The 72089-nt window shown below is 34.1% G+C and overlaps 2 protein-coding genes and 1 long non-coding RNA gene across 3 annotated transcripts; 1 reads left to right on the forward strand and 2 right to left on the reverse strand.

Annotated features, from left to right (window-relative positions):
- The first annotated feature begins 7867 nt into the window (after nt 1–7867).
- LOC114299487 (uncharacterized) lies at nt 7868–15606 on the forward strand. Its single transcript, XM_082901720.1, has 2 exons — nt 7868–10694; nt 14798–15606. Exons 1-2 carry the CDS (start codon nt 7943–7945, stop codon nt 15232–15234), a joined length of 3189 nt encoding a protein of 1062 aa, XP_082757846.1. The 5' UTR covers nt 7868–7942; the 3' UTR covers nt 15235–15606.
- Nucleotides 15607–16440: 834 nt separating this feature from the next.
- LOC114299486 (nuclear poly(A) polymerase 4-like) lies at nt 16441–18455 on the reverse strand. Its single transcript, XM_082901721.1, has 3 exons — nt 18352–18455; nt 17624–17686; nt 16441–17534 (listed from the first exon to the last, which is right to left on the reverse strand). Exons 1-3 carry the CDS (start codon nt 18403–18405, stop codon nt 17331–17333), a joined length of 321 nt encoding a protein of 106 aa, XP_082757847.1. The 5' UTR covers nt 18406–18455; the 3' UTR covers nt 16441–17330.
- Nucleotides 18456–36756: 18301 nt separating this feature from the next.
- Nucleotides 36757–49016, reverse strand: LOC145806066 (uncharacterized). The gene is made up of 2 exons (XR_014348510.1): nt 48811–49016; nt 36757–37304 (listed from the first exon to the last, which is right to left on the reverse strand). It is a non-coding gene; the product is annotated as an uncharacterized LOC145806066 (long non-coding RNA).
- Nucleotides 49017–72089: the final 23073 nt, after the last annotated feature.

Here is a 72089-nt window from a genome sequence, read left to right on the forward strand (position 1 = left end):
AAGAAATACAGAAGTAAAAGGTCAAGAACAGTGGCAAGAAAAGTGTTGAAACAGTGCAAGTGTTCAGAATATGAGTGAAATCATGGAATAGACGCATCCAGATGAATAGTTCAGCAAATCAAAGGTTTGAACAGAGCAATAATGGCAGTAAGTAAACGAAAAGACATAGAAGAAATTGGGAGTGAGAGGAACAGAGGCTTACCAGAACAAATGAAGCCGGAATGAAAGTCGCCAAGATAAGGCAACGGTTACAGACACGACAGAACGGCGAAACCCTCGCTGAAATGGAAGAATGAAGACGGTTGCAGAGCTTGAAGCTAGAGGAATGGCGGATTTGAAAAAGTTTTCGAGTGCAAAAGTAAAAAAGTAAGGAGGGAAAGTAAAGTTTTATCAAAAAACTTGAAGCGGCGGCAAACACGGTATTTATTGCGCCTGGAGGAACGCGTGCGTCAGACGGTGCAGACGGATAAAAGACGGCTTACAAGCGCGTCACAGACACGGGCCAATGAAGATAGAACACATAAGGAGAACAGTTGAGAAGAGGTGCATGGCAGCTCATGCGCATGGGGGAGTTCGTTTGAGTTCTTGTTCTCTGATGAAGGCATGTCGGCCTAAAATGAATGATCTCGACCGAAGAGTTTTTACGCCGAGGTACTGGAAGAAAATACATATATAGGTTTCATCACCTCAAATGTCGAGGTAATAGAACCTAGGGGGCAGTTGTGGGGATGTATTTTCTGAACATCAACACGTGGCATGGTGACACCGACGTGTCAGCCGAGGTGCCACGTGTCTTGGTCGTTATGCCGAGGTCATCTCGGCTAGGCCGAGGTTTCCTCCGAAGATATCGGAATCCGAGATAAGCGGATAAGGGACAAGAGTCCTAGATGAAGAGAAGACTTCAGATTGGGTAAAGATAAGACTCTTAGAGAGTTTATCCTAATCCCACTGGGAGTCCCAAATTAGCAGTAATCCTAAGTCCATTAGGGCCAGGCTCCTATTGGGACTAGGATTGAATTGGCTATAAAAGAGATGCACCCCTGTGGGTCTAAGGTACGCAGTTTTATACTCAAGCTTGTGAGTTTTGCACTTGATTATCTTTGAGAGATATACTGACTTGATCGTTGGAGTGCCCTCGGGTGGAAGAGCCACCGCCGGAGCCTTTTTCTTTCTGTTACAGGTTTGCTAAAGCCATCTATTCTACCGGTGCTCTCCAGCTGATTACTAGGCGGGTAATGTGGTCAGATTTTCACCGGCACAACCCGTATACTTGCAACCCTTCTTACAAGGGCAACCCTCTATTCTTCTTATTATTCCCCATTTTCAATCTATCACTCGACTCTCTATCGAAGGTAACCTCTTTATCTTTTTTTTCCTATTTTTGCTCTCTATCGTGCGACTCTCTTTCGAGATCTCTTTCACAATCAACAAAATTGAGTTTGAGGGTAGAAATGGACTAGGGAGTGGCCAAAAATGGCAGGAATGACTATCAAAGATGATGACTGAAAATAATGACCAAGATAGTGTAGAGTTAAGATTATGATTTGAAATTCCAATATATGTAATAAAAAAATAAAAATAATAAAAATAATATATAAAAAAAACAAAGATTATGATTTGAAATGTTATGAAACAGGTGGGATTAAAATTTGGGGATTTAAGTCAAGGTCCATTTTTGAAACTGTTGGACTAATAGGTCCCATCTTAAATTTTTTTGGGTTGAAAGGATATTATCTGTCCAAAAAGATATTTATCTGTTCAAAACTTACCTATTTAGCTATTGTTTAAATGTTACCTATTTATACACGTATCACTTATTTGTCACCTATCTATACATGTGTTACCTATCAATTCAAATATTTGTTCAACTAGTGAAAATATGTGCTATGCACAGAATGTGAAAAAATTAATAAAATATGTTTATATGAAATAATATAAATAGTTAGATTTTTGTATGTAAATTATGAAAATTAAATATATATATATATATATATATATATTGAAACTTACAATTCTATCACAATTTATGTATCAATTTTTAATTTGTCACAACTTTAATAATATAACTTCCAACCCCTTTGCTGAAGTTGTAAATTTGGGCAAGTTGAACCAAGCAACTCGAGTCAAGCCTATAAATTGTTAAAGATTGTGCAACATAATTTTTAATTTGGTGAGAACATATGTAAAATTCAAAATTTTGAATAAATTATAATGGACTTGGATATAAATACCAAATAACCTGAGCAATAGAAACAAAATTGTATATATAAATATATAAAATTATTTGCTAATTTATTTTTTAATAATAAATCAGATTAATTAAAATTTTAATATTAATGAATAAAAGCAAATACACCTTTTAGAAAGGGATCATCATATAAGTTGATATTAAAAAAATTATATTTTATAATGGCATAAAATAATTTAAATATGATTTTTCAAAAATTATTTTTAATTTAAAAATTACAATAAAATATTTAAATACAATAAAATTAATTTTCTACAAAATAAAAGTATATGTATAAAAAAATGGTTAGAAGAAAATTGAGAATGGTATTCTCATTTGATCTGAAAATAATTATAGATAACCAATAAATTATCACCCATAATACTCATTTTTTTAAATAAAAAAAGATATTTCACAAACCATCACTTTTATTAGAAAAATAACATTTATTTTTATTTGTTTTAGCAAAACTCACTTTTTAGCAATTTGAGCCCAAAATTTCATTTTTTTATTTTAGTTTGTTTAATTGACAACTGAGATTTTAAAAAAATAAAAAATAAAAATAACAGAATCCATCATGTTTCGCAAGTGCTAAAAAAATTTAGATGAACAACAAAAAAAATACTTGTGACCCACAAAAAAAATCCATAATTGTATCCACAATAATGTGGTATCATATGTGTCAACTCTTGATTTGCTATACACTCAATGATATAGGGCTAACTCCTGTGTCACATCAATGTGGGTGAAAATGTAGGTCTATAACATTGCTGAAACAATAAATTATTACATGTAACTCCCATTTTTTTTTATTATTATCTAAAAACATAAGTTTCACCAACTATTACTTTTAATAAAAAAAAAAAATTATTTATTTCTATTTGATTTTAGTCAAAGTCACTTCTTAACTACTTAAGCTAAAAAAATATATTTTTTATTTTAATTTGTTTAATGGACAAATGAGATTAAAAAAAAAATTAATAGAATCCATTATATTTGGCAATTGTTAAAAAAAAGCAATTCATTTTCTTAATGTTTTGGTATTCTGTTAAAAAAATATTTGTGTTAAAAAATTTTTATTGTTTAAGTCCTTATAGTTTAGAAGGACATAATTTTTTTCTTTTTAAATTTAAAACCAAAAATGACGAATATCAAAAATATAAACTTTTAATAGTGATTAATAATTTGAATACGTATATTTAATAACATATTATATTTAGACCAATAATATTATGACACATCATTATGACAAATGTGAATATTGATCTCATTCTAATTGTAATAACATAATTTAAAAAATAATTTAAATTTAAAATTTTATTTTATAATTTAATAAAATATGCATAAATTAATGAATGGATATTGATCTTATTCTGGTAACATAATTAAAGGAAAAATCTAAATTTAAAATTTTATTTTAAGAATATAAAATTAATTTATAAACTAATCATATTGTGGCACATATTAACAAAAATTAAACCAAAAAAAAAAAATTGTAACTTTTAGCTTTAATAGGATGACAACATTTTTCAATTATAATAATATATAGATTTTGTATGAGGGTTTGAAACTCTTATAATATCTCTTCTTAAAAGTATTCTTTTGTAAAATATATAAATAATCTCAACGTCAGTCTTATTGCTTGTAAATACAAAAATTATGAGTTAATTATGATAATTTTAAATTTGTATTTAAAACTTATAAATCATGGGATAAATCATTATAATTTTAAATTTATATTGTGCCAATTTTAAATTTACATTAATAGATTATTTTTCATATTTAGTAACCCTCAAATTTAAATTTTGAAATGAATTAGTATACTTTTATTTTTTTTAGATTAGCATATCACTTATGCTCTGCACAGGCTACAAAAAATAATTTTAAAATTAAATAATAATGTAAAATTTATTTAAAATGTACAAAAAAATAATTTAGAATGAATTAAATTTTAACCATTTCATTAGAATATATATATATGTATTACAATTGTTATATCATTAATTGTATATTTTTAAATTCTAATTAATATGAAATAGATGTCATAATCTAATTGGTAAAAGTAGAAAAAATACAAAAAATTACAAAAATTATATTTATGATAAAATAAAAATACATGACTTCCTATAAGTTTTTCAATTTTATTGTATTTTATGTTAAAGCTTGTCAAATTATATATAGCTAAAAATTTCATTCACATTTTCTCTTTCAATATTTTTAAATTACAAATAAATATTTTTAAATGTTTTTGTATTAAATATTTTCAATATTTAATATTTTTAAATTACAAATAAATAAATTTTATTTGTACTCCTTTTTTAAATCTCAAATTAAATGCAATTTATATATTGTTAGTTTTTATTATTATTATTATTATTATTATTATTATTATTATTATTATTATTATTATTATTATTATTATTATTATTATTATTATTATTTTCCATCTACAAATTCTTTAAAAAAAATTATATAAACCAATAGTTTTGTACCATGTACATCTTATGCAAGACATTTGTTTTCATTTAAATATATATATATATATATATATAAGGTTTAGGTATGGATAACATATATGCATTTTTAAGCACGACACATGTATTTTTTGATGTGGCATAAAAACTTGCACTACACATGTATTTTTTAATTTATGTTTAAAAAAATAATTATATAAACCAATAGTTTTATACCATGTATATCTTATGCTAGAAATTTTTATTTATTTATTTATATATAAATATATATAGAAGGTTTAGATATAGTTAAAATATACAGTTAAAAATATATGTGTTTTTAAACACGGCACATGTATTTTTTGATATGGCATAAAAATTTGCACTAAACATTTATTCTTTAAATTTATGATTACATGTGTCATGTGAAATTTTTATTTTAATTAATAAAGGTGCTATAAATATTTTAACACTAGGCCTGTTTGGTAACCATTTTGTTTTCAATTTTCAGTTTTCAGTTTATATTTATAAAATAATAAATGAAGCGAAATCTACGGAAGTATTGTACTCGAAAGAATAATGAAATGAATTATATAAATATCCAAACCCCTCTCTATTATATATAGAAAAATAAGAAATTCGAAATAGAATTCTCATTTTTTGTTTAGAATTTTTAATTCTATTTTTTTTTATAGGGCTATACGGACTCGACGAGCAGAAATACCCTCTTTAAATTCTATTCTGACGGACTGAATATCTTATATAAGAAATCGGAGGAAGACATGATGATTTGAAAAGTTGTCATAAAAACATGTTTGATAATTTTTTTAGTTTATAAATAGTTGTCTCAGTTTGTAAATTTGAGAAAAAACATAAACAAAAAAATGATTTTATGTTGGTTTTTAAACAAAAATTTAAAAATTTCACTAACAAATTTTTTTTCCAATTAATTTTTTTAGTTAATTTTTTTTCAATTATAATGTGTATGATCCCATTATCATAAATAATAAAAAATAAATATTTAATATTTTAGGCCTGAACAAACATATTTTTTAGTTTATATTTTTAAAAGTTTTCAAACATTTTGTTCAAACCAAACGCATTTGTAATTTATGTTTTTCTAAAAATAAACCAAAACCAAGTTATAAAACTTTTGTAAACATAAACAAAAAACGTAAACGTTATCAAACGCTACCTAAGACACCACATGTATTGTTTAGTTTTCAAAAGTAAAAATATAAAATTTTGAAGTAAATATTTTTAAAATTTGAAATTATATAAGACTACAATTATATTTAAAATTTTCTTTCAAATATTTTAAATTTCAAATTAGATATGAGTAACATATGACTTCTTCTTTTTTTTCTATATTAAGATTTTTAAATTCCAAAACTATAGATATTATTAGATAGACTAATATTTCCGTGCCCTTTTTTTAAGGTTCCCAATTTTTTTAACAATTAAGAAATTTAAATTAATGCTTTGAAACTAATAAAAAATCCCTTTTACTTAATATATAGTATAGATATAGATAGACTAATCAATCCTACATAAAGTAGTGTTTAAGAAAAATGCCTAGTAGCTCGACAGGCAAAGGGCTCGAATGGCCCGAATCTCTCTCTCTCTGTTCTTCTTCAACAAATTTTCTCTCTCCTCTGTATTTCTCTCCTTCTCCAAAGCATCCCTTTCATGCCTAATAGAGTTTGCAAATTCTGATTCGATTTCTCCGAAGAGGAACCACGATCTATGGTTGTGTCAACAGATTTAGGTTTGATTTTTTTATTTTGATTTTGGGTTTAGTTTTGTTTTTGAGTTTTGATTTTGATTTTGAATCTTAGTTTGGATTCAGAAAACCGCAAAATCAACATAACGAAAATGATTAATTTCAACAACCAAATGATCTATTGGTTGTGCTATGATTCATATTGTTGTCTGGTTTTTGTTGATTTTGAAGAAGTTCTGATATATATGCATACGCATACCGATATATATGTATTATGAACACTGATATTGGTTTTATAGCCGGCCGACCATAAAAAAAAATGTCGGCTGGCCAACTTTGAGCTTGATTTTTCTTGTTTAGTTTTGCTACTTTTTTGTTTGTTTTTTTTTTAAAAAAAAAAAATTGTGGTTGTAGTTTTGGGTTTGGGTTTGGTTTTTATTTTGGATTTGGTGGGTGGTGGGTGGTAGTGGCGGAAGACGGTGGTAGAAAATGGTGGCGGGTGGTGACTAATATTGGGTGGTAAAAAAAAAAAAAAAAAAAAAAAACTCAAAACTCAAAACAGAAACACATTTTTTGTGTTTTTATTTTTTGGCCAAATTTATAAACTGAGACCACTGATTTATAAATCAAAAATTTTACCAAACAAGTTTTTATTTGAGTTTTTAAAATTTTTGTAAATATAAATAGAAAACTGAAAACATAAGTGTTACCAAACGACACCTTAGACTAGATAATATACGGACATATACAAATAGATTTTTTTACCCATTAACTCTTAAAATTTTGCATTAGAAAAATTATACTTCTTAGGTTTCAAAATAATAGTCTATTTTGAAAAATTTAACTTTTTTTGGTAATACAATTATTACATTTTAAAAATATTAATTTTCTAAAATTACTCTTTAGTAGTATATTTTTTTAAGAAATATCAATTGTCATAATTATACTTTTTGTTTTGTTAATGAATTTTTAAAAAATGGTAAAGGAAAAAATTCGTATTATTTTAATTATTAATTTTTAAAAACGTAAGCTTGCTTGTTTTCTCTTTTCAGAAAACACTTTTCAAAAAATTCTGCTCTCTTATTTTTCATATTTTTTTGTTTTTACTGAATTTTTTTAATATTTTACGCAATTTTTTTACTTTTTAGACACATCTAACATAAATACACCTAAAAAGTAAAAAAATTATAAAAAAATCTTTTAAAAATTCACTAAATACCAAAAATATAAAAAAAAATACAAGAATTCAGTATATTTTTTGTATTTCTATGTATTTATTAATTTTTTAAAATATTTTTTCATAAATTTTTTACTTTTTAGATACATCTAACTAAAGTGCATCTAAAAAAGTAAAAAAAAATATTTAAAATTTAAAAAATATTCACTAAAAACAAAAGAATACAAAAATCAAAAAACACAATTTTCAAAAACTTTAATTCAAAAAATTCAAATCAAACGTACTGATTGATATTTTGAGTTAATAAAAAATAAAATAAGAAATTAATATATTAAAACAAGAGAGTAATAAAAATTATTAAAATGTGGGTCCAAATAATGAAAGCGAAAACGGCAACACCTATAAGTAACAATCCAAAACGCCCGGGAATAAAAATAACAGACCCATCGGGTCACCAACTGAAACCCCGCAAAATGTCCGAAATGACCTCACCATTCTCAAAACTTTCACTCTCTTTCTTCTACTTCTTCCTCACTCTCATGCCCTTCCACGTAATTTCACAGTCCCCGGCCACCATCGCCGACCAGACAACCCTACTCAACCTCAAAAAGCTATGGCGGAGTCCGCCGTGGACAGCCTCCTGGAACTCCTCATCCTCACCGTGCACCTGGCCGGCGATTCAGTGCACCGCCGGCACAGTCACCGGACTTCTCCTCCACGATAAAAACATCACGGACACAATCCCACCGTCGATGTGCGACCTCAAAAACCTCACCGTGCTCGACGTCTCGTACAATTACCTCCATGGCGACTTCCCTAAGGTTCTCTACAATTGCTCCGGTCTCCAATACCTAGACCTCTCTCAGAACTTCTTCGTCGGCCCAATACCCTCCGACATCGACCGGTTATCCTCTCTCCAGTTCATCAACGTCGGCAGCAACAATTTCTCCGGCGAGATCCCGCAGGCGATTAGCCGGTTACCGGAGCTCCGGACATTGCACCTGTACGAAAACCAGTTCAATGGTACGGTTCCAATCGAAATCGGAAATTTAGCCAATCTAGTGACTCTAGGTATGGCTTATAATACTATGCTTTCGCCATCGATAATTCCGATAGAGTTTGGGAATTTGAAAAAGCTGGAGTACTTGTGGATGACGATGACGAACTTGATCGGGAAAATACCGGAAAATTTTGCGAATTTGTCCAGTCTTCAACACTTGGATCTCGCTAGAAACAATCTGGATGGTCCACTTCCTCAAGGACTGTTCAAATTGAAAAACTTGAGCGAAGTGTATTTGTTTAAAAACAGTTTGTCCGGTGAAATTCCAACTCCAATCGAGTCAAACTTGACCGGATTGGACATGTCGATGAACAATTTGACAGGTTCGATACCATCTGATTTCGGCAAATTGAATCAATTGAAAGTCATGATTCTGTATTCGAATCAACTTTCCGGTGAATTACCACCCAGCATCGGCCAAATCACAGCCCTAGAGATCTTCCGGGTGTTCGAAAACAAACTCAATGGCACTTTGCCGCCGGAATTCGGTCTTCATTCGAAACTCCAATATTTCGAGATTTCCGACAACCAGTTCACCGGAGATTTGCCTCAAAATTTATGCGCCGGGAAGACTTTATTTGGCATGGCGGCTTCCTCAAATTCTCTCACCGGGACCATGCCTGAATCGCTTGGAAATTGTCAAGCTTTGCGTAGTGTTCAGCTATTCAACAACAAATTTTCCGGTGAGGTTCCATTAGGCCTCTGGACATCGCGCAATTTATGGAGTTTAATGCTGAGCAACAATTCTTTGTCTGGTACGCTTCCTAGTCAATTAGCTTGGAATTTGTCCCGGTTTGAGATTAGTAACAACCAGTTTTCCGGTCAGATTCCTACAGGAATCGGTTCTTGGGCGAGTCTGGTTGAGTTCAAGGCTAGTAACAATCAATTTACTGGTCCAATTCCGGTGGAGATAACCGCTCTTTCTCAGCTAAGCAACCTTGTTCTTGATGGAAATTCACTTTCCGGTGAATTGCCATCGACAATAATGTCGTGGAAGTCGCTGACTAGTTTGAATCTTGCTCGGAACAAGCTTTCGGGTCAAATTCCGGCGTTTTTTGGTTCTCTGCCTGACCTTCTCAATCTAGATTTGTCGGAAAATCAATTTTCCGGTCAAATTCCGCCTGAATTAGGCCATTTGAAGCTAACCAATTTAAACCTTTCTTCCAACCAATTTTCCGGGAAAATCCCAGATGAGTTTGATAACTTGGCCTATGAAACCAGTTTCTTAAACAATCCAAAACTTTGTGCTAAAACGCCGATTTCAAATCTCCCCAATTGTCTCACCAAAAACAGCGAATCCAACAGCTTATCCCCCGCAACTCTTGCAGTGATTCTTGTTTTCGCTGTAATTCTATTCATAGCTGCTGTTGTATTAACCGTCTTCGTGACCAGAGACTACCGGAGGAAAAAGATCAAGCGAGACCTTGCGGTGTGGAAACTGACCTCATTCCAGAGGTTTGATTTTAGAAAGAAAATAATTTTGTCGGGTTTGACTGAAAACAATTTGATCGGAAGTGGTGGGTCCGGGAAGATATATCGCATCGCTGTCAACAATTTAGGCGACTGTGTCGCTGTCAAGAAGATTTGGAGCAATGGGAAGTCAGATCACGAGCTCGAGAAAGAGTTTCTGGCAGAAGTGGAGATATTGGGCACAATTAGGCATTCCAATATAGTGAAATTGCTGTGTTGTATTTCGAGTGATGACTCAAAATTGCTTGTGTATGAGTATATGGAGAAGCAGAGTTTGGACAAGTGGTTACACGGGAAGAAGAGGACTAGCTCCGCCACCGTGTTGAGTAGTTTGGTCCACCACGCGGTGTTGAATTGGCCGACAAGGCTGCAGGTTGCGGTTGGGGCTGCTCAAGGACTATGTTATATGCACCATGATTGCTCTCCGCCGATCATTCACCGTGACGTGAAGTCTAGCAATATTTTGCTGGATTCTGAGTTCAAGGCAAAGATTGCTGATTTTGGACTTGCCAAGATTTTGGCCAAGTCTGATGTGCCTAATACTATGTCTGCTGTTGCTGGTTCAATTGGGTACTTTGCTCCAGGTAAGACACTTGAGGCATTAACTCTTATTAGTCTGCTTGTTTCACCAAAAAAACATTTTCTACTTCATGACTATTGGCATAATAGTTGTAAAATGAACTGATGTATTATTATTGATTGATTACAAGATTGATGTATTGATTTGTATGTTACAAGCTATTATATAGGAGAGGTGTGAGGTAAGTGAGTGGTGGTAGTGGATGGTAGTGGAGGTGGTGGGTGGTAGTGGAGATGGTAAGTGTGTTAGGTTTAGTGGGATGGATGTAGTGGGTTAGGTTAGTGGGTTAGGTTTAGTGTACATTAACAGCCCCCCTCAAACTCAAGGAGGATAGGAACTAACCAACTTGAGTTTGAAGAGAGTAACAAAACAGAAAAGTAAACTGATAAATAAAAAACAAAACAGGATAGGAGACATGGTATGGTCGTGTCGGACCGATGTAGCAGACAGTTTATGGGGTCATGTCGGACCGTTGTAGCAGACACTGTGTGGTCGTGTCAGATGTAGAAGACAGTTTACGGGGTCATGTCGGACCGTTGTAGCAGACAGTTTACGGGGTCATGTCGGACCGTTGTAGAAGACACTGTGTGGTCGTGTCAGACCGATGTAGAAGACAGTTTATGGGGTCATGTCGGACCGTTGAAGACAGTTTACGGGGTCATGTCGGACCGTTGGAGAAGACAGTTTACGGGGTCATGTCGGACCGATGTAGCAGGACAGTTTACGGGGTCATGTCGGACCGTTGTAGAAGACAGTTTACGGGGTCATGTCGGACCGATGTAGTATGAGTTATGGTGGTGCACCAAGGGGGCGACTTAGAGAGTGCGCCATGAGCGACTTATACATGATACTGTGTATAACCCCCCCTCAAACTCAAATAGGTGTGAAGATAGAAACCTATTTGAGGTTGAAAAGGAATTGATAAAGCTGACCGGTGTAGAAGACACTGGATGAGTGTGTATATAGGCTGCCCAAAAAATATACATGGATGTAGATATCGAGCCCTCAAAAGTCGTGCCCTCAAAAGGTGTGCCCAATCTGTCAAAAGGCGTGCCATCAAAAGGCGTGCCCGATTCATCAAAAGACGTGCCGGACATGATGGCGAGGCACGTGGGCGCCTTGGCTTGCGCGCCCGTGTTGTCGGCTGGTGGGAAGAGGCGCGCGATGCGCGTGGCTGCCTCGGCTATAAGACAGAGGCTGAGGCTGAGGCAAAAAACCGGCGAGAGAAATTCTGAGAGAGATTTTGGAGAGAGATTCTGTAACACTCTGTTTTCTGAGAGAGAGTTCTGAGAGAGATACTGTGTAACACTCTGGTGCCTAGAAAATGGCTTCATCGTCTTCCCGCGGGCTGCTCACCCTCTTTCCCGACCTCAACGAGTCAACGAGAGAGAGAACTGGTGCGGTGGCACTGGAAACTCAACTAAGCGCCCCGGAGTTTGCTCCGTTGAACTTTCCGATGCGGGCTGTGGAGCAAAAAATGGCGGTGTAGTCGGATGTGGAGGCCAATCAGTATACTTTGAAGGCATGTGTGGAAAGCATGACGGCGGTTACAAATTTGTCGAACCGGCTGCAGAGTAGGACAAATGAGGTGCAACAATTAAACTCCCAGCTGGCTCTGCTCCAACGCATGTATAAGGATGCGCGAGCAGAGATAAGCGTGCTAAGAGTAGAAAACAAGGAGCTGAAGCGGAAGGCCACCGTGATGTTCCGATTTGGAGGTCCACCAGATGCGGGAGTGGAGGAGCAGGGAGGAGGCAACTGGCTTGGTGGCCGAGGAAGCACGGAGGCAGTACCGTCAAGGGCCGTCCAGGACGGAGGCAAGAAGAAGAGACCTGCAGCAGAGTAGAGAAAAAAACAAAAAAATCCCACTGTGGGTGTGGGTGTGTTTGTTTGTATTTTTTTTTTTTTTTTTTTTTTTTTTTTTGTGTGTGTGTGTAAAATGGTGATCGGGGTGAGCCCCGACATGAATAAAATGAGTTGGGTGTGCAGTTCGTCTTCTGTCTTTTTTTTTTTTTTTTTTTTTTTTAATAATAAAAATAATAATAATAATAATGAAAAAAAAAGAGGAAAAAGAAAGTGGAGTAGAGGATGGGTCTCAGCAATACGGGGAGACAGCATATTACAATAAAAAAAAAAAAAAAAAAAGGTAAAGTGGAAAGATGAGAGAGACGAAAGGCATTAGGTAGTGGGATCACGTGGGTGGTGTAAAATAGAGGAAAAGAAAAAAAAAATAAAAAAAAGCAAAAGAAGAAAAGTAAAGTGGGGTTGGTGAGTTGGGTGAATAAAAATAATATATATATATATATAAAAAGAAAAGAAGAAGAAAGGTGGGTGGTGGAAACAATTATGGTGGGGGACAAAAAGAGAGAGAGAGGGAGTGGGTTGAAAAGAAATAAATAAAAAAAAGCAAAATAATAAAGAAATAAATACAGACACTGTTATTCATGTGTATGGATGGTGCTGTATTGAATGGATCTGTGGAGTGTGAAAGTCTCTTTATTGCTCGCTCTTTCTTCCCTCCGTCGCTCGCTGAGTAGATATGACGAAGGTCGGACATTTGGAGGAGGAGATTGACTGCAACAGCCTCATTGTCAGAGACATGAAAAGGCAGGGGCTTCATTGATGCTCTTCAGACGAAGCTTTGAAAAGTAGGTGGTAGGGTTTGGATTCATTTGATTCCGATCCAGAAAAAATGTCATCGATCTTCTTCAGGTTAGGGTTACTACTCTCGATCATCTTCTTTGTTGCGAAACCGTCCGAATCAGCGGTTTTCAGTGTAGATCTAGGCTCAGAATGGTTGAAAGTCGCCGCGGTGAATCTGAAACCAGGACAAAGTCCAATCTCGGTCGCGATTAACGAAATGTCGAAGCGAAAATCGCCGGCATTGGTCGCATGTCAAGGCGGCAACCGCTTGATCGGCGAAGAAGCTGCCGGACTCGTGGCGAGGTATCCCGATAAAGTATATTCAAATCTTCGAGATTTGATAGGAAAGCCCTATGATTATGTGAAGAAATTTCTCGATTCAATGTATTTGCCATTTGATGTTGTGGAAGATCCGAGAGGCGGTGCTGGGATTAGGGTTGAAGGTGGTGCAATTTATTCGCCAGGGGAATTGGTGGCGATGGTATTGGGTTATGCTTTGCATTTGGCAGAGTTTCATTCCAAGGTTCCGATTAAGGACGCCGTGATTACAGTGCCACCATACTTCGGGCAGGTAGAGAGGAAGGGTTTGCTTCAGGCGGCTCAGTTGGCTTACCGATGGGAGAGAGCTGGTGATTGAGCCGATGGTGGCTCGATGTCGCCATTGATGAACAAATATGTGTGAGGCAGAGAAGAGTTCAGCTATGACTTTCTGGCAGCGGGTGTAGGTATGTGTAGAGGTCCGGCGGGCGGCCAAGGCGAGGCTGCCGCCCGCCGGTGAAGCAGAATTTCTAGCTTCTCAACCTTGCTCTGATACCATGTAAAATGAACTGATGTATTATTATTGATTGATTACAAGATTGATGTATTGATTTGTATGTTACAAGCTATTATATAGGAGAGGTGTGAGGTAAGTGAGTGGTGGTAGTGGATGGTAGTGGAGGTGGTGGGTGGTAGTGGAGATGGTAAGTGTGTTAGGTTTAGTGGGATGGATGTAGTGGGTTAGGTTAGTGGGTTAGGTTTAGTGTACATTAACAATAGTAAACAAAAGCTAACTAGAAACTAAATTGATTTTGGTGAAAAATACTTTTCACTTTTTGAAAGGATTTTTTTTTTTTTTTTTTTTTTTTTTAACCTACTAGACAAGTAAAAGTCTTACCAAAATTATCATTATTATTGTTGCCACTGCTACCACTATTAGATCCACCATCGTCATCATTTTTTAGGATTGTGATAGAAATATAAAAAAAAAAATTCCAAAAAACCTTTTTCACTAAAAATATTTCACACCATCATTTTTAGGGTCCCAATCAAATATAGGTAAATATTTTAACCAAAATATATTTTCTAAAATGTCTTTTTCGTGAAAAAAAACTTTTCTTGGGAAAATTTTTCAACTGAAACCAAAAGACACTACCCCTTTTTCTCCTTTTCCCACTTGAACTGAAAATGTTGATTTGGTTACAGAATACGTTTACACGAGAAAAGTGAATGAGAAGATCGATATTTACAGTTTCGGAGTTGTACTCTTGGAACTGGTGACGGGAAGAGAACCCAACAACGGAGATGAGCACACGAGCCTCGCAGAATGGGCGTGGCGCCAATACGGAGAAGGAAACTCAATTGCCCACACCTTTGATAAGGACATCAAGGAACCACATTATTTGGAAGAAATGACCACTGTCTATAAACTAGGGCTCGCATGCACAATGACACAACCTTCTAGTAGGCCTTCCATGAAGGAGGTTTCGCAGATTCTACGCCGTTGTGGTCCTATAGAGGGCAGCGAAGGAAAGAAGGTGGTGTGTGAGTATGATGTTGCCCCACTCCTTGACAGCGCCACATACCTTTCTAGCTACAGGCATTCGGATGAAGATGATGACAGTGTAGCATGCATTGTGTGATGTTGGAATTGGTTGCAGAGTAGTTAATAAGTACTCTCACCAATATCATCTGTATCAAAACCAGAATTCGACTCTGAAGAGGGACGACTCACTTTTCAAAAATCACTAGACAAATGAAATCCATATCATCATAATAGAGGGATTAGATGAAGATGAGGATAGTTTTAGTTAAATTTGCAGCTTTTGAGGTTGAAATTAGTCATAGGTATTAGATGATCTAGTGCAGCTTTTTTTTTTCTTTTTTTCTTTTTTTTTTTTTTTGCAACATCAAGCATGCAAAGGACGTAAAATTTCTCGCAAGTAATAGTAGCAAATGTAAATTTTGGAATAAGATGATTTTCTCTTCTAATAAAACAATCTACCTTGTCCCAACTGCAATAACAATTCGGAAAATTCAATTTCTTTTCAAAATTTTACACTGAGGCCGATTAAAATTATTATACTACTTTAATATTTTTTATATTTTAATTTTTTAAGCATTAAAAAAATAAGTGAGTAGGTTAAGAAGAAAGACATTTATAAAATAGCTCTACCCTTTCTCTTCATTTATTAGTTATGCAGATTTCTATCAATTTTGTTGAGATCATAAATTTAAATAGAAATTTAAAAATGGAAAGAGGAACAAAAAAATAATAATTTATATTTTATTCATATTATTGTCTTTACATTTTTTCTTTTCATTTCTCAATCCCTAATCAAATTCATCATCCAAATACAGTTTTAAAAGTCTCCTTTAAATCACTCACTCACATTGAAGCGATAAAACTGAAACATAAAAAAACCAAAAAATTCAGTTTGACGGTAAATTTGCTCTCAACCCAGACTTGAATCAAACTGATTACATCCTTATTCACCGCACTAAACATTCATAATTGCAAACATCTAGGCACTATTTTTGCCCTTTCTCCATCATATGTAAAGCAAACTACTGTCTCCTCCTGCACTCTGTTTTGTAAAAGCAATCCAAAGAAAATAGAAATGGCTAAAACCACCCTCGTTGCATCAAAACACCATCAAGACACGTTTTTTCCTCCATATAGAAAAATTAACAATGTTGGTGGAGAGAGAGAGAGAGAGAGATGCCATACTAGAAATTGTATTGCAAAAGCACAAGTACACATAACACAAAGGTTTAATGAAAGTCACAGGGCCTAGCAGAGACATGAAGGTCACAAAACTAACCCTTATTAAACAAGCTGTTCCATATCGTCTAAACAGAAAGGCATAAGATTTTCAACACCAAACAAAGAAAGTAGCAAAGCTGATCAAATAACAGGCTGCCAAGTTTGGTAAAGCCCCAAGTTCTGTTCCAAAAGTAACTTCCACTGCTCAAAGCATTTTTTTTTCTTTTTTCTTTTCTTTTTTCTCCTTTTGATTTATAGTGATACAAATACAGCTTCAACAGCACAGAAGACAGAAAACGGGAGGCACACACTAACCGGCCACATTAAGCAGTCATTCCCAAGTTGCAGCAGGGGGATATTCCTTTCCTCCCCTCTTCTCCTTGCATACCAATGATTTATAGAACGACTCGGCTCCCAAATTTTATGCTGTTGATTTCAGACTCAACTTGCTAGGAAAAAATGACACAGAAACAACCAAACAGGACAGTATAAAGATAACCTGAATTCACGTCACAAAATTTACGATTTCAAAAAACATGCCTCATCACTGGCTTCTGCACTGATTCAGAACTAGCCCGATTCTTGGATTCTGCCGCCATTTCAAGTACAATAGTCGGCTACAATACAAATCAAGTGGGAAGTAAGAAGAGAGAGTTTGGTACCCAACAAAACAGTAACAATGGATGGGAAGAAATAGAGAAGAGAGGATAATTTATCCAAGCATCGGACAAAGAACATGAATTAGGTTCTTAAGCACAGCAAAGTGTATTCAAGGCATGATTTATCAAAATTAAAATAGAATAATTTATTTTATTGAAAAAAAATTCTATCTAATGATACATTCAAAAGTAGAAAAGTGTATTCAATAGAACTGCCAGAAATCATTTCAGAGCAGGGATTGGAAAAGGGAAAATGAAGATAATAAGTGAGAAGGGAAGGCCTCAAAATGAGAGAAAATAGCAGACAATATAATTAACAACCATGCAACAAGAAAGAGAGGTCTTCCGCACTCACTTCTGGTACAATCAATCGCGATATACTTGCATAAACGAGATCAATTGATATTCCCTGATACTTGAACTTCATTACTGGGACATAAGCATCTGGAATTGGTTGAAGCTCAGTAATTTCTTCCATTTCAGCCAGCATATCATGCAATATAATAAAGAAATCTTCCTGCAGACAAACATCATATCAACCTTTAAATATAAAGCTTCTGGATTTGCAAAACCTAACAAGAAAGAATGACCCAAACTATAACCAACCTCTCTATTTACGTAGGATGGTCCGACACACAAGGTATCCATGTCAGCCCCAGGCCCATGAACCTGTCAACATAAAACATTTTTACCACATCCCCTTGTAATCTAAATACACTCACTAACCAAGGATGACATTCAAAAAAGGATAAAAAAATTAACAAAATATTTCTTACAAACAACAGTAGTCAGAAATTCATGTACAGTTTTTTGCTCATTGAATTGCTGCAGGGACTATGTAGAGACTTCTGAGTGAACGGATATATATGGGAGTTTTAGATGTTTTGTTTTACTTTTCTTGTAGTGTATGTGGGTGCCCCCTTGCTCATAGAATTGCTGCAGACAAGTCTGTCAAGCCCAATCAAACACTTGAACATGGATAATATGACCTACTGTTCTCTAAGACAACCTGGAATTCCAAATGTCAATGCCACATCCAGCACATAAGCTCCTATTCAACGTATCATACAGTTCTTTGACAAGACTGGCTCAGTGATTACTCTCAACCACCAAATGACAGAACCATCCCCTCAGAGATGAACAAAGAGCAATTTCATTCTACAAAAAATTTGTCTTTATCATTTTTCATCTAAGTTATTCCAGAAACTCTTGCAAATTTTGGCAACATGAATGAGCCAAAATTCCAAACCATTGTAAGGTCCACTGAAGAAATATATAGGGAAGACAGAATGCTCCTACACCATACAAAGAACATACTGCAATCCTATACTTACCCCCAGCCGGTATGACCCAAAAGTAAATATGACAGCATTTGCATCTTCTACCATTTGGTCTGTGTAACCTCTCTGACGGGTTAATTGCTTCACCCAACATTTCACAACCTACAATATTATACTTCTTGTGACAATTAATTCATTAACAAATAATAAAGTTATTGAAAAAGGCTACAAAATCATCAATTAGGATATACAAAGCCAAATATCCTGATAACCTAGAAAAACAACGCATAGTGTGACAAAAAACTTGAACTAATATTTTGACTGAGTATAGGGGTGAAGGCAATTGCATCACCAGACATCAGAAGTAGAACTTCAAACAAAACGACATACTGACTCAATTTTCCATGTTTTATTATGATCTTTTCCATGTTTTACATAATGCACATATTTCTTCTCCTCACAACCCACCACATCTTTCTTCTTCCTTTTTCCAAATTTCTTATTTTGTGAAATAATAATGCTATAGTCATCAAAATTGACTACAAAATTTTGGATACTATCAAATAAATTAACAATAGACATTCATTTATTCCCAACAAGAGAATGGAACTCATCTAATTCCCAATAAGATGATGTGACTTAAATAGGATAGTGAACCCCACATTTTATATCAATAATTCCCATCTCTCTTCTAATTTGTTTTTGCATTTTGCAACAAGAGAATGGAGCTCTTGCTTTATTTCACTTTCCAATTGGTCAAATAAATTATATGAAATTATTTTTTCTGTGTGCAATTTTACCATAATGTAGACAATGTCAAGTCAAAAATCCATTATGCCTCATCACGAGTAGATTTGAAATAAATAAAATTCAGATTAAGATATTAGGAAAATTTAAAGAGAAATGAACCATCTTCTTCTTAATCTAATCATGCCTTTATAAAATTAGTATTCGGGGAGTGCTAACAAAAGAATTAAGGGGAGATTAATTTGCCAAAATGCCCTCACCATTCTTAAACTTTCTACTCTCTTTCTTTTACTTGTTCCTCACTTTAACACTGCCCTTTCAGGTAATTTCAGAGTCTCCGGCAGCCACCGACCAGACTATCCTACTCAACCTTAAACAGCACTGGGGCAATCCTCCATGGACAATGTCGTGGACCTCCACGTCCTCACTGTGTGACTAGCCGGATATTCACTGCATCGCCCACAACAAATTCTCCGGCGATATCCCGCCGGCCATATGCTGGTTGCTGGAGCAACAATACTTGTAACTCTGCGGAAACCAGTTCACCGGTACGTTTCCAGTGGAAATCGGTAACCTGTCAAATCTGTTGAGTCTAGATTGTAAGGAATTTTTTTGTAGGTGGCCTACATAGATCAAATAATTATACATTGTATTTTGTTAAATGAAGTACGAGTGGTGTCGGTTAGACTCATTAAATTATGATCCATACAGAAACATGATCGGATCATGGACACATCTCTAATAGCACAAATTTTTGGTCATGCTATGTGCACTAAAGGAGTATGGGCTAAACCATATGTATAGAGACCAGTTTAGGCCCACTTATAATTTCATTATTTATGATGGGCTAAAATGGGTGCTTTATAAATATGTGGTTAAGTCCCCACTCCAACCCTAGCTTCCATCTCATATTTTCCCATCGGTGTATGAGAGCAAATAAGAGTAGGATTTTGGAACGAAAGACAATAATCATTAAGAAGTCTACCGCTTAGATCAACTATTATTAATGGTGTCAAGTACGCAACCATTATCAATGGCGTCAGGGACGCAATTATTATTGTTTTCTTCTATTGATTTGACTTGAAATTTTGGAGTTTAGATTTCTTTCGAAATTTCAAAAAAGGTATCAAATCTTCTTGTCAGATCATTGAGGAAAATATAAAGTTTTTCACTCTGATTAATTTTGTTAATGTTCGACCATGATACACAACTATGATTACAGTATTTATTTATTTTGTGAGGATTGTTGGCGTCAATTGTATATCTTCTTTTTTTGCTTCCGCACTAATTAACGTCAATGAATAGTGGCTCATGTCTTTGACGTCAATGAATTATGGCTCATGTCTGATCTGTATGTTTAGCGCATACATATGGCTTATGGTTTATGATTTTTCTATATTTTACATGATTGTGCACATATGTCAGATTCTTTTGGTTAAAGAATATTTTTATTACTTTTAAAGATATACTTTATACATATTTAGGTTTAGAGTATGCACATATTGAATCTAATAATCATATGTTTTTCGGACCATGTATACGGATTGATTTGTTTTTCAGTATCACCAGTACTATTTTGTTGTTTTTGTTCCATGGCCATAGCATGGTGTTCATAAAGTTTTAATTAAGTTGGATTATTTTTGAGACGTAAAGTTTTTTTTAGCAATTCATACCTAGAAGTGGCATTTCGCCTAAGTGGCCTCTATCATGTAAATTTTCTTGAATTTGAAGTAAAAAAATTGAATTGCATATGGTTACGTCTAGATCTATGCGAGCATTGATCGGCCCAAAGGAAGGTTATTATTTTGGCCGGGTATAGACGGTATAAGATAAATAATATGAGTGATATAATTATGGGATTAATCTATGCATTTAATAGTTGGCCCAAAGGAAGATTTATTGTTTGGCGGCCTATTTTTACATTATTCATATTAATTAGCTTTATTGGGAGAAGACCACTTACATGTTATAATACTTATCCAAAGACTTGATTGTAATGATGCGTTAGGTTTCTCATGAGGGCTCATTATTACAAATTTATTTTTTATTATTAAAGTTAATGCCCTATAGTCTAATTAATTGCCCCTACAATTAGACTAATTTTTTTGCATAATAATAATAGTTATGGTTGTATTTTTATGAATGTATTAAGGTAGATGGGACATTTATTAATTGTAAGATTTTTTCTGTCTTATATATAGTAGTTTTGGCCTGTTGGCATTCTAGGAAGGGGCTTATACCATGATTGAGGCATTAGTACTGGTCTTTCAGGTGTTTGATTACTGGTTTGACCATTGTTTTGACCATTATTTTGTATAGGTTGTCTATTTCAAGCCAATTGCTGTTGAAGCAGATTTATGTTTTCTTCAACTTCTCTAATGATGAGTGGTTGATATGTATGCATTCGATCCAAAAATGACACTGCACACTTCTCCATTGTATACATTAACTGTTGTCCCATAATATCCACTAAGCCTCCCCATTGATTAACTGGTTGTGTGGATGAGACAGTCAAAGGGCCAGCTTCTTGGCCTTGCCCAATATTTTGGACTTGGGTTGTATATCCTGAAGTAATAGTTTCTTCAACCAACCGTGGAGGATTGTTTGAAGTAGGCACATTTTCAGGATGTGGCTCAACATTTTCCTCTATATTAGCTCCTTCTACACCTTCTTCGAGATGGTCATTTTCTCCTCTTGTTCGACGTCTAGCCATTTTAAAAGTCCTATTGGCCGTGCCAAAAATATATGTTGACTTTTTGGCTTTCGAAGGTTAATAATGCAATTTTAAACATGCCAGCAAGGATCAATAAGTCCTTACAGAAATTTTAATTGCCAACCAATTATCAGATGACTGTGTTGAAGTTTTTCCAGCCTCAATGAAGAAGACTTTTACTGGTGACTTTACTTAGGAGAAAATTAAAGATATTGACAATAACAATGGATAAAAATAGTTTCACGAATTGAAAACAGTTTCACGAACTGAATTTCATTAAATAATAAGAACTTACAATGATACTCTCACACTTCCACAGCCTCAAAGGGTTTTATAGCAACAGACTATTTGGAACTACTCTTAAGAGTTGAAGTGCAATACAAGAATTGAAGAACTGGAAATGTAGAAATTGGAAAGAAAAATATAAAGTAAATAACTGGTTTCTGCATCTGAGTCTAGGTCTTTTTCTGTTAGCCTTCTCTTCTATTTATACCCTCTAATGGTAACCGTTGAAATAGTCTTCTAACCGTCGAAATGTCCTTCCACGATCACTAGTCATGCCTTGAACAATTTGCTTCCACTACGCCATTCTTGCAGTTGGACTTCCCTCTTGAATTTGAATTTGAATTGTGAGTAACCGTTGGGCCACGTCACCTTGCACCTTCTAACTGCTCTAATGCTGCACATTGTTACCAATATAAACTGCCGCATGTCTGTCGTTAACTAGAGACTTGCATTAACTCCCCAAATTACCCTTTACGAGCTACGTGTTAAGCTGCGATTGGCTTATACAAAATATATAGCCAACAAAAGTGAATGCATCTTCTATGTCTGTGATTTTGAATAATATTCCAGCTCTTAATTATTGAAATTTTACAAAATTGAAAAGAACATGTTGCTATTGTTTTTTGGTGTATGTATTTGAATTATGTGTTTCGTGTTGATGAGCTTTCCGCACCTACTGATAAAAGTGCAGCTGATATAAAGTTACATATGAAAATTGGGAAGGCTTAAATCACGTAAGTCTTATGATAATAAATTTTTCTATCTCTGACACAATTCGAGGTGCAATGTTTGAGGAAGTAAATGTCAAGAAATTTCAAAGCCAAATTGCAAACCAATTTGTTGCATCGGAATAGGTGGAGGCAAGTATGGTTTTAGCGAACTTCTCACCATGCGGTATAATGGCAAAAGAAATATAAATGGGTACACTATGGAGATGCCTAATCTTGTTACCAGAATGAGAGCACTAAAGTTAGATTTTTCTGATGAAATTCATGTGCATTTCATTATGATTTCACTTCTTGCACAATTTGATCCCTTTAAAATTAAGTATAAAATTTTAATGGAAAATGGGACTCTTAATGAGCTCATTACTTAGTGTGCAAGACAAAATAAGGTTAAAACAAGAAAAGATAAAAGTGCTCATTTGATAATTTTTCTCATGGCAATTCAGGCACTAGGGGGGGAAAAAAAGGGACAAGAGATAATAAAGGTAAGGGAACTGCAGATATTGAGACTTCACAAGCAAAAGTGCAATGGAAACAGGATATAGTTTATTTCTTGTTTCTTTAGCAAGAAGGTTGTTGGATATGTGAAGAAGGATTGTCCCAAATACCATTATTTAGCTCGCAAAGAAAGGTGACAATTTCTAGTTTTTTTTTTTTATTTGTTCTGGATTTAATTTGGCTGAAGTACAAACCCACACTTGGTGAATAGATACGGAAACTACTATTCACATTAGTATTACTATGCAGAGTTGCCTAAGGATTTGTCTGGCTAGTGAACGCCGGAAGGTTCATTTACATGGGAGATGACATAAAGTATGTGTTGAGGCAATTAAAGTCTATAGATTAAATTAGAATATATTTTTTATTTGAATTTAGATGAGACTGTTTATGTGCCGTCATTTAAACATATTTTGATTTCTTTTCCCTGTTTGAACAAATCCAGTCATACTTGTTCATTTGGAAAATGAAGATTTAGTCTCTTTGAAAATTCAAATTTTATTGGTAATGATTCTTTAATTAATAATCTCTATAGGTTAGGCTTGGACACCTTTCACTTAAAGTTTTTTTTTTTTTTTTTTTAAAAAAAAAAAACTTTTGCATTTGATAAATTATGGTGCAAAGTAAAGATTAATTAATGAGAGCTCTTTTATGTTGTGGCACAAGCATCTAGGCCATTTCTTTTGATAGAAAATTGAAAAGCTTGTATCAATTGGAGTTCTTGGTCCTCTTGATTTTGCAGATTTTAAAATTTGTACTGAATGTATAAAGGGAAAGCAAACAAACATAAGGAAGTTAGGTGCCAACAGGAGTTCAAGTGTGTTAGAAGTGATTCATAGCAATATTTGTGGTCCATTCCCTATGGCTTCTTGGAATGGTCAACGGTATTTTATCACTTTCATAGATAACTGACTATTCTTGTTATGGGTATCTATACTTAATACATGAAAAATCACAAGAATTGGATGTGTTTGAGACATATAAAGTTGAGGTTGAAAATCAACTAGATAAGAAAATTAAGGCCTTTAGATCTCATTGTGGTGGTGAATACTATGGTAGATTTGACGGATCAAGTGAACAACGTCCAGGGCCATTTGCGAGATACTTACAAGAATGTAGCATCGTTCCTCAATATACCATGCTAGGGACACCGTGTCAAAATGGTGTATTTGAGAGGCGAAATTGGACCCTAAAAGATATGGTTAGAAATATGATAAATCATTCTTCTTTGACAGAGTCTCCTTTGAGGAGAGGCCTTAAAGACTATAATTTACATTCTTATTCAAGCATATAGTAAGGCAGTAGCTAAAACACATATGGATTATGGGCTTGAAAGACACCTAATATTAGGTGTTTTCATGTCTGGGATTGTCCAACTAAAGTTCCACTTTATGAGCCAAATGAAAGAAAATTGGACCCATGAACAATAGTTGCTACTTTATTGGATACTCGGAAAAAGGTTAAGGGCTTTTTTAAGTTTTATTGCCTATTCAGTAATACCATTATTGAGATGAATAATGCCTAAATTATAGAGAATACTAAAAGTAGTGGGAGTTTATAACCCAGTAATATTTTGTTTGAAGAGGAAAGTATTGACATTCACTACTAGAAAAATAATTTTTTGCATCTATTTTTTTGCTACTAATTATTTGACAATCGCAAAAAAAAAAAAAAAAACTATTTGCAACGGCAAATCAGCCAAAGCAAAAAACTTGTGAACCCGCTATTGGGAACCCACTCAGCGCAATTTATTTATATTTTCCTTTTTTCTTAAACTCTCATTTCCCCCAAATCTGATTTCGATCGATCGTGTCTGAGTAAGAGAATCTGATTTCCCTCTCTCGATTTCGCTCTATAGATCACCATGGTCGTTTGAAGAAGAGATCTCCAACTCTCTCTCTCTCTCTCTCTCTCTCTCTCTCTCTCTCTCTCTCTTCGAATCATTCATTCATATTTCAACTTCTTCATCTCTCTACTTCGATCACTTGTTTCTTATCATCTGAACTCACTGTAATTCGATCACTTTTTCGTCAATCTATTGATTTTTCCACCAGGTAGTCTAATTTTGGAAACAAGCTTTTGTTTGAATCAATCCTTTCTCATCTACTACAAGTACAAGCTTAACCATTCAATTCTTAATTGTTATCGCTTCACCTTCCAATTCTCACCTCGCTCTCACTCTATATATAAATATATAGCATTGCTCTCACATGCTTGATTTCACCTCATTTAATTCCAGACAATTTGGGGAGCCAAGAGGCAGTTTTACGGATAGAAAAGGAAACTGCAAGCGCTGCAGCAGTTTGTAGCACAGGGAGCTTGTTTCCAGAATCAGACTCCATATCTGTAGCAGCATCCGTAATTCAGGTCTGAGAAAGGTCAAAGATCAACGATGATAAACTATGCATATTTAAATGTATTGTTCATCTGTTAAGATTATTGATATAACATTATTGATCTAACAACTATAAGCAGTGTTTTCTATAGATGATAAACTATACATATTTAAAACCATGGGTTCTTATTTTTAGATATCAACGCTACAAAGCTCTCCAAATAATCATAGTGAACCTGACAGCGTAGAATTTATAATCATTGAATTAATTATTTAAATGTGAAAAGTGCTTACTCAGTTCCCAGATAAGTACAAGTCATCCAAAGAACAAGAGAGGAACAGAGCCTTTATATTTCATCTTACTGGTGCACATTTTTATCGAGCTTGAGTACTACTTACCATTGGTTGATGCTGGAGTCTCAGAAGGTATACAAACCCATGACTTCTTCAAACGAAAAAAAAAAATTCTATGGTTTTGTATTTAACACCATGATCTTTACTACAAAAAACTCCTATAATTTTCAAATTATTATTATTATTATTTTCTGTCATGTTTAGTTTGTCAGTGTTTTGTGTTGTAATAGAATTGCATTGGTGGCAGCAGTTGTTGCTAGCTTAGCCTCTGTTGAAAACAAATATCAAATAGGGCTATAGAATTGTTGATTTCTATAGCCTCTGTTGAACTCACTGTAATTAATCCCACAATCAAATAGGGCTTCATATTTTACCTTGGTCATTGTATTTACTTCCTACTGCACTTGCAGTCAAGCTCGAATGTGAATCCTCATTTTGCTTCGCAAAACTTGAGATTAACAATGTAAACAATGACAACTGCTTTTAGGAAGTGAGATGATTCTATGTATGATGAACATAACAAATTAGGGCAAAAACATTGTTCCATGAAAAGGAAAAACATCTCTCTCTTTCTCTCAAGATATTAGATTGAAGGAATCAGCAATTCTATAGAAGTCTGATTTCACCTCTGGCCATATTGACTCTGTTGCCTGTGCATTCAGAGTGAACAACCTTCCACCCTGAGCACAACACACAACCTAAGTTCATAATACTTGTTAAATAACACTTAAAACAGCAACACTTAAAACATCACTTATGCTAAACACAAAACACTTGCACCTTTTCAGCAGCTGGTGCTAGCTTAGCCTTTTCAGCACTTGTGGACTTTGTGGACTTTATTTCTTCAGTTAGCTAAGTAATCTGTTAGTTTGGTTTTTAACTAGAAAGTTTACTACTTATTACCTAACCTAGATCACCTTAACAAAATATAGAAAGAGCCAGTGGGGATTGGGACAAATCAGTTAAGTTGGGTTCATACAACTCTGCTATTTTGATATTTCCCTGATTCTAGTGAGGTAAACATATGTCTGGTTTATGATCAACTTATAGCGGATGCATTTTACCTCTTTCGACTTTATGGATGTTTTTCTAACGATATTATACATGGCTTACTTTTGTTGTGTTTTCTTTCTTTGTCAATCCTATAGCTAAGATAAGCAGTGGTATACCATTGTGCAAGCTCTGCATTTAGGTTAATAAAATTCTGAGTTTGTTTTGTTTAGAATTGGAGATGTCAATCTCAAATGTGCAATCAACTGGATATGATTATGGGACATGCCTCACATTCTCAAATGTTGTGGGGGAAATTTTTGTTTTTTGCTTGTAAGTTGCATGAGGACTGCACATGCATCTTTTTACATTGGATTGAGTTTTTTGAATGAATTTTCTCAAATGATTTAATTGAAATTATTTAGGAACATTACATTTCTGCTTAGTTGGTTAAATTGCAGTTAAGTAGCTTGCCTTTACTATCCACCCTAATGCCTCGTATTTTGTTCAAATGTTTTTGGCATAGAATTTTGTGGTCTTTCTTATGAATTCATCTTACTGCCTCTTTGCAAGTTACTACATTTGCATGTAGTTTGGCAAAGCATCGGAATTCTTCGATTGTAGAGGCCAAAGATGTGCTGCTTCACCTTGGTTTGTGCTTGTCACTTTATCACTAGATTGCTTATTTAAGGAAAATCATGTCACTAAATTTGGCAAACATCAGCATGCATGGTTAGAGTTTTCCAAAAATTCTTTTCAGAAAATTTTATTTTCTTATTTTCTGTATTTTTTTTGTTTTTATTGATTTTTTTAATATTTCAAGCAATTTTTTTTTTTACTTTTTAGACATACTTAACATAAATATACCTAAAAAGTAAAAAATTTGTGAAAGAAACTTTTTAAAAATTCACTAAATACCAAAAATACAAAAAAAAAATACGAGAATTCAATACATTTTTTGTATTTTTATGTATTTATTAATTTTTAAAAATATTTTTTCACAAATTTTTTACTTTTTAGATACATCTAAATAAGGTGCATCTAAAAAAGTAAAAAAAAATGTTTAAAATTTTAAAAATATTCACTAAAAGTAAAAAAAATACGAAAATCAAAAAACTCAATTTTCAAAAAACTTAATCCAAAAAACTCAAACCAAACACACTGAATTTTCCCCTGCTAATATCATTGGATAAATATTAGGAAGAGAGTAGGTTACATATGGCTTGAATGAAAGAATAAAAAAAAGAGGCTTCCATGGTTATAGTTTTCTTTTGTTGATTTACAATGCAAGTGTGTGTAGCTGCATTACCTATTGGGCATAACGATGATATGCACCACATTCAATGGCGTGAAATATCTTTTTTCCTATTTTTGTTTACATTTAGACAGTTAACCTTGATCTAATTGAATGAAATCATTTGCAGAGAAAAACTTGCATTTGACCATTCCTGGTTTCTCAAGTGAAGAGAGGAAAAACCAATAGAACCATGTAAGAATTTTATCTTTGTTAACAAGTTTTTGTTGCACTATGGTAGTAGTAGCAGATCACTTTGTCTCTAGCATTGGATTGCTGACCCCCTCACTTAACCAATTCTGAAATCCCTGCATACAAAGCAAGATAAAAGCTTCCTCTCCAAAATGCTATTGTTGGAATGTGGATTTATCCCCAAATAATTGATTACAAACTTGAATGTAAAATTAAACCAAACAAAAAAGTGTTATGATTCACTTTCCATATATAGTGTGTATATATATTTTGAATTGCTTTGTACTGGAAAGGTTGGTTATGATATTATAATACTTTGACCTTTAAATAATAAAAAAAAAAAACCAAAAAAGAGAAATAAAAATAAGAATTCTAATAGGAAACAAAAAGAGAAATAAAAATAAAAAATCTAATATGTTTGGTTTTAATTTGATAGATTCAATTTTCTAGAAATTGAGTTTTTTTATTTTTCGTATTTTTTGTTTTTAATGAATATTTTTTAAATTTTAAGCAATTTTTTTTTTTACTTTTTTAGATGCACTTTACTTAGATATATCTAAAAAATAAAATATTTATAAAAAAATATATTTTGAAAAATCAATAAATACACAAGAATATAAAAATGTACTGAATGTTCTTTTTTTTTTGTATTTTGGTATTTCGTGAAATTTTTAAATATTTTTTTCACAAAATTTTTAAGTGTATTTATGTTAGGTGTATCTAAAAATTAAATAAATTACTTAAAATATTAAAAAAATATACGAAAAATAAAAAATTTTAATTTTTTGAAAAGTGAATCCCGAAAAGTGAAACCAAGCAAGTTAGGATTTAAAAGTTTAGTTATGCTGACTATATTCTTAAATCCTGTGAGATTTTTTTTTTTTCCTTTTTATCAATTGTTTTTTTCTTTTTATCAATTGTCTTGCATGGTGGGATATAAAAGTTTAGTTATGCTAACTTTAAATTTAGGAAAAAATTTATTTCAGGAATTGTTTTGAAAAATAATTATAAAAAAATGGTAAATTTTATAATATTAATAATTAAAAACATAATCTTTTTTAAATTTAAATGTAAACTCACTTGGAGATAGAAATTGACAATAGCCTTGGATAGTGGATCACTAATTTATGTTTATGGAGGAGTTGATGGATTAGATGAGGCAATGTTGGAGTAGTTAGGTTAACAGAGAGAGAAAGATGAAATGTGGGTATTTAGTCATTTAATGCTATTTTTGACACCATTTAGAACAAAGTTAATAGATGGGGAAATCTAGCTATTATTTTCAAAAGTAAGGGAGATTTGTGTAATTTTTGAAATCACAGGAGAGATATTTGTAGTTAAGATAAATCTTGGGGAGGTAAGTGTAATTTATCCTAAAAATTTTATTTATATATTGCTACTCTAATAATAATAACATAGATAGTTCATTCACGAGTTAGCTTTTAGATTTCATTAAAGTCAGTCGTAGTTGGAATTGTTGACTACACTGTGCAAAGTAGTATTTAATTATCATCTTTTGAACTGTTGGCCTCCGATGAATGTGGATTTAATTCTCCATAGAAGCAGTAGCTGCTCCGAGTTATTTGTTTAATTTATAGAATGTACAAAATGAAAATTAGAAGCAGGTGAATATTGGCTCTGGGGTGGGAAAGTAAATGTGTGTGGCATGTAGATGATTTTGGTTGAAAAATTTATATCTAATGTATTAAAGAAAACATTGATTTTGGTTTTGATTCTTTTGAGAGTTATAGTTGATTTTTGACATCTATCTTATACCTCAAACACCAGTGGCTTTTGGCACCACTGTTTTTCAGATTTAGTTATGCTCTCTCTCTCTCTTCTAACTTTTTATGACAATGATTAGTTGTGCCAATGAGTCATGCACTTATTATTGTGATACTTTGCAAACTCATTCTTTTTATGGATGTATACAAAAACAATTAAAGAAATAGAAAGATGGACAAGAATTAGATTGATTTTCCAAATTGGATATTAGTTGATTATGTGAATGGGATTGATAACTTCTTGAGATTTGCATACAACAACAGAGATGAAAGTTCATCTATTAGTTGTCTGTGTCGATTTTGTAGTAATCGATACAATTTTTCACGAGAGGTTATAAGGGAGCATCTTATTTCCAATGGGTTCATCATGGGGAATCCTATGTCCAATTACATGGTAACCAAGAAAACCAAACATTAATGGTGGATTCAGCGACTAGAGATGATGTGGTTGGGATGGTACAAGAGGCCCTGGGAATTCCGCATATAGGTGTTGAGAATGATGAACCAACTGCAAGTGATCCAACCCAAGCAGGGGCAAGTGATCCAAGCCATGTAGAGGAAGATGGTCCGGTTCGGATAGGGCAAATGACGAAACTTTGAAATATTTTAAACTTTTGGAAGATGCATAAATTGATCTATACCCGGGTTGTCAGAAATTTACTTCACTATTATTCATTGTTCGAATTTTGCATATAAAGGTGCTCAATCAATGGACCGACAAGTCCGTTGACATGTTACTTGAACTTTTGAATGAGACTTTTCCTACAGGCACAAAACTTCCAGTTCATATTATCAAGCTCAGAAGGTTACTACAGATTTGGGTTTCACATATGAGACTTTTGATGCTTGCCCCAATAGTTGTATGTTGTTCAAAAAAGAGGATGCAAGTTGATAAATGTGTTATATACGGTAGTTCTAGATGGAAACCAAACAGTGGTATTGGAAATGATGAAAGGAAATCTGGTAAACGGTTAGCAGCAAAACAGATGAGGTATTTCCCTTTGAAGCCAAGGTTGCAGGGATTGTTTATATCATCAAAAACGGCAAAGCTCATGAGATGGCATGCAGAAGAACAGGTTAATGGTGATGTGTTAAGGCATCCTGCTGACTCCCTCGTATGGAAGGACTTTGATTGGCGAGACACTTGTTTTGCTAGTAATAGTCGTAATGTACGTCTTGGGTTGGCTGTAGATGGATTCAACCCATTTAGATCGATGAACATAGTTCAAAGCACTTGGCCAATTGTGTTGATTCTGTATAATTTACCACCATGGATGTGCATGAAGCAACCAAATTTGATTTTGTATGTGCTGATTAATGGGCCAAAAAGACTTGGCGATAAGATTGATGTGTATTTGTAACCATTGATTGAAGAGTTAAAGAAACTATGGGATGAAGGTGAACAAACATTTGATGCATCAACCAATGAAATGTTTCAATTGCATGCAGCTCTATTATGGACAATCAATGACTTTCCTACCTATGCCAACTTATCAGGATGGAGTACGAAAGGTGAATATGCTTGTCCTTGCTGCAATGTGAAAATTCAATCATGTTAATTGAAGCATGGTAGGAAGTATTCATACATGAGTCATCGTCCTTTCTTACCAGTTAATCATAAATTTTGAAAGGATAAAGTATCATTTGATGGTAGTCGAGAATGGAGACTAAAACCTCAAATGTTATCTGGATCTGAGATATTACATCAGTTGGAATCAAAAGGTGTCCTTAGTCAGTACAAGAGGAATGATCTTAAGGAAATGTTCAAGAGACAAAAAGAGAGGGAAAATAATGGAAGAAGAAGCCATAATTGGAAGAAAAAAAAGTATATTCTTTGAATTGTTGTATTGGGAGCACAATTTAACAAGACACAATCTCAATGTGATGCACATAGAGAAAAATGTCTAGGATAATATATTGTGGACAATACTAGGAGTTGGAGGAAAATCCAAAGATAATGTGAATGCTCGACGTGATTTGCAAGAAATGAATATCAGAAAACCATTGCACTTGTAGTCAACAGGGTTCAATAAAGTTTATGTATCTCCTGCACAATTCACAATGATCAATGATGAGAAATATATGTTTCTCAAAGTACTTAAAGAAGTAAGAGTACCGAACGGTTATGCATCCAATATCTCGCAACACGTGCGCTTACAAGATAAAAGTATTTGGGGTCGTAAGAGTCATGATAGCCATATTTTGATGCAACAACTTATTTCTTTAGCTATACGGAGGTCCTTGCCTAAGAATGTGATTGTTCAACACAAGTTCAACATTTTATCTTAATGATAATGAATTACAACAATGTCACCGATATGTGTTGTTCAACACAAGTTCAGCTGCACCATTCATAAGGTAATTTATCACTCCCCCATTATTGTAAAATTCTAAAGTGAAATCTATGTGATATTTACTATTCTCTTTCAATTTACACAAAAAAACACCTTGAAGTCATTAAGAGCAAAATGCCACGTGTAAGCAATCATCATATTCAATCTAAGCATTTCGAAACATTCTACACTTGGTTTAAAGACCATGTATGTATTTAGACATTTCATTTCACATATCTAAATATACATAAATTTTTATCTGAAGTTGAATTTGAAGTTGAATTTATATTTGTCTTTTTAATAGGTTCAGACCTTGCGAAGGACAAGTAATATTACATTTATTGAAGAAATCAATAGATTAGCAAATGGTTCTCATACCTTGACTAGGTGGTTCAATGGTTACATTATCAATAGGTTTCATTTTCGTGTGAAGGCTGTGGATGATCATCGGGTGACTCAAAATAGTGGTATAGCTTTAAAGACTGATACAATGAGTTATGCTAGTCAGAAGGACAAGAGTCCTCGCGTGGGTGTTGTGTAATACTATGGACAGTTGACTGGTATTGTTGAAATCCGGTACACTAACAATATGAAATATGTGTTGTTTAAGTGTAATTGGGTTGATAACACTAGGGGGGAAATGGAAGACACTTTTAAATTCACATTAATCAACTTCAATCGTTTGTTGTACCCAACTGATCGTGTTAGCAATGAACATTTTATATTATCATCCCAAGCCGAGCAAGTTTGGTATATTCCTGATCCCTTGGAACCACATTGGCAAGTTGTGGTAAAGATGTCTCAAAGAGGTCTTTTTTACATGAATTCTATTGATGACCCACAAGTTAAACCCTATATGACTGAACATTTCGAAGACAACGCTATGCTTCGTGATGAAGAAATTGGTTGGGTGAGAGAAGGAATAGAAGGAGCAACAATTGATGTTGAGGAAAAAGGTTGAACTTCATTTGTGATTGTCGAGGAAGAGGGTTGAACCATGCTCCATGTTTCTTAGGTTTCTATTATTTGTAAATAAGAAAAGTTTAAGTATTATTAAAATGTCTTGTGCCTAATTGCTGAATTTGGGAGAAATTTATATATGTTTATGTGTTGTTTTATTATCAAGTGTTTATCAACTTAACAGTTTTCCCAAAATGAGCTTGGTGTAGAGTTTCATAAAGATTTTTTTTCGTTTTATAATGAATGTTTACTTGCTATGGCGGTTGTTTTTCATTCAATTACAATGTTAGTTCTGATAGTTACGAGCTTGGGAGACATCGTTGTGGACTTGCATATGAATCTCTGTCCCCTCACCACCAAGAACTTCTTGAAGCTTTGCAAGTAAACTAACCACACTGTTCTTTGAAATGGCCAATGCAATTGAGAGGGAAATCACCACCTTGCAATTTGAAGTATGTTAAAGAGTTTATAGGTAATGTTTATGTTGCAAGTTTTTAGTGTTTGATCTAATTATAAATTATTTGTTGATATAGGAAAAGAAGCTTGTAACGGAGATAAAGAGAACTGCTAAAACAGGAAATGAGGTACATTATGGGACGTATTTCTCTTTCTTGATTTTATATTCAGATTTATCTTCTTATTTTTATTTGTATCTGCATTCTGCAGGCAGTAACTAAAATTTCAGTATGTCAGCTAATCAAGCTTAGGCAACAAATAACAAAATTGCAAGCTTGCCTACAACAAATGTCCCCGGCAAAGCAGACTGAAGAGGAAACTGAAGAGCTAACCAACCAGGTTCATTGTTTAATTTTTCTTGCTCTTCTATTGGTTTGCATCACCCATATTTCATACATATTTGATTATTGCTTTCTGAATTGTTGGTATTGTAATCTCCAACTTTGGGCTGCTTGTGTTACCTAGAATGTTGAATCAAGATGATTTATGTTTTTTGTTACTGTTAATTAAATAACCCATGTTGGGTAGTTTATTTATTTATTTATTTACTTAACATGTCCTAGATGAAATTGGAGTTGATGTTGTCTCTCTAGTCAGTATTCGTAGGAGTTTTTTTTATGAATTTATCTTGTTAGTTGATGTTATTTTTCATGTATTAAATTGGTTTTGAATTTAACTTGCACTCTTGACAGTTATCAGTAGAACCCAAAGGAAGAATTGTTGGGAAAACAACGGAGGATGCTAACAGGTATCTTGTGTTATATTATAAGTAAATTGATATTCATATTTCTTGTGTATTAACCTTTTCATATTTCTTTCATTTTAGGATGAAGTGGAAGAGGAAGACCTTTAAGGTCCCTTACGTCATGGATGAGACTTAACGTGTGCGTGCAAGTCCCTGGCTACCTTGCACTAGTGATGGAGCATATTCTCCATATGTCTTGAGGTAAACTTTACTGCTAAAGTTCTATTTGTTCTAAAACTGATTTGTATCATTTGTTTATATTTATATCTTATATTATATTATTAGTAAATTGATATCCATATTTCTTGTGTATTAACCTTTTCATATTTCTTTCATTTTAGGATGAAGCGGAAGAGAAAGACCTTTAAGGCCCCTTGCACTATGGATGAGGCTTTACATGTGCGGGCAAGTCCCTTGCTACCTCGCACTATGGATGGAGCATCTTCTCCATATGTTTTGAGGTAAACTTTACTGTTAAAGTTTTATTTGTTTTGAAACTAATTTATATTATTTGTTTATATTTATATCTTGTGTTACATATTTCTAGTGTATTAACTTTTTTATATTTCTTTCATTTTAGGATGAAACGAAAGAGAAAGACCTTTAAGGCCCCTTGCACTATGGATGAGACTTTACGTGTGCGGGCAAGTCCCTTGCTACCTCGCACTATGGATGGAGCATCTTCTCCATATGTTTCGAGGTAAACTTTACTGTTAAATTTTTATTTGTTCTGAAACTGATTTATATTATTTGTTTATATTTATATCTCGTGTTATATTATTAGTAAATTGATAGCTGTATTTCTTGTGTATTAACCTTTTTGTATTTCTTTCATTTTAGGATGAAGCAAAAGAGGAAGACCTTTAAGGCCCCTTACACTATGAATGAGGCTTTACGTGTGCGGGTAAGTCCCTCGCTACCTCGTACTATGGATGGAGCATCTTCTTCATCTATTTCATCTCCACATATAGTATCAACTACCTCAACACAATGAGGTTGAGGATTCGCCCGAGGAATAAAGGAATAGGATACAGGCACTAAGATCCAAGTAAAATTTGATGATAAGTGTAGCTTGCTTTTTGTGCCCCTTTCAAATACGATAGCCCCATAGTTAGGACTCATAGTTCTGAATCTGATTCCACAAGTGCAATGTGAAATAGATAAGCACAAATGAGTCCAAATTTGACAATTCTTTTAGAAATTCAATTTTGAATCAAAATGCCAAAAATAGACTGCTTTGCCAAATTATAGAGTCACCAACTAAATATTTTTGAGAAATTTAAGAAACTCGAAACTCGTGCCAAAGGCCACTTATCTATCATCACCAAAGTGTCTCGGCTTGAGAACTTAAGTACGAGAGGGAAAGGTCATGAATTGAGCACCCCACTCGCCTGATCAAAGATCAGCCTCTACTAATCATGATGTGATTTTTATTTACATTATATGCTCTTGTTCGAATTTTTAGGCTACTATATGATGCACACAAGTATAGACTAATTTGCAAAAATTGAAACACTCTGATTTTATATTTGTTTTCAAAGTTGTTTGGATACATACCACTTGAAAAAATGGGCTCGTATGTACATTTAAGCAAAATATCCCAACTTAGGCAATTAGCCTTCATCTATTGACGTTCAAACAGGTATATCAACTAAGCACTTAGCCTCATGGTATATATGTTTGACATGGCAACAATCACACGCATGCAATATGCTAAAGCCATAAATGCTCACCTAATACTCCAAGACAAGTTAAAGAGAATAAAATAATTAGAAAAAATGCATGCTCTTAATCAATGCAATAGGACTAATGCAACACATACAATATGCAAATAATAGGCTCGGCTACTAACATGGCAGGTGAATCAATACAAGGCATGCAACAAAGCACGTATTCGAGTTAGGAATTTTGAAATTGCCATTGATTAGTATGATGAGCTGAACCCTTATGCATGCAAAACAAATGGATGCAAGGCATGGAAAATGCTAATTTAAACATGATGCTCTATGCTATCCATCATAAGCAAGTAAATAAAATGAAAAAAGAAATAGGAGTTGGAAGACATACACATTATTACATATTTTCCCTCGCACAGGAGGGTTCGAATAAATGTCCTAACTAATTATCGAATTAATTAACTATTACAAACCAAATGAAATAAATTAACTACGCTAGCTAATTATTGCAATACAAAAATAAATAGCTATCTAATTATCAAAATGAACTAGCTACTCTAACTAATTAATCACTTTACAACATGAATTAACTAACTATTTACAATACAAATTAAGTTGTTATTCTAACTAGCTAATTAATTGCAATACACTACTAGTGAACATAATTTTAACGGGCCCTGAGAAGCAAGGAATGATTCATGCATGCATGCGTATTTCCACCAGAAAATGCTCTTTGTTCTGCTGCCAGAATGTTTATGTTGCACAGTCAAAAAATTGCATTGTTTTTCGCCTCAGCCTCTACTCTGTTCTGCAGGAAAAATGGCACTGCTTGGCTGAAAAAGGTTGCCGGCTAGCCAGAAGAAGTTGATAGCCGTATATTAAAGGTGGCCGGCTGGCCGCTAATGTTTGGTACTGCCCTGCTGCAACAGATATAAAACAGAGCACAAACAGAGTATTTTCAGGGGATGTTTGTCCAACTTGCCTCTCCTTCTCATCAATCAAATCAAAGGAGGGGTAGGCTTGATTCGTAAGCCATCAATCGACGCAAACTCATTGTGTGATGACTTATGAATCAAAGGATACAATTTCAATAAATGATAGTAAAAGGCCCACAAAACCCCCTCCCTATCATGGAATTGATCAAGGGAAGTGGTTGACCTTGAATCTTGAACTATTTTTATCACTAACAAGTATGAAATGACACAAAACTCAAGAGGTTCAATTAATGTCTAATTGAACCCAAATTGATTTTATTATCTTGTTCCATTTTAGCCCAATTTTATTACCTCTTTTAATTACCTTTCCATTCATTAGTCATTTTAGTCCACAAATGAAAGTTAAGTCCACTAAATGGTGAAGAGTGTCAAACAAAAAGTTGTTTTGGGCATAAGAAAGAGGTAATGCCCTGGTAATGAACCTCCGAAGAGATTAAACCATTTAGCGTTGTATGGTTCCTTTCTCAAGCTTAAACAACACTCGGTTGAAGCAATTCTTAAAGAAAAGAAAAAGGCAAGAAAAGAGAGAGGTTGCAGAGGTGATTAGAGGTGAACACAAGTATGAAAAGCACTAAATAAATGCTATCAACCCAAATAAATTGGTGGCTAAAGCCTAAATCACCAAACCTATGTGGACCATTACACTACAAGCATGCTATACAAAGCATAAATGAAGTAAACACATGAAAACAGTCCTAAAATAGCTAAAAATAGTGCTAAAATAACATGGAGAAGCTGGAAAAAGTTAGCTAAAATAATGGAGAAATTGAGCTAGTAAACAAGCATAAGGAGGGGTGGCTATCTCCTCTATTTTCGGGACTTCAAAACTGCATTTTTAGCCTCTGAAAATTAGTGGTAAAAAGCTGAAAAAAAGTTGATGAATAGATGGGAAACACAAGAGGAAAGGCTTAGGAGACAAGGTACAAAGAAGGGTGATTAACCCCTCTACCTTTAATAGCCTTAAACCACAAGCTTCAGCCCATAAAAACAGTTGAAAAACAGCCCAAAAACAATAAGAAAAGATAGGAAAGAAGTAGTGCAAAGGAGCTAGTAGTTATATCTCTTGAAGAGGAGTAACACTTTTGTTCACAAACCACAAAGTTTACACTCTCAAGGGCTGAGATTTGAGCTCAAGAACCTCAACAAGAAAATCCAAATTTTTGTTTTAGGAAGTGTAGAGAGAGAGTGTGTAGGTTACAAGATAGAGAGAGAGAGAGAGAGAGAGAGAGAGAGAGAGAGAGAGAGAGTGCTATGCAAGTATTGGAGCTTTAGGAATTTTTTCTAACCCAATTTCAAGAGGGGTGGTCATCTATATATAGAAAAACATGTGCCTCAGTTGGAAATATCATTATAAAGATAGCTGGTGTAGTGTATGCACCTGTGGAGACAGCTGGCAGCAAAATATTTGGTTTTTTGACACAAGTGGTTGCCTGGCCACTAAAGGGGACGGTTGTACACTTGTGGGGACACTTGGATGTAAAAAGCTACCTCTCAGGACACCTAGCTACCTAGCTAAATACTTGTACGGCCGTACACAAAGTGGCCGGTCGTACACAAAAAACTACTTTCAAGCCCGACTTCAAACATGCATATCTCCTTCATCCGGACTCGATTTTACTTGATTCTTGAGTCTAAATTGAAGCCCCAGAATTCTAATTTCCAATGGTGGTGACCTCACATCTAAATTCTAAGTGTACAGAGACATATGCCTATTTTAGTGAAGGCTGCTCATTTCTATCTTAACGGTTTGATGCCCAACGTTTCCCCAACTAGTTTTCTTCCCTCCCCTCCTATTTCCTCCAACTCCAAACCTTATAAGATGTTTTTAAAGATTTTTCAAAGAGTTCACCTCCCTTCCACTTATTTCCACTTTGTCCTTACTCGATTTACCGAAAAGTGCAATATTTAACGAAATGTGAGCCTTGGAACATCGTAGAAGTATTTGGAAGAGTATTTTGAAAGAGAGGGTATTAAGGTTTAAAATAGTTTTGGTCAAAATGGGGTGTAAGGTTAGGATTAGAAGCATCAAAACTGAAGTTTTTTTGCTGAAGAACTTGAACAATTGTACAGCGTAACTTTCATCATCAAGTGATCAACCTGAGGCGCCAAAGTCTTAAGGGTGGTCAAAAATGGGGTGTCTACCACAAGTTTCAACTGGTGGAGGATGATGGAAAAAAGTTGAAGGGACAATTGGGGTTGAACGTGCCTAGCAGGCATAGAGTCCCACTTACATATCTCAGTTGGAATGTGATCCATGTTGATATAAAGAGAATATTTGGCAAGAGGTGCAGGTATATAGTTTTCCCTTTTGCTAATTAGGGTTAGGGTTTATGCTTAGATTTTTGAATTTTTCCAAGTTATTAGTTATTAGTTATTTGATTTCTGATTTCTTGTTAATTGTATTTAGTGTTAATATGCTGTGTGATGGTTTGTGGATTTCTAATTTTGATCATTTACTTGTGCATTTGTGTGTGCTCTATAATTGTGAGGATGAAATTGGCATTCAATTTGTGCTTTGTAGGACAACTTGGTATACTGTCCAAATGAATTCAATGAGGTTTGTATGCGACTTTGTAGGACATCTTGGAAAGATCATAAAAGCAAGACAAAGTCCAAGTAATGGGTTCCATTCAAGAATGATCCAAACATTGCTTCTAGAGTACCTAGTAACATAGTGCTAACCCAGTGGAGGAAACTTGTGCAATATTGGGCAAGTAAAGAAGTGCAGGTATAAGTATTCTTTATAAAATTTTAATTAATGTTTTAATGGTAAGTAACTAATGTTCGATATTCTAACCAATGTCATAGGCGATTGCTAAGAAGAATTCTTCTAATCGGGGATTTCGTGGGCCTTCACATACGACCGGAAGGACATCTTTCTCAGATATTCATTTCAATGTATTGATTTTGTGGCTGTACCTAAGGCATCATCTGAGACTGCATTTGGTACTACAGTTACAGCCGCACCTAGTGCACTTGGTGTAACACTTGTGGTTGTAGTTGTGGCTGTATCTGTATCTGGTGTTGCACTTGTGACTTATTATGTTGTGAAGACTTGAGCTCCTAACTTGAAAAAAAATTACAGATGGCACATAAAGGAGATCAGATAGATAAGATGAGTCTCTGGAAGAGGGCACACAACCTGAATGATCCCGATGTGGTGGCAATTATGGCATTTTTATGGTTTAAAAGTTTTTACACATATTTTTCTTTTTGCCAAACATTGTCCTTATGTTTTCAAAATGTAGAAGGAATACAATCTTCATCTTTGGAAAGTTCCTAAGGAGCAACATACGATTGAGTATTGCGATGGGATTTACCATAAAATCGTTGGGAAAGATCATGGGTATTGCAAGACCTATGGGAGAGGAGTGCCCTGGAGTGCAGTGTATGCACAAGGCAACAGCCCATCCTAATCATTAGCAGCCCCTTCATCTATTGATGAGATCACACAACATGTGACACAAGACGTTGAGTCTAGGTTCACTACAACGATCAAGAACCTGACGACACACGTTTTGTTCTTAGAGTCACAAGTGTGGCTGGGAGTACGAGCTTGAGAGAGGTGAAATCCTTACAAATTGACGAATTTTATGTTTTATCAATTGTATATATACATATAGAAATTATTAATACATTATACTAACATATTGTAGTTGTCAGATGCATCTAGTGGGCAACAAGCTTCAAAAGCAAATGAATAAGTATGCCACTATTCGAACAAACATTGAGTAGTCCATAATCTAATTTGGAATTGGTTGTTGCTAATAACTTCAATTTTTGAGCAGCAACTTTTGCATCTTTGAGAATATGATGGTGCTCTAGGACTTTTCTCAAACTGCATGATATGAGAGATCATGTCAATAAATCTGAGGTTATCGATTCTTTTTTTTTTTTTTTTTTTTTTTTGAATAGTGAGTGTTTTGATTCTGTTCTTGATGTTGTGAGAAAGGAGGCTGAGAATTGTGATTACTTGCAAGGTATTTTCAAGTTCTCACATGGTTTTTTTTTTGGTGCTAAATTTACCTTCCCATTGTTTCTAATATGATTTTGGCTGCTGAAACTGATGCCTTTAATTTATCACCTATTACCTTGAAGACTTATTTGTTAGCTTGGTAGTAATTAAATTTATCACCTATTACCTTGAAGATTTATTTGTTAAATTGGTAGTAATTATATGATCTCACAATAGCAGGACCTTTCTTAATTTCTTGTTCTAAATTCCAAGATCACATGTTGAATTTGGAAGCATTACTAGTAGCATTGTCATATTTTATGCTATTGTGGCTTAATTTATTGCATTCGACAAGGTATTTGTTTTATTATAGAAAATGAGTATCGACTACTTAAAAGAGAATTTTTCTGTCATCTACTTGTAGCGTGTTTGACTAACTAGTTTCTTATAGTTTTAAAATTGTTATCTGACCAAGTGATTGCTGGATATTTTCTTTTGTGTTGTTCGGAGTTTTTCATTGCTGACTAAAATTTCAAGATTGTCGTCTAATTAGGAAATGGAAGAATTTAGGTACAAAGGATGACAAGAGTCACAAAGTGTAGTCTAATTTTTTAATTGTGTAATGTATTAATTCACTTTCAATTGTTTTTGATTGTTTAGTTCTTTCGTTTAATAGAAAGTATATTTTGAGGTTTGTGATAGTTCTGAGGAAAGAAAAACAGGAAAGTGTAGAAGAAATGTTAATGTCGCATGGTTTGATAAGATAAAGAGAAACCATGAGGCAGTTGAAAAACCACCATGGATAATTCTTACCTAATATGCAATCAAATTTGTTAAGAATGAAAATGAATAAAGATAAGGCAAACAACCATTCTTGTCAGTCTTTGATGCTTCATACTTTTTGATGTGTCCAGAAATCACTTTTTTGTTCATAGCTTAACATTTTCTCTCTATTTTGCTCATAATCATATTGCTCATGTTGCTTTGTATGCTTGGCCTTGTGAATTTTGATTGTTTAGCACCTAACTATCATCTGTCAGAATTTAAAATGAATTTATAGATATTGTATAGATCATTGTTGCTATTTTAAAGCATTCTTGAGCTCCATTGTTTCCCCGAATTAATACTTGAGCTACTTTGCTCTCTCTCTCTCTCTCTCTTAAAGCAGATGGTGAAATCAGAAGATGTCTGTAATCTCAAGAGTTGCTGCTCTTCTTCCAACTCTATAACAAGATTGTGAAGGATTCTTAGAATCAAAACTATTGTAACCTCAAATGTTCTTTGTAATTGCAAGAGATGAAAAACCTTTGTAGGATTCTTTCAGGAACTCTTGTTATTGTTGCACACTTTTTCCTTTTTTTTTTTTTGAAGAAAGAGAATTTTATTAAGGGAAGAAATGGAAAATAATGCATGAATGTTGAGAGTTTTGCAAATATGTCTTTAAGTTTATTGTATATAATATTTGAATATATATATGATTGTAGGTTTTTTTTTTTTGCGACGGAAGAAGATGGTCGCTAATACATTGTAGGCATTTTTTAAACTCTTTTGCAACGGCAAAATATCAGTCACTATAAGTAGGTTTAGACGGTCATAAATAGTTTGCGACTGCTGTTTTGTCGAAATGGTTCTCAGTAAATTTGGTATGCAAAATTTTGTGCACTAGGTGATAAATTGAGTTTGCTCTAATACCCAAATAACAATATAAAAGAGAAATAAATAGAGGCGATCCTTTATGCTTCAGCAATAAAGAGCCTCATGTATTCTCAAGTTTGTATGCATCTGGATATCGCATACGCAATTGGAATACTTGGCTAATATTTGTGCACTTCTGGACTTCAAGTTGTAAATTACATTAAGAAGTCACTAAGGATCTATTGTGATAATAAAGTTACTGAACTTTATTCTAAGAGTGACAAGAGTTCATCAAAATCAAAACATATTGACATAAAGTTTCTTATCGTAAAGAAAATAATCATGATTATGAATTTGCTTACTAAGGACTTACCACATAAAGTGTTCAATGAGCATGTAGCTCATATAGGAGCGGTTAGTTCTAGTGATGTGCTTTGTTAGTGGGAGTCTATATTACTCACTATTTAGTTAATTGACACTTATAATGATCACTTTTAGTTGCTGGATGATTCTAAAATAAAGATGTATTTTTCTATTCTGGTTAAACAAAAGATAATACATTAACCCTTTTGAGTTATAAAGTTGGACCAATTGGAAATAGACATGATAAGGGATCATATTACATGAAATTTCCATGCTACACATTCATACTTGATCTATGTCACTGATGACATTGGTATTTGTGACCATGGATGGGTCTTGCCGCGATAAATGCCACGAAGGCCACTATGATCCTATATTGATGTTTTAGTGGACCAGATTGTTTTAGAGATAACACTCATAAATTTTAACAGTAAACGTTTGAGCTCATAAAGTTAACAATGTTTAATATCAAGTTGACCTGTGTGGCCCAAGTGGGAGATTGTAAGGAATTTTCTGTAGGTGGGTCTACATAGATCAAATAATTATACATTGTAGTCTGTTAAATGAAGTATGAGTGGTGTCGGTTAGACTCATTAAATTATGATCCATACAGAAACATGACCGGGTCATTGACATATCTCTAATAGCACATATTTTTGGTCATGCTATGTGCACTAAAGGAGTATGGGCTAAACCATATGTGTAGAGACCAGTTTAGGCCCACTTATAATTCCATTAGTTATGATGGGCTAATATGGAATTGGGGCTTTATAACTATGTTGTTAAGGTCCCCACTCCAACCCTAGCCTCTATCTCATATTTTTCCCCACTCCAACCCTAGCCTCTATCTCATATTTTTCCCATCAGTGTGTGAAAGCAAACAAGAGTAGGGTTTTGGAGCGAAAAATAATAATCATTAAGAACTCTACCGTTTAGATCAACTATTATCAGTGGCGTCAGATACGTAACTATTTTTATTTTCTTCTATTGATTTGACTTGAGATTTTGGATTTAGATTTCTTTTGAAATCCCACATAGATATGACTTACAACTCTCTATTTTTGTCCACAACCATACCGCCGGAGTTGGGCAAAGTTGAAGAGGTTGGAATTTTTGTGGATGGGTACGACTAACTTGATTGGCAAAATACCAGAAAGTTTTGCCAATCTATCCAATCTTCAAGTGTTGTATCTCTCAATCAATCATTTGACTAGTTCAATTCCTCATCAATTCTTTTAATTGAACAACTTGATTCTTGTGAGTTTAAGCAAAAATCAATTGTCAAGTGAAATTTCAACTCCAATTGAATTATCGGACTTGTTTAAATTGGATTTTTCAAAGAACAATTTGACAGGTTCAATTTCTCAAGGACTATTTCAATTGAAAAACTTAAGTTTTGTGTTCTTAGACAAAAATCAATTGTCGGATGAAATTTCAACTTCAATGGAGTCATTGGAATTGATTAAATTAGATTTGTCGATGAACAATTTGACAGATTCAATACCAATGCATTTGTGGATCTTATAACGGTTGACACACTTAATTTTCCAATTGCCTATAATAAAAATTTAATCTAATTAGGCTGCCATTTTGATTGTAAGTCTTGTGTCTATGCAAACATGGTATAGAAAGTATGGGGCATATTTTCAAGTTGCTTGGATTTCTTAATTATTGGATTAAATGACTCTTATTTACTTAGGTAACTATCATCCCTTATTTATCATATCAAATTCACTCTATTTAATAATATTGTATCTCCTTGTGGGTGTTGATTTCCGACCACACAACCAAACAAGGAACTTAGCTGGAGAGCACGGGGCAGAATAAATTAAGCTAACCACCTGCCAACAAGAAGATGAGAATATCGCGGTGGTTCGTCCACCCAGAGATACTCCGATGCTCAAGTCAGTAAATCTTATCTCTCATAGATATAGCACAAGTATTCAATTCATAATAAAGAGCATACCTTAGACCCATGGGGGTGCCTTACTTTTATAATGATCAGTATTCAAGTTCCCGTAGAAGTCTTACTTTATGAGACTCTATCCTTTACAAGGATAACATTTATCATAACTCACACTATTCAGATTAAGATGAACTTCCTCAAGAGTCACATCTCTATCCAAATAGGTAGCTTGATGTCATCTAGGACTCTTGTTCTCTATCCGAATATCTCGGGTTCAAATATGATCACATCATATCTCGACAACTTGGTCCATCTACATGGCACCTAGGCTAACAACATCGGCCACATGGACAACCCAAAAAATATGTCTCCACAACTGCCTCCTAGGTTCTATTAACCTCGGCAACCTAAGGTGATGGAACCTACATCGTTTTATTTTTCAACATGTCGGCTAAATAACATGCTAGATACACTCTTCCGACCAAAATCATGACTCACTGACGTAAAGAAACAAGGACTCAAATGCCCACTCATCAAGAATCAAGAATCAAGAACCATCATGTTCTATCTCATCCAGGTCCAACATCTCAACAAAGATCGCACTTCTAGCAGAGATCATGACTTGCTAGTTCAAGAACATCAAGATCCTAGTATCAACTTATCAAAATCCAAGAATAAACAAGTTTTGCCCCCATCCAAATTCAACATCTCAACCGAGATCAACACCTCAACCAAGATCACCATCTCAATTGAAATCATCATGTCAACCAAGATCACCATCTCAACCGAGATCACACTTCTCAATCAAGATCATCATCAGATTGGAGCGTACCAATCATGTCACCATCGTGTCGCATCAGTTCTACCCCCGTCGCCTAATGTCAGCACGGACACGTCACCCAAGGACTCGCAATCATAACTTTTTGCCATCTTTTTCCAATTCCAACAAAACCTTTTCACTTTCCCATTTCGTCTCTATCTATGTCCCCAGACTCTCTTTTTTTGCCACTACAAACCATCATCATTCTTCTTGAAGCTTTCATTGGTATGAATACTTTGTTCATGTCCAAGGTTCAAACTCTACCAGCTGAACCGGACTAGCAGCCAAGCAATTTATCAGCTGCTCCACGCATCAACCCACAATCTCAATGGTAGTGCAAACACTGATATAACGACAATCCTACTGCCAAAACTACGAGCAGCAAACACCAAGGTCCTAAGCTCCTAGCCTACAACCTTGACAAACCTCCAATTACTTTATCTGTTGCATACTAACGAGTAACCATCGTCGTAACCAATAATGACATATCTCACCAAACTCTTGTCGTAGAAGACCTTCTTGCTAACATCCCTGATGTCATAACTGTGTAATCCACTCCATCTTCTTATACTCAATCCAAAATTCTCATGCCTCCAGCAACTCAACATCTCAGAAGAGAAGCACATGAAGCAAAAGGACCAAGTTACTGCTGCCAAAGCCGAGGCCATTGCTAAGGCCGCTGAAAAGAAAGCTGTCGAAGTTAAAAAGAAACTAACAGAGGCACTAGGCCTATCAAGAAGGCCAAGACTCTGTCCGAGATCAATATAAGGAACAGGTCAACATCTTGGATAAAACCATCATCTCGGATCATGTCATCTCGGGTATAAGTGTCATCTCGAATACCTTTATCTCACCAAAATTTTGTGAAGATTTCACCAAGTATTGCTTTGAAATCACTAACTCAGTCTTCATTAACTTATCTCTGCTCTCTGCCCCCCTAATGTGAATACATCTTAGGTTCACATTACGAATACATCATCTGAACCTTGTCTAAGTCTAACTTAGACATCCATGACTAGAGTTATCGAGTTTGGCTCACCCAAACTAAACACTTAAAGCTTGGTCTTAGTGTACCGAGAATACTAGTTGTCTCGGCTTTTCGCATAAATCGGTCAAAACATGACTAGTTCCGCTTTGTTTCATATTGAAACATCGCCTTATACTTAGTTCAACTCTACCATCATGGAAAGTCTAAGTTAATCGCCTTATTCATCACAGGAACATCGCTTTACGACTTTTTCTTATCCTTCCAAGTCTGACAACTTGGTCCTTTACCTTGGATCAGAATATCTCGAGTACATTATCTCAGATTAGAACTGATCAATTATCTCGGATTAATGTATCTCGGGGTAGTATCTCTAACATTTGTCTCGGATAACTTCAACTTGTAAAATTTTTCAAAAAAATTTCACAATTGTTATGTTCATTCCTACTTCCTGCCCCCTAATGTGAACCTAAGTACTACTCATGTTCACATTAAGGACGCATCACTTGGTTATCACCTATGTCTTACTTAGACACTTCTGGCCAAGGTCATCATATTTGGCTCACCTAAACGAAGCAGTTAGGGCTTAACCTTAGTGCACCGAAAGTACTAAATACCTCGGCTTTTCTCACAAACTGACCAAGTCATGGCCAGTTTCGCCTTGTTTCATGCCAAAACATCACTGACTTAGTTCAATTCTATCATCATTAGGGGTGTGCGGTGCGGTTTAAAGGAAAAATAGAAACCGTATGGCGGGTGGCGGATTGATAAAATTATCATTAGAATTTGCCATTTTTATTATCAAAAACCGGCGGTTCAGTTGGCAAATAATGGAGGATTTGCCTTGGCGGTTCGGGCGGATTAGCAGTTTATAAAAAATGTAATTCAAATTATAAAACTTGAATCAAAAACATTAACAAACTAGTAAACTAAAAATCCAACACTTTAAATAAATTATACAATAATAATTTAGCAAGACAATAAATCCAACAATTTGCCATTTTATTTCACATTTTCATTTTTATTTAATTTCCCACTTTGTCCAAAGTCCAGGAGGCATTGTGATATCACCTTGACAGGAACAGGCTAACAAGCATGAAAACAATTAAATTGCTTTTAAACTCACAAGTTTCAATGTAAAAGTTAATAATTTTAAAACAAAAATTAAAAGCATCCTTCATGTAATTTTTAGAAATTAATTTTTTTCAATTTATCTGAGTTATTTTTACTTAATAAATTCTAAACAAAAGTTATACTAAGCAATCTAACATAAATTTTTTAAATAAAAAAATTATAAACAACTTCAGTAAATTGTACCAAACATTCTGGATGTGTATAAACAAAAAGAAAGGCACACCAGCGTGCATGGAAAATTGGCTATAAATTAATACTCAATGATGTTATATATATATATATATATATATTTGAATCTATAAGATTATGTCATGCTTTTCTCCTAGTATATTTTAAAAAACTATCAGCAGGTAAACTATATATATAACATATCAATGATGTTATATATATATATATATATTTGAATCTATGCACTCAGATTATATATATATATATATATTTGAATCTAAACTGGTTTTTGATTTTTTATTTATATATATCTCAATGAGGGCTAACAAACAAACAACATTGTAGAGTAAAGAACAAAGAAGAGAGATCAGCCAGAGAAAAAGAAAAAAAGCAAAGAGAGAAAGAGAGATCAGCGAAGCGAAAGAGAAAAGAACAGAGAGAGTGAGCAGCGAGAGAGTCACGTACCGACGTGATGAGTCAACGGCGACGAGTAGGCGCCGATCGGCAAGGGAAGGAGACAGCGGCGGCGGCGATGAAGAGAGACTACAGCGGCGGTGAGCCAATCGACGAGGTGAGGAATGAGACCAAAAGACAGCGGCGATGAATCGATACAAATGAATGAGATGAAATGTGTGGGTCAATTAGGTTTAGTTGAAGAATTATTGTGTGTGTGTGTGTGTGTGTGTGTGTGAGTATATGTGTGCTAGATGTGTATGTGTGTAATCAACGGCTGAAATTTGTTACTGTGTGTGTAGTGTAGCACAGGATTTTTTTTTATTTTTTTTATTTTTTTATTTTTTGCATAATAGGCGGGTTGGGTCGGTTATAACCGCGGGTTGGCAAATTTTAACCAGCCACCCGCGCCGACCCGCCAAAGTTAGAACCCAACCAGTCCAACCCGCCCGCCATAGTTCAAAAAATGCGCGGTTCGGAGCGGTTCAGAGCGGTTAAGGGGTATTATGCACACCCTTAATCATCATGACAAGTCTAAGTTAATCGTCTTGTTTCATGATGAAACATCACAGACTTAGTTCAACTCTACTATCATGGCAAGTCTAAGTTAATCGTCGTGTTTCATGTTGAAACATCACTGACTTAGTTCAACTTTACCATCATGACAAGTCTAAGTTAATTGCCATGTTCACCATGGGAACACCGCCTTATACTTAGTTCAACTTTGCTATCATGGCAAATCTAAGTTTAATCACCTTGTTCACCAGGGAAACATCAACTTATACATTTTCAATCTTATCTCACAATCATAAACAACATTTTGTAATGAACAAAGTCGATACTAGTATTTTATTAATACTTCGGCTAAGGTTATTAACACCATTAGAGCTGAACTCCAAAGTTCGTCAAGCCACATTCCAAGGCCTCGACAATCTCTTACCGTCAAGATCTTATAATCTTAGGTAAGCTTTGTTTTATCTCAACTCTGTTCGCCTCCTGTAAGTTCTGATCTTTTCAAAATTGTTCACCTAGGTCGAACTCCTGTTGTCACAAACCAAACCCGCCCTTATAGGTTTAGCATCGTAACCGGCTAATAATCCTAGGATTACCGAAGACCTCTGAGACAGATTAACATAATATTAGGGGCTAGCAGAAGCAAATAACAAATATACAACATCCATTGAGCTGTGCAAACTTATATGAGATAGAAGAATTTTAAACTTTTTATACACATATCTACACATCATCCCTGCGTCATCATATATATACAAATTAGACAAAAAAGGACTTAGCCCAATTTACAAATAACGAAGACTTGTTTAACCAAACAAAAAAACAAGACTTGAACTTAATCACATAGCCATAACCACTTGGCATATCTGGAACCTCCACGGGAGGCACATAGGTTGGCTGACAAAAACAGATTCCAGACAGACGCCTCTAAGCTTGGTCACACACCTGATCACCTACATACATAAATAATACAGTGAGTTGGAGCCCAGTGAATAATAACAAAGTAAAGGATTTTAGACTGTTGTCCCATATCAGCTTCAGAAAACAGATTCATATTTATTTCAGAAACAGAAGCAGATCCATATTCATAATCTTGTCCAAATCATATATACAAATTAGAGTTCATGCTTAATCATATCTGGTACTTCCATTAGCGCTAACAGAACATATACAAAACAGATGCAGAACAGATGCAGAACAGATGGTGGTTATGAGTAACCAGTTCCATAAAGGAACCTCCGGATCTGGGTAACAGAGAATAGATATGCTGAGCCCTATGATGGAGCCTCCGGTACGGGTAACAAAGTGCAGACATATTAAGTTCCATAATGGAGCCTCCGATACCGGGTAACAGCTGACAAATAACACATGATGCTAAAGATGCCACGAATACACTATCAGAAACTGAACAATCATTCATTGTACAGAACTTATCATTTCAGGAAACAGATCTTAATTCATCATACAAAAAATAAATAAAGTTAAACATAGCTTTACTAAATTATTACTCATAGATAGCAACAGAAGCAGATCAGACAGATCAGGCAGACAATAGCGTGTGAGCTATACAAACACATAACATATACACATAGAAACACAATATTACTTCGTTGATCAAACTTGAATTTCTTGTTTTCTGTCTAAATAATCCGAAGGTCTACTACGCCTTTCTTCAGTCAAATGAATCGGATTCTCATTTCACAAACCCCTTTCATTACTAAATCATTCTTTTATGAATAAACCAATTTCTTACTTGGCTTCTTAATCAAATCTTACTAAATTAATGACTTATTCTTTAATCAAATAATTAATGTTGATTGGCCCTATTTGGTAGGGCTTATTTCCAGCTTATTTCAGCTTTTAACTTAATTTAAGCTATTTTGATGTGTTTGGTTCGGCTTAACAATACAGCTTATAGCTTTTTGTAAGTTAAAAATCAACTTATTCTTTGAGTGGGGGAGGAGAAACATAATTTATAAGTCAAAAATTAGTTTATGTTCACAGTTATAAACTATAATCACTTTCCCACAGCTCTACCAAACGGGGCCATTGTTAGCTTATTAATCCTTATTGAGTCATAAATCATGTCTAGAATGCTTTGGAAAGAGATGAGAATAAAAATGTGAACTAAATGTAATTTTTCAAAATATGCTGAAAATAGGGCCTTCGCTCGAGCGGACCTTTGGTCGCTCGAGCGGTCTGCAAAGCTCTGTAAAAATGCTGGTTGGCCTTAACGTTCGCTCGAGCGATAACTTTACCGCTCAAGCAGCCAGCAAATTTTCTGTGCTTTCAAAATCAACAAAATAATTTCCAAATACATTTTCAAAACTTAAACTCTTGCATGAACCAATTTAAACATGTAATTTTATTAATAAAGATGAACCCATGACTAATTTTCCAATTTCTAATACAAAAATCTCTTTGATCATTAAGATTAAAACCACTAATTTCATGAATATAATAATTCCAACATTCTTCTTCTTTATTTTATAAAACATAAATCAAAGCTACAAAGCCCTTTCAAAATATTTACATGTAAGAAATTTAAATCAAAATCAAACTAATTTTTTATTCAAATATAAATTATAATTTATTTCTAAATTTGTCTAAATTTAGATTTAATTTATTTTCTCCATATCAAATCCAATTTCAAACCCACAAATTTTAAAACACGAATTGATCTTCCAAAACTCTTAAAAATCCATGATGCATGTACAATTGAAACTCAATTTCATGTTAAGACAACTAAATTCAAACCCAAAGTAATTAATTTTCATAAATTTGAACATAGCTCCAATTTCTCATTTTCTTTTTAATTACATAAAATTGACTTCAAGCTCTTTCTATTTTCCTTCAAAACATGAAATTAAAGTCATAAACTCCTTAGAAAATCATTCACGTGTATGAAATTGACATCAAAATTACTAATTTATATTCTTATAAATTTTCTTCATATCAAACCCCAAATTCAAACTCATAAATCTTTTAAACATGGCTTGTCCAAAAAATATACAAACTCTTAAATAAGTAAGAAAACTTGATCATTTTAAAACCATTTACATCAAAATTCCTATAGTATAAAAATTAAGTTCATTCTTCATATACTCATAATTTGTTTCCAAAATTTAGTTCTTGTTTCATCAAGACATGGAATCAATTCGTAGAAATCTTTAATGCATGTACAATTAGGGTATCAAAATTTGTAGAATTTGTTCATGCATGTAGGAATTAGGCTCAAACCCATGTAACATATTCCAAAATTAAACCCAAAATTGATGAAATTACAAATTATATTCCATGAACAAGCATGTAGCTCAATTTCCTACTCAAAATCCAATTTCTCACAAATTCCATGAAGTAATCTTAAACTCTTTTTAATTTCAAATATAAGATAAAGATTCTATACAAATTGAGCATTAATTTTCTTACCTTAGATTTTAATTTCAGAAGCTATAGTTGATTTCCCTGGGTCTTCTCCTTCTCTTTCAATTTCTTGAGTTTTCCCTTGATTTTTTTACTTCTTCAATCCTTTGGGCTTCTCATCCCCTCTCTCTAGACTCTCAAAGTCTTCCAACACAACAAATAAATGACCTAACACTCTTGAACCCATCAGAATAAACACACTCACACACACCTCACTTTTTCATCATATACCACGTATGCACACTTGCACATTTCTTTGAGTTCCACCTCAACACTTACATGCACACCCACACACAAAATTTCACAGCACACACAAAATTTCTCAGCACCCACACTCACATATATCCTCAAATTTTAAATCATTCCACAATTTAATTTATGGTTAAGACTAATTTAATTAAATAACACTTATTCTTAATAAATCTTGATTAACACATAATTAAATTAATCATGACTAATCACAATCTCATATAATTAATTAATCTAATGTTACTTTCATTAGAGCCCAATTAATTATATTTAAATTCACCATTTTGAATCAGATTTTTAATCGAACTCTCAAAAGGCTCCAAATATTAAATTAAATTTATTTTCATCTTCAATTTTGGTTTCTCAAATCATTAAAGCCTTCAATTTCAGCTTGAACTTCAAAATCTTCGTCAATAAATTGCATATTCAATTGAACACCTCATAAATAAATTTAATTCATAATAATCTTAATTCTTAATTCGTATAACTTAATTAACTCCAATTCGGACCCAATTAATCAAATCTCAATTTATAGATCTGAATCGAATATTTAATTAAATTCCTATATGGTCCGATACTCGAAATTTAAATAATTCAATTCACTATTTGTACTTTCTTGAGCCATTTAGGCTTTCAATTTCTAATTCTAAAATAAATCCTCAATAGAACCATATATGAATCAATCTCTATAATTTTTGTAAATCCCAAATTAAATTAGAATAATTGGCAATTAAATTTCAAATTTCCTTTTAATTAAGTGCTAACCATTATACGTGATGAGGTCGTTGCACCTATCTTCTCGGACCTACTCATCTAGGCCGAGCTCTTGTCTTCTGAATCTGGGATCTGCTCACTTAGGCTGAACTCTTGTCTTCTCGGACCTAATAATCTAGGTCGAGATCTTGTTTTCTAGGATCTAGGATCTGGGATCTGCTCACTTGTGCTGAGCTCGTCTTCTCGGACCTACTCATCTAGGCCGAGATCTTGTTTTCTGGATTTGGGATCTGCTCACTTAGGTTGAGCTCTTGTCTTCTCAGACCTACTTATCTAGGCCAAGATCTTGTCTTCTAAGATTTGGGATCTGCTCACTTAGGTTGAGCTCTTGGCTTCTCGGACCTACTTATCTAGGTCGAGATCTTGTCTTCTAGGATCAGGCTAGAATTTGGGATATGCTCAGTTAGGCTGAGCTCTTGTCTTCTCGGACCTACTCAACTAGGTCGAGATCTTGTCTTCTGGGATCTGGAATCTGCTCACTTAGGCTGAGCTCTTTTCTTCTCGGACCTACTCATCTAAGCCAAGATCTTGTCTTCTGGATCTAGGATTTGCTTACTTAGGTTGAGCTCTTGTCTTCTCAAACCTACTCATCTAAGTCGAGATTGTCTTCTAGAATCTGGGATCTGCTCACTTAGGCTGAGCTCTTGGTTTCTCAGACCTACTTATCTAGGCCGAGATTTTATCTTCTAGAATCTTGCTAAGATCTGGGATCTGCTCACTTAGGCTGAACTCTTGGCTTCTCGGACCTACTTAACTAGGCCGAGATCTTGTCTTCTGGATCTGGAATGCCGAGATCTTGTCTTCTGGATCTGCTTCACCTAGGCCATGCTCTTTCATCTTGGATTTGCTCCACTAAAGCCATGCTCTTCTATCTGGGATCTGCTCCACTTAGGCCATGCTCTTCTATCTGGGATCTGCTCCACTTAGGCCATGCTCTTCCATCTTAGATCTGCTTCACCTAGGTCATGCTCTTCCATCTGGGATCTGCTCCGCCTAGGCCATGCTCTTTCATCTTAGATCTGCTTCACATAGGCCATACTCTTCCATCTTGAATCTACTTCACCTAGGACATGCTCTTCCATCTGGAATCTGCTCCACCTAGGCCATGCTCTTCCATCTTGGATCTGCTTCACCTAGGCCAATGTCTTTTTTACTTAAAGGTCGTCTTCATCTCCTTGGGGAGCGCTCATGCCCCCTTATATTTGTATTCATCCTTTTTGGAAGGGTCTTCATTCCGTCAATGTTGACGCATTCTCCATCTTCGCTAAACTCGGCGTCATCAACACGTTGATCTTGCACGATAATGGCCATATATTCTAACTAAGTTCCACAAATGGCGTCAAATTGTAGGTGTTGATTTCCGACAACCAAACAGGGAACTTAGCTAGAGCACGCGACAGAATAAATTAAGCCAATCACTTGCCAACAAGAAAATGAGAATACCGCAATGGTTCGTCCACCCGGGAGTGCTCCAACGATCAAGTCAGTAAATCTTATGTCTCACGGATATCACACAAGTACTCAATTCACAAGAAAGAACATACCTTAGACCCACGGGGGTGCCTCACTTTTATAATGATTAGTGTCCAACTTCTCCTAAAGGTCTTACTTCATGGGACTCTATCCTTTACAAGGATAACATCTATCACAACTCACACTATTCAGATTAAGATGAACTTCCTTAAAAGTCCCATCTCTATCCAAATAGGTAGCTTGATGTCATCTAGGACTCTTGTCCACTATCCGAATATCTCAGGTTCAGATATGATCACATCATATCTCGGCAACTTGGTCCATCTACGTGGCACCTAGTCTAACAACCTCAACCACGTGGACAACCCAAAAAATATGTCCCTACACTCCTCAATTGATACACTAAAATTTTAATTGATTTTGTTTATAATTTAATCTCAAAATTGTAGATGGAAGTTTGTCTTTATCTCCTAAACATGATCGAACACAAATCAATTTTGTATAATAAAAAAATGACGATGAAATATAAAACTAATTCGAACACGTAATTGTCGTTATTCAGTCGACTTGTTTATTATAGAGATAATATACTCGACGAACCCTAAAATGTGAACAGTTCGAATCATCGAAGCGGGACCTAAAAGTGGGTCCACAAAGTAGACTGGAGAGACAAGCTGGACCCTTTAGCTTGGGGTTAAAAAGTTTCGTTTGGGTTAGGCCTTTTAGCCTTTTTGACTTTTGTGAGAAAAAAAATGAAATGATTATGATTTGAATATTATATTTTGTCTAATTGACTTTTTAGTCTATTTTATCTTTTTATGATTATTTTAACAAAAAAAACCAACCCCACCAATATGGCAAACGAGGACATAACTTAGCCAAATTTTGAATACCACATTCACGTGTAAATGTATGAGCATATATAATTAGGGATAAAAATTGTGTCATGTTTGATAATCGTATCATCTTAAGTTTATTTTGGAATTCTCTTAATACTATTCTAATTTGTTTAACTAATTGTGTCGAATATTTTGACACTAGCATGACTTAGTTATAAATGTATCAATAAGAAATGACACAGATTGATCATTGTCAATCATGTTTAGGAGATATAGATAGACTTCCATCAACAATTTTGAGATTAAATTAGAAAGAAAATCAATTAAAATTTCAGTGTATCAATTGAGGAGACATAATATTATTAAGAGAGATTGATCAATAACTCTCATATTTTGGACTTGTAATCCATATAATATCTTATTTTTTCTTGTGAACCATTTAGTCTTTTTGGATGTGTAATGACTCATTTGTCTGTCATATTGGAGTGTCACATTTAAAAAGAATACACTAAGAAATTTTTTTGTGTCACATCATATCCGTCACGCTGGAGTGTCACATTTGGAAAAAGTACACTAAGGACTTTTTAATTTTTTTAGGGTGTCAAATCATGTCCGCCACATTGGAGTGTCATTTGTCACATTTTGAAAAAATATACTAAAGTACACTAAGAAGCTTTTATTTTTTTAAAGTGTCACATCATACCCGTCACGTTGTCACATTTGAAAAAAGTACACTAAGAAACTTTTATTTTTTTTTATAATGTCATATCATACCCACCACGTTGTCATATTTGGGAAAAGTACACTAAAGAATTTTTAGTTTTTTTGAAGTATTACATCATATTCGCTACGTTGTCACATTTGAAAAAAAATACACTAGGAGTTTTAATTTTTTTGGAGTAAAAGTCTTAGAGTGTCACATCATACCCGCCATGTTGTCACATTTGGGAAAGTACATTAAGGAGATTTTAATTTTTTTTAGAGTGTCACATCATTGGAATGTCACATTAATACCTGTCACATTGGAGTATCACACCATGCATGTCACATTAATAAAAGAGTATAGTTGTCCAGCAAAACACTATCAAAATAAAAAATAAAAATAAAATAAGACTACACGGAAAGAAACTCTCCACTAATATAACTTAATAGACTAATAGAAAAAATTTAAAACTAATTAGTAATTAGAGTACTTATTTGTGAGATGAAATTTATTGGTAAATATCCCTATTATTAAATAAAGTGAATTTGATATTTATATAAGAGTTATTTTCACTTTTTTATCATTATTTTTTCAATTTCAATTTTAAACTATTAATCTCATCTTTTTAATCCTTAAGGTTTATAATTTTAGTCAGTGTTGTTTGAATTAGAGACGGTTGTCACTTTTGATATGCAAAAAAGTCACTTTAGAATTTGAACAATTAAAAAATCATGTCATTAAATACTTATTTTTTATTCACTGTTAAAAAATGGAGGATAAAGAAGAAGCAGAATGATTGGTTGTAGGTATAAATTGTCTAATATAGTGTGAGTAAGAAAATAAATATTTGGTTATATAATTTAGATTGTCTAAATTATAAAATTTTATATATATAATGACTATTCCTAATTGAATCATATATAAAGTGAAATAAAAAAAATTAAGAATACATAAATAAAATTGATAGTTTAGAGATAAAATAAATAGTAATAATAATAAATTAAGAAAAAAATAAAATTAACCCTTTTATATAATAAATTGATGAAACTCAATTCTAACATTCTTATGACTAGTCGTACGGAAAATAATTTTGTTCATTCACTTGGTAAATGAGTGGATAAAACCCTCAATCGTAAAATTTGAGAGGTTTAGTTTGGCTCACTTTGGGTTTATATTTGGTCATTTTTGATAATTTAAATTATTCGTCTTATAAGTGTAAGTATTAATAATACATGTAACCATAATAATAATGCGGAATTAAACTTAACAGGATCTTGAATTCAATACAACTCAAGAATAAAACGAACATACCTTTGTCAGCCATTGAATTAGACAAGTTGAGAAAATATCCCTAATAGTTGAACCTTTAATTCTTGGCTCACCTTCTTCTCTCTATCTCTCACTTCATTAGGATGACTATAAAACTTAGAGTGATGGAATAATACTTATGATATGAAAGGGGAGTCACCCATCCTTATATAGAGGAGAGAAGAGGGCCAGATAAACTCTATCAGAAGAATTCCTAATCCATCAAGGTTTCCTTCTTATCTTAGAAGAGTGATTATATTAAAATTCTAATTACTGAACTTTACATATAATATTGACTTTATCTAATTGTGGAGTCCAAATAAATTAAAACATGTAAAAATATGTAGGCTATTGGGCCATATTAGAAAATAAATCCAACATTCTCCCACTTGGCCCATTAAGCCGATTATGATGCAATTATGAGTTTTTTCAAAAAAATATGCAACTTATAAAAAATTTTGACTCATTGGATTCCACACTAAAAACTTTGACACGTGATCACGAATTTTAAAAATAGCCAATAAGTTCAGATATATTAGAAACTATAATACTGTGATTACTTCAAATCACCAATGTGAGTCATAGCGGTTGTATAACATTTATGTCATATTTCCTACTATGCACTACACCATTGATAACCTTCACCAACCCAGTCCTTTATCGGGATATATAATTATTTTCCTGAAAAGCCCCTGTAATTTGTCTTGTTAAGACATTCCCTGTTTATCAATATTCAAATTAATGTGTACACACACTTTTAGAAACAGGAAAAATAGAAACAAAATTATTATTGCGCAAATAGTGTCAAATAAAAATAAGCACTCACGATTAACCATACACATCAAGGGTTGCTTAAAAGACCCATCCTGATAACATGCTCTTTGTATGTCTTTGGTGGCAATCCCTTTGTGAATGGATCAACAATCGTAAGAGAGGTGCTTAAGTTTTCAATTAACACTTGTTGTTTCTGGACTCTTTCTCTAACAACTAAGTACTTTACTTCCATGTGTTTGGAACCACTGGAATACTTTCCATTCTTAGAGAAGAAAACTGCTGCGGTATTGTCACAATATATCTTCAACGGCCTGGCAATTGAGTCAACAACACCAAGTCCTGAGATGAAATTTCGCAACCATAAAGCATGATTTGTAGCCTCAAAGCATATGGAATGTCCTTCATTTGTTTTCTTTCCAAGTCATTCCTTGGATACTGTTTTTCACTTAATTTATCACCCTTCGTGATGGATGCATCACCGGCTGAACAAAATTGCATATTGAATCTCTCCAAAACACGATCAATATATCCTTTCTGTGATAGTCCTAGCAATCCTCGAGATCGATCCCTAAAGATCTCCATGCCAAAAACATAGTTTGCCTCACCCATATCGACCATTTTAAAATTTTTGGAGAGATATTCCTTGGTTTCATGCAATAAACCAAGGTTATTACTAGCTAACAAAATGTCATCCATATATAGCACCAAAATAATGAACTTGCTCTCACTAACCTTCAGATATATGCACTGATCAGCTGCATTTTCCTTAAATCCGAAAGAGATAATGGTATCATTAAACCTTAAATACCATTGCTTGGAAGATTATTTAAGGCCGTATATGGATTTCTTTAATTTGCAAGCTAAATGTTTTTTACCTTTCTTTGCAAATCCTTCTAGCTACTCCATATGATTTCTTCATCCAAATTCCCATTTAGAAAAACAGTTTTCACATCCATTTGATGCAACTCTAAGTCATAATAAGCTACCAATGCTAGGATGATTCTAAGCAAGTCCTTCTTAGATACTGAAGAGAAGGTTTCTGTATAGTCTATGCCTTCTTTTTGAGTAAAACCCTTAGCAACAAGTTTGGCTTTAAATCGTTCGATATTGCCTTTTGCGTCACGCTTGGTCTTGAAGACCCATTTACACCCGACCTTTTTGCACTTATTAGGCAATTCAACGAGATCCCAAACACTATTCTGTTCCATAGATTTTAACTCTTCATTTATAGCATTGACCCATTTAGAAGAATCATCACTATTCATGGCTTGTGAAAATGAGACTGGATCTTTGTTAATCCCAATATCAAAATCAGATTCCTGTAGATACACCATGTAATCATCTGGAATGGCAGGCTTTCTTTCCCTCTGAGATCTTCTCAGAACTGCCGGTTGTGGTGGTTCTACAATATTTTCAATGGTGGTATCTTCATGAAGTGGTGAAACATGAGGTGATGAAGGATTTTCATTATGTTGTTCGTTTCCCTCAGCCTGTGAAATAGTCTAAGGAACAACAATTTTTCGATAAGGGTCAAATGTTGGCACATCTACCCTAATTTCCTCGAAATTCACCACTCGTGTTTTCCCACTCCCACTAATTTCACCGTTCTCTAGGAATCTAGCATTACCAGTCTCCACTATCCTCATACTGTGATTAGGACAATAAAATTTGTACCCTTTAGACTTGTCTGGATAACCAATGAAATATCCAGATATTGTTCTTGAGTCCAACTTTTTCTCTTATGGGTTGAAGATTCTTGCCTCTGCTGGACAACCCCAAATATGTAAGTGTCTCAAACTAGGTTTCCTACCAGTCCACAACTCAAAAGGAGTTATTGGGACCGCCTTACTAGGAACCCTATTTAAGATATACATTGCAGTCTTTAAAGCTTCACCCCACATTGAAATAGGTACAATTGAGTAACTTAGCATACTCCTAACCATATCTTTAAGTGTACGATTACGCCTTTCAGCAACTCCATTTTGCTGTGGCGTACCAGGCATTGTATATTGAGCACAAATGCCTTTCTATCATATTTACCATAATATTCACCACCCCTGTCTAATCTCACTATTTTAACCTTTCTATCTAATTGTCTCTTGACTTCAGTTATGTACACCTCAAGGATGTTAATAGCCTGAGACTTTTCATGAATTAGATACACATATCCATAACGTGAGAAGTCATCTATAAATGTGATAAAATATTTTTCACCACTAAGACATGGGATGTTGAGTGACCCGCAAATATCTATATGAATTATCTCAAAAAGCTCATTACTTCTTGTGGCACCTTTCTTGGTGTGTTTGGTTTGCTTTTCTTTAATGCAATCCACACATATCTGAAAATCAGTGAAGTCTAGGTTTTCCAAAATCCCATTCTTTACCAATTTTTCAATTCTATTTCTAGAGATATGCCCCAACCGTCTATGCCACAAGATTGAGGATTTTTCATTAATTAAACCACGTTTTAAACCAATATTCGAATGCAGAGTTACAATAATTGTGCAAACTCATGATTTAAGGTAATTTTATATAAACCATCACATAAATTACCAGAACCAATCACTTTTGAATAAAACATTAAATTGAGTTTTTCACAATTAAATAAAACTGAATATCCAACACGATCTAATTTGGATAATGAAACTAAATTCCTAGAAATTGAAGGAACATAAAAAGTGTCTTCTAGATTCATCTGATGACCTGTCTCTAAGATTAGTCGATAGGTTTCTACAACTACGACTTCAACTTTGAGACGGTTCCCCATATAGACAAATCTTTCACTTTCCTTTGGTTTCCTAGTTGAGAGGTATCCCTGCATGTTATTTGTAATGTGGGTCGTGGCCCCAGAGTCAATCCACCACGTATTAGAATGTACTTCAGCAAGATTTGATTCATAACAAGCAAAAGAAAATTTCTTACCTTTCTTTTCGAACCAAGCCTTTCGCTTGCTGCAGTCTTTCTTCACATGTCCCTTCTTGCCACAAAAGTAGCACTTGACTATGAAACCATTCTAAGCCTGATTTTCTTCCCCAGGTTCATTCTTTTTCTATGGTGGATTTTTCTTTGATTTTACAAACTTACCCATCTTTTTCTTTATAGCTCCATGAGTTACAGCCAATGTAGTTTGACGTCCTTCCTTCCTCAACCTCACTTCCTCCTAAACACACATATTAGTCAGCACATTCAAACTCCACTTATCTTTATTGCTGTTATAGTGAATTTTGAATGTACCGAACTGTGATGGAAGTGAGTTGAGAATAAACTACACGAGGAAAGTTTCATCAACCTGCATCCCTAAAGTTTTAAGTTTTGTAACTTTGTCGCCATATTGAGGATGTGATCCTAAACTCCTCGGTGGCCATTATATTTCATTGTTGTTAATTCAGCCATAATAGTGCCAGCAAGTGGTTTGTCGATCTTCAGCAGCCTTTAACCAAATTTTACTTTAAGCGTTAGGGTAACGTCACTAAAGAGTTCTTTGGTCAATAACCAAGTAAGATCCCAGGAAGGTCGGAGGAGTCAATATAGCCTCCCTTCTAAGTCCAACCACCTTAGATAGCAAGCTATCTTTTTGACAGATCTTAAAAGGTATTAACACAAGATCTCATAAGTAACATGGAAAAAGGCATAAACAATATACATATTAAAGCTTTGAGAATTATGATGAACTATTGATATCACATAAGTCTTTCCTTTGGGCAAAACTTAGGTATATCTATTGTCCACTCGTCAAGAATCACTTATGTAGATCTAAAGTAATTTATGCAATTTTCCAGCTAGTTATGCTACCTTTGGGTATTCAATTCTAATCTGTCAAATTACATAAGCTACATTATCCTACCCAGTTTATAATTATTTGAAAGTGACTCTCCTTTTGGCTAGTCTCAATCTCCTAATTATAATTGCAATTGAGAATATTATCAACCTTAATGTTACCCTTTTAACAATTCTTTTATGTAGTTCTATATTCATAAGTTTTACAAATCTAGGCCACTTTGGCAGCTACTAAATTAGTAAGCCCTATGAATACGGAACTAACCAACAATATTCTCTATTCATTAATTTTTAGTTATTTAATTATCATTAATTCAATCACAATTTTAATGAAATCACTATTCTATGATTTCTAAAATTTCTTTTATGTGATTGCAATTACCAATATTATAATAATAATAACTCTGGATGAACATGAATATATATATATATATATATAAAATATGACAATCATGAATATCTTATATAATGGTTAACAAGAATTATGCCTAAATAAATTAACCACTTCAATATTTTAATATTCAATGTCATAAAATTATATCATGATATCAAATTTAAATCATGAAAATATATAAATATCAACAATAAATGCATATAATCAGATAAGGTAAAATCATAATTCTTTAATAGACCGAATGATTCAACAAATTATAAAATTGCTTTTAATCTATGCACTTTATCATAACGGCAAGCAATACACACAATTTAATATCATATTATGATGATTATAAAAATTATTATCACTAAAATTGATAATAAATCAAGGCTTGCATATGAACAGCATATAGAATTACATAAAAGCCTACACCTAACAAATCACAAAACAAAGTGAGTGGACTGTGCTCTTATTTAGGTTAGGACCTAACAGATCATGTTGTCTTGTAAGTGAGGGAGTCCATGATGTGCATACTTAGTGGAGTGCACATCACATGCCGACAGAGTTCAAACCTAATAAACAAAAGTATGTTTTTTGTGAATAATTATAATTATAATATAATAACAATATTCATAAATATATTATTATTTCAAGGTGTATTGATTCACAAACTAAAACTCTGATATCACATGTAAGTATTAATAATACATGTAACCATAATAATAATGCGGAATTAAACTTAACAGGGTCTTGAATTCAATACAACTCAAGAATAAAACGAACATACCTTTGTCAGCCATTGAATTAGGCAAGTTGAGAAAATACCTCTAATAGTTAAACCTTTAATTCTTGGCTCACCTTCTTCTCTCTATCTCTCACTTCATTAGGGTGACTATAAAACTTAGAGTGATGGAATAATACTTATGATATGAAAGGGGAGTCACCCATCCTTATATAGAGAAGAGAAGAGGGCCAGATAAACTATAGCGATCCCGGGTTTACCCTTGTTGTACAGTGATCCGGACATGTGTCCGTGGATGTTGGTAGTTGTTTATTATCTTGTTTGCATCCTCTTTACTTTGTATATTGAGTTATAGGATGGGTTGGGCAGGTTTGTTACAGGTTGGTTGTGTTTGGGAGCCTAGTGCTGCTACCCAGATTTTTGGACCTTCGCTCGAGCGAGGAGTTGGTCGCTCGAGCGAGAGTTGAGTTTGTGTCTGGTGGATCGAGCCAGAGTGGCTTCGCTCGAGCGAGCGATTGCGTCTGGTTCTGGACCTGAGAGTTGCATTTCTTGGCTCGAGCGAGTTTTTCTTGGCTCGAGCGGTCTGGTTTGTTCTTCGCTCGAGCGAGAGGTCTCTCACTCGAGCATGCTTCTGGTTGCAGACCTGAGGGTTTGAGTTGTTGGCTCGAGCGAGCATTCTTTCGCTCGAGCGCACTTCTGAGCTTTTGGCTCGAGCGAGAACTTCTTGGCTCGAGCGAGAGTTTTCTGTGTCTGGTCGCTCGAGCGACAAAGGCTTCGCTCGAGCGAGCGTGTTTTATATCAGCGGACAGTAGCGTTTTTGAACATCACTTTTTCACTTTCTTTTTTGATCAAACCCTAGATCCGAGACTCTCTCTCTCTAAACTTACACTCTCTCTAAGATTTGATCTCCCTAGAGTGTGAATCTAGCCTAGAGCCTTTGTTAAACAGATAGAGGGCGTTGAGAGCTTCGACTTAATCTGAAAAAGGTTGGATTTGGAACACGTTGATCTTCGAGTCTTCATCTCCTTTTTGGCTCAAACTTCGAGGTAGGGATATCCTACTCCTCTCTATGGATTTTGTCTTTAAATTTTGGTATTTTGAGATGTTGGGGTTGGTTTGGTAATTTTGTGAAAGTTTGGGGCTTTTGTGCAATTTTACAAAAGTTGGGGTTTTATTCATAATAAACCTAGATGCATGTTTGGCATAGAGAAATGGAATAAATGTTGAATCATTGATGAAAATGGGACCTGAGGGTTGAAATGGTAATTATGGATAACGACCTAATTACATTGCTTGATTAATTGGGATAATTAATTGTGAGAAATGAGGAAATGAAATGTTGATTGAATATCCATTGTGCATTTATTTTCTGTTTAGAGATAACTGCTTTGGGCTATCGGTGGAGGATAGTCGTGAATGTTGTAGACAATGCATGATGATTAGGCAAACGGAAACTAATTAATGGAATGTGTCATGGAATTTGACGGTTGATAGAATACATTAATTGTATGTATTGAGTGATTGTATATAGAACCAATGTGTTTGTATACGTTATGTGTAGAGGAGGAGATGGGGGATGTACTCCGCGGTTTAGGGGAAGATAGGGGATGTACCTCTAAACCGGATAGTGTTGGGAGAAGATATGGGATGAACTCCGTAGATACAGCTCATATGCTTGTCTAGAGAAGTGAAGATAGAGCTTATATGCTTATCTTTGTGAAGTGTGGATATAGCTCATATGCTTATCTGTGAATATGGGATATTGTTGTTATACATATCTGTTGAGAATGTGGATATAGCTTATATGCTTATCTGTGAATATGGGATATAGTTTTTATACATATCTGTTGAGAATGTGGATAGAGCTTATATGTCTATCTGTTGAAAAAGGGAAAATGAAAAGTAACTTGGACTCATAAGTCGTATGACATAAATATGTGATTTATGTGAATGTATCAGTGTTGGCCATCTATCAATTGCTAATCTTTTAGTCATTGTTCATGGTTGGTTTAGTGTATTTCTACTGGGCTGTGGCTCACCCTATATGGGAATATCATTTTCAGGTACAGGTAGCATGCCACCTCCAAGGACATAGCTTGGGAGGCTAGAGGCGGACATACTTTTGTCATTTTACTTTTTGATGTATTACATGTAAATTCAAGCCAAGGGCTTAATGTGTAATGAGTTAGTACTCTTTTGTTGTAACCAAGTGTTAACTTGGAAAGCTGTAAGCCCATAGGGCAGTTGCTTTTGTTGTTAACATGTAATACTTATGTAATGGAATTCTGTTAAATGGAAGAATGTAGAACTTTTACATATCAATGCATGTCTTATTTGATGGGTTTAATGTTATTATTTTGAGGGCGTTACATAAACTCTATCAGAAGAATTCCTAATCTATCAAGGTTTCTTTCTTATCTTAGAAGAGTGATTATATTAAAATTCTAATTACTGAACTTTACATATAATATTGGCTTTATCTAATTGTGGAGTCCAAATAAATTAAAACATGTAAAAATATGTAGGCTATTGGGCCATACTAGAAAATAAATCCAACAATAAGGTCTGTTGAGTACATAAAAAATTAGTTCATTCAGATATGATTAATAATTACTTGATCGCAAAGTTTTAAAAAGCAACCGCAACTATTACGTAACGGTTGTAGTGGTTACCGCCACCGTTACGGCCATTTTTGCAATGTGATTGAGATTCACAGGTGTGTTGGCCGTAGCGGCTGCCGTAACGGTCGTAACGGTGCCGTAACACCCGTAACGGCCTATTACGCACCGTTACGTAACGATTCCGAACTGCTTCTTTCGAAAAAAGATGAAAATGGGTGAAGAGGGATAGAGAGAAGATAAAGAGAGAAGATGGAGGAGTAAGAGATAGAGAGAGAGAGAAGAGGGAAGATGAAGAACATGTTATTGATTTGTTGAAACAATAAGACCTATGCTATTCTATTCAGCTGTTATCACTCAACTATTTTGTTTGTGTGTGTCTATCTATATATTGTTTGAAAAAATAATAATAATAATAATAGTAAGTGTGGTCATTATCTATTTGGCTTGGTTAAAATATGTATATATATATATATATATTTAGACTCTTATTTATTCTCTTACTTTTGTCATTATTTATCTTATATATAATAATTATTGATTGATTTTTTGTATAATATAAAGTCATTAATTATTAAAATAAAATGTAAAAAACTCAGTTTATAATGATTTAAGAATATGAAATATATTGAATCATACTTAAAAATTTACAAAAATTCATCAATATTTATTTTAAACCTAATAAATATGACTATGGGAAAAAATATGTGTATCAGTAAGTTTTTTTCAAATTGTGCTAAAAATAAAAAAATTCACGGTTCTAGTTACCGCGATCGTTACATTACGGTCTTTACACCCCGCAACCACAATCGCACCACTGCCACCGTTATGGCGACCGCAACCACTTTTCAGAATCTTATTTGATCGGATTACATTTATTTTCAAAAAATTAGATGAATTATTTTTAAAATTATATAATTAATCTTTTTTTTTTTTACGCAAATATAATCTCATCAAGTGATTATAAACATGTTGGAAAAATGGTTTAATATAGGCATATTTTTTTTTAGCTCAATTTTGAGTGGGCCCCGAACGTCTTTTGGGATGGGTCCGAAAAGGTGACGTGTTCCTTGCCGCGTGGCAAGTCACACGGTGAAGACGGAACGTCAAAACCATTTATGAGTGAATGAGAAGTTGACGTCGTTTTCGGGTTTAACATTAATTTTTTAGATAAAATTCATTTGAATTTTTTAATAAAAAATTATTGTGGGAATTTAATTTAAATTCTAAATTTAATTTTTGGGTTCCTAAGTGGTCTCCTAAAATTTGTACCTCTTTCTTTATTTATTAAACTATTTAATTTGTTTTATATATATATATATATATATATTCAAATAGTTTAATATATATATATATATATATATATTTAAAATAGTTTATAAAATAAAGTCCAAACAGGTTTTTCACTTTTGACTTTGATTAAACTATTCTAATAGTTTAAATAAAGTTTATTCCAAACAGTTTGTTTGATAGTTCTCCAAACGGCTACTTTTTCAAATTTGTTTGGAAGGAAGAAAACTGTTTCATGTGGTACGGGCAGCTTTTCTTCAAATTTGTCCAGATCTGTATAATATTCAAAACAGTATCTGTTGCACCTGTTCACTACATGTAATTGCACCTGTTCGGGAGTGTGATGTTGCCTATAAATACATGGGTTTACCAACAGTCTTGGGAATGAAAAAACAGTCTCAAAATTTGTCTTTTTTGCTGTCCAAATTATTTTTAGTGCATTATTCTTCATTTTAGATTTAAGAATAAATATTCAGAGAGTAATAACACAGGTTTGGTTCGTCGAACAATTTGTTTTGGAGTGCTACTACAAGTTGATTAAGGATCATTGTATCCTGGGAGATAGACGCCACTCAACCGTAAGCACCATAGTGGGGCGAATCTGTCTCAAGGACAGAGTGTCACACACTCGACTTGGTCTTATTTTTTAATTCGGTTCAATAAATAAATCTGGTATGTTATTTATTTATTTTGTTTGAATTTTTCAAGTTATTTTATTTACACAGAAGATTGGTCCAACAATCTTAAGACAGACTCGAATTATTCTGTTTACAGAATTTTTCGTTTGTTTCCCTTTTTCATTCTTCGTAAATAATTTTGGAAGAAAATTATTTTCTGTGAATTTACAAAATAATATTCTGGTTGGAAAAATAAATAGTGATTATATGCTATTTGACAGATAGTAGTAACATACTGTCTCTTTTTTTTTACAACTAGTAGTACGATACTGGTGTCATTAACAATTCAGAATATATTTTTGTGGAATTTTGTCAGAAAATTAAAATTGGTTTTTTAGAAATTATTTTCTGAGTTTTCATTAATTAAAATTCTATTTTCAGTATTTTAATTATTGAAGTGTTACTGAAATTAATTTTCTGTGTGGAATTAATTTGGTTAAATAAAATTTTATTTTATTTCCAAATTAATTGAAAAATAAAAGTTATAGTTTTTATTTCTTTTATTTTTACAGAATTTAATTTCTTGTGTGGTTGGAATTATTTTGGTTAAATAAAATTTTATTTTATTTCCAAATTAATTGAAAAAATTAAAGTTATAGTTTTTATTTCTTTTATTTTACAGAATTTAATTTTCTGTGTGGAATTAATTTGTTTAAATAAAATTTTATTTTATTTTCAAATTAATTGGAAAATAAAAGTTACATTCTTGTTTCTTTTATTTTTACAGAATTTAATTCTGTGAATTTGGTTTAATTTTCTGTGTAGTATAAATTCTAATTGTAATTTTGTTTTATATATTAGAATTGATGGCTACTGAAACAAATGCCCAAACAAGTACTACTGTGGTGGCTGCAATGATGCCAACCCCCTCTCCTGTTGTAACAGTACCGATAAATCACGGTGAAAAGCCAGAGAAGTTCTTAGGAACTAACTTTAAAATATGACAATAGAAAATATTGTTCTATCTTACAACTCTGAACCTGGCTCGTTTCCTCCGTGAAGATGCTCCTATCCTGAAAGAGGATGAAACCGACCGGCAAGTGGTTGCTGCGGTTGATGCTTGGAAGCATGCCGATTTCCTTTGTCGGAACTACATCTTGAATGGACTTGACAACACATTATACAACGTCTACAGTCCAATCAAGACAACAAATGAACTTTGGGAATCGTTGGAGAAAAAGTATAAAACAGAAGATGCCGGCTCAAAGAAATTTGTGGTTGACAGATTCTTGGATTTTGTAATGGTTGATTCAAAAACTGTAATCAGCCAAGCTCAAGATTTCCAACTCATTCTGCATAACATTCACGCAGAAGGTATGTCTCTCAGTGAATCCTTCCAAGTTACAACCTTAATTGAAAAATTACCAAAAGGCTGGAAGGAATTCAAGAACTACCTCAAACACAAGCGCAAAGAAATTTCTATGGATGAATTAATTGTGCGTTTGAGAATTGAGGAGGACAACCGCAATTCTGAAAAGCAGGCTGGTAAGCATCCTATGGAGTCTAAAGCAAATGTGGTAGAACATGCTTCAAAAACCAAGAAACGAAAGTCTTCTGGAGAAAGTTCATCACAAGGCTCTAAAGGGGGGGATAATAAAAAGTACAAGTTTAATGGAAAATGTTACATCTGTGACAAAGAGGGACATCGGGTCAAAGATTGCCGTAGCAAAAGCAAAAGCAAAAGAAGAACAAGCAAGAAGCCTGCTCAAGCCCATATGACCGAAGTGGACAATATTTCCAATGGTGTCGATGACATCAATCTTTCTGCAGTTGTTTCCGAGGCAAATCTTGTCGGAAATCCTAAAGAATGGTGGGTGGACACTGGTGCTACTCGCCATATTTGTGCCGACAAAAAGATGTTCACATCTTATTCTTCAATGGACAATGGTGAACAACTTTTTATGGGCAACTCCTCAACTTCCAAAGTTGAAGGACAAAGAAAGATTATACTCAAGATGACATCTGGAAAGGAACTCACTCTCAACAATGTGTTACATGTACCGGACATTCGCAAGAATCTTGTTACCGGATCTTTGTTGAGTAAGAATGGGTTTAGGCTAGTATTTGAGAGTGATAAATTTGTACTTACTAAGAATGGGATGTATGTAGGAAAAGGTTACATGTTTGATGGCCTTTTCAAGTTAAATGTAATGACCGTTGTACCCTCAGTTATTAATAATACTACATCTTCTTCTTACTTGCTTGAGTCTTCAAATTTATGGCATGGTAGACTAGGACATGTTAATTATGGATCTTTGCATAGATTAATTAATATGGAATGTTTACCTAAATTTAACATTGATTCAAATCATAAATGTGAAATTTGCGTTGAGGCAAAATTATCTAAAACTCCTTTTCATTCAATTGAAAGAAGTACGGAACCACTTGAATTAATTCATAGTGACATTTGTGATTTTAAATCAATTCAAACTAGAGGTGGGAAAAAGTATTTTATCACTTTTATAGATGACTATACTACATATAGTTATGTTTATTTAATTCGAACCAAGGATGAAGCTTTGGAAACTTTCATTCAATATAAGAATGAAGTTGAAAATCAACTTGGTAAGAAAATCAAGAAACTTAGAAGTGATAGAGGTGGTGAATATGAATCACCTTTTGGTGAATTTTGTAAAGAAAATGGAATAATTCATCAAACCACCATTCCTTACTCACCTCAGCAAAATGGAATTGCTGAAATGAAAAATAGGACTTTAAAAGAAATGATGAATTCCATGTTAATAAGTTCTGGATTACCTCAGAACTTGTGGGGGGAAGCAATACTTTCTGCTAATTATATACTTAATAAAGTACCCCGAAAGAAAGTGAATCAAACACCTTACGAATTGTGGCATGGAAGAGTACCATCCTACAAATACTTAAAAGTGTGGGGGTGTTTGGCTAAAGTGGCTATTCTTAGTCCTAAAAATACTAAGATAGGTCCTAAGACCATTGATTGCATTTTCATTGGTTATGCCAAGAATAGTAGTGCATATCGGTTTTTGATTCATAAATCAGAACATTCCAAAATGCATGTAAATACTATTATTGAGTCTCGGAATGCATCATTCTTTGAACATGTATTTCCAAAGAAGACTAGACAAGAGACTAGTACTAATAAAAGATCTTTTGATGCTATTAGTAGTCAGGATCAAGAACATGATCAAGAACGAGAGTTAGATCACAATGAGGAAGAAGAACCTAGGCGTAGTAAACGTGCTAGAACCTCAAAATCTTTTGGTCCAGATTTTCTAACATTTTTGTTAGAAAATGAGCCTTTAACTTTTAAAGAGGCGATGTCCAGTCCTAAAGCTCCTTTATGGAAAGAAGCTGTCAACAGTGAAGTTGAATCCATCTTGCAAAATCACACTTGGGAATTAGTGGACTTGCCACCAGGTTGTAAACCTCTTGGGTACAAGTGGATTTTCAAAAGAAAATTGAAAGCGGATGGATCAATAGACAAATACAAGGCAAGACTTGTAGTCAAAGGTTTTAGACAAAAAGAAGGTCTAGATTATTTTGACACATACTCACCGGTTACTAGAATAACATCCATTAGAATGCTAATTGTCATTGCATCTCTATACAATCTAGAAATTCATCAAATGGATATGAAAACCGCTTTCTTAAATGGTGAGTTAAATGAAGAAATTTACATGGAACAACCAGAAGGTTTTTCTGTTCCAGGAAAAGAAAAGAAAGTGTGTAAATTGGTTAAATCATTATATGGTTTAAAACAAGCGCCAAAGCAAT

The sequence above is a fragment of the Camellia sinensis genome, chromosome 13 (assembly GCF_055761805.1).
Source record: "Camellia sinensis isolate YWXY chromosome 13, ASM5576180v1, whole genome shotgun sequence".
Classification (NCBI taxonomy): Eukaryota; Viridiplantae; Streptophyta; class Magnoliopsida; order Ericales; family Theaceae; genus Camellia; species Camellia sinensis.

Bases quoted from the DNA above. Each gene is read 5' to 3' on its own strand.
- LOC114299486 (XM_082901721.1), bottom strand. From the start codon at position 18,405: ATGGTAGAAGATGCAAATGCTGTCATATTTACTTTTGGGTCATACCGG. The intron at 17,687-18,351 runs GTAAGTATAGGA...TTATGTTGACAG, and splicing joins TTGGGTCATACCGGCTGGGG to GTTCATGGGCCTGGGGCTGA. The intron at 17,535-17,623 runs GTTGGTTATAGT...GTTTGTCTGCAG, and splicing joins CATCCTACGTAAATAGAGAG to GAAGATTTCTTTATTATATT.
- LOC114299487 (XM_082901720.1), top strand. From the start codon at position 7,943: ATGTGGGTCCAAATAATGAAAGCGAAAACGGCAACACCTATAAGTAAC. The intron at 10,695-14,797 runs GTAAGACACTTG...ATTTGGTTACAG, and splicing joins AATTGGGTACTTTGCTCCAG to AATACGTTTACACGAGAAAA.